The sequence below is a fragment of the Crocuta crocuta genome, unplaced genomic scaffold (genome assembly GCF_008692635.1).
Source record: "Crocuta crocuta isolate KB4526 unplaced genomic scaffold, BGI_CrCroc_1.0 scaffold18, whole genome shotgun sequence".
Lineage (NCBI taxonomy): Eukaryota > Metazoa > Chordata > Mammalia > Carnivora > Hyaenidae > Crocuta > Crocuta crocuta.
Window position 1 is genome coordinate 3,660,819 of NW_027532589.1, and position 72,089 is coordinate 3,732,907.

At 41.8% G+C, this 72,089-nt stretch overlaps 1 protein-coding gene across 3 annotated transcripts; it reads left to right on the forward strand.

Annotated features, from left to right (window-relative positions):
* The first annotated feature begins 19,812 nt into the window (after positions 1-19,812).
* On the forward strand, positions 19,813-46,040 carry INSIG2 (insulin induced gene 2). 3 transcript variants are annotated; one of them, XM_077779627.1, is made up of 6 exons: positions 19,813-19,860; positions 26,324-26,728; positions 33,479-33,603; positions 36,986-37,152; positions 37,320-37,419; positions 45,396-46,040. In XM_077779627.1, exons 2-6 carry the CDS (start codon positions 26,485-26,487, stop codon positions 45,447-45,449), a joined length of 690 nt encoding a protein of 229 aa, XP_077635753.1. In that variant the 5' UTR covers positions 19,813-19,860; positions 26,324-26,484; the 3' UTR covers positions 45,450-46,040. The 3 variants fall into 3 exon arrangements, with proteins under 3 accessions (XP_077635753.1, XP_077635752.1, XP_077635754.1); XM_077779626.1 differs by lacking the exon at positions 45,396-46,040 and adding an exon at positions 40,762-40,900; XM_077779628.1 differs by lacking the exon at positions 45,396-46,040 and adding an exon at positions 38,354-38,941.
* Positions 46,041-72,089: the final 26,049 nt, after the last annotated feature.

Here is a 72,089-nt window from a genome sequence, read left to right on the forward strand (position 1 = left end):
AAAGACACTTAACTAATTAACATTTCAAAGACACTATTTCCTGATCAGGTCACATTCTGAGGCTCTGGATGGACATGAATTTGGGGGGGGGGGACATAATTCAATATACTAATTTAAATGTATATTGATCCAGATGTAAAATGAGAAATCATCAAGTAAATTATATTATTTAATATGTAAATTATATTACAGGTATGAGTTCATTTTTTTAAAAAATTATTTCTGAGAGAGAGAGAGACAGCATGAGCAGGGGAGGGTCAGAGAGAGAGGGAGACACATAATCAGAAACAGGCTCCAGGCTTTGAGCTAGCTGTCAGCATAGAGCGTGACGCGGGGCTCGAACCCACGAACTGGGAGATCATGACCTGAGCCGAAGTCGGACGCTTAACTGACTAAGCCACTCAGGTGCCCCGGTATGAGTTCATTCTTTTAAAAAAAAAGTTATGTTAACATGTGTGTACATATGTAGAGAAAGATGTTTAAAAGGGAAGACACCAAAATGTTAATATTGATTATCTCTCTGTAGCAGGATTAGGAGTAATTTATGCTTTTCTTATTATTGTTTTCCATACGGTCTGTTTTGCTATGGGAAGAAATAATCAGAAAAATAACTTCTAGTTGTTTTTACAAAAATCTATAGTCGACTCAAAAATTTCCAAACCCTTTAATGACAGAGTCCAAATTCCTACTGGTTTTAGACTTTTGATGCTTCTAGAAAATCACTTCAGGGAACAGTTAGAAAGGATTTTGATTTTTGTTTAAAAACACCTTTTCAGCTCTTCCTGGCCTCCAAACCTCACATCTTTTGTCATTACCTTCCTACCATTAACTACAAAAAACCTTCTAAACCCATTTTTTTTTAACCTCTTGATTATGGTCCTACATCTTTTTTCTCCATAGAATCTTCGGATATTAGGCAAAGGGTTTTAAAAGTATTTTACAGTGTGAATCAATATCCCTTTAGTTTTTCCATGTGCAAAAACCCATCTTCCCACTAATATTGTGACTCAAGGTAAAGATAGTGTCACACTTCTTCATCTTCTTCCATTCTGGTAACCTATCTCTGGATGCTAAGAAAACACGTGGTTATCTGAGAGACTAATTTTTCCACATAAAGATACCTTTTTAAAATAAGTGCTTAGTTCCCATAATGGCCTAATGTTTTATGAGAAGTTGAAAGGCTTTCCCCAGTATATATGCCTTTTATTTGTGGCAAATCTGCTGTTTCTCTCAAGGTGCTGGCTGTCGATCTGCTACTGTCAGCTGTTTGGATGGGATTGTTCCTCTGTTTGCTATCTCTGCAGTCAGAGTCCCAGTCCCTTGTGATGTTCAGACTATTTTTGTCATCACCTTTGGAATCTACTTCCATGAAAAAGACATTTGGAGGCTCTTAAAATGGAAAATAATATTGAGAACATTAGCAGATCCATATAGTCAAATTTGCTAAGATGTCCCTGCCAGGCTGAGAAGTCTCTGAGGGCACAAACTGGGTTTTGTCCCTTCTTGTACCCCCTTGTATGTCTCCTACCCTCTCTGGCCTATAGCACTCACTGAATGAACTTGCTTATCAGGCTTTCAAGACTCTAGACCTCCTATCAACCTCATTAGGCAGAACCTCAGAGTATTATTTTCCCATCAGGGGTGGGCAGTGATAGTGCCTGGCAGCCTGAGGAGCAAGAGGGCCAGCAGATTCTTCTTACTTTGCTTCTGAGTGTGCACATTTGTCCCTAGGGTACAGGGCATGTGAGCGTCTTGGTCCTTAGCTCTGGGCACACTTGTTTCTAGGCTGTGATTTAGGGATGCAAGACGATGAGCAATGGGAGGAGGAGTTTCTTCAGGGAACATGAAAAGGTTTCAAGATCAAGGGTATGTTGCCAGTTCCCCATGTATTCTACCCCAGACCTCGGCCAGGCAAAACGTTTGGAACAGCTTCTCGGCCTCCATGCCCCCAACCCCTGTCATGCACATTCTCTACACGAACACTCGGTGTGGTACCTGGAACCAGCAAGCCGATGTCCACGAACACCCCCACCTCCCACCCCCGCCGACTTCTGGGAAGAGTTTTGATACTGACTGTATTTATATATTATTTGGTGCGTGCGTGATGACAGAAGAGGCTGCGGACAGCCAGGGCCAATTGGCCTCTGGGTTTCCAGAAAGTGAGCGCAAACACTGGATGACACTAGTTCCAGCAGAGACGGTGAGGAGCCCAGAGGAACTTTGGTTTACACTGGGGGAGCAAGTGCTGTCTCAATACTAGAGGTAATTCCCTCGGCAGAGGTAGTAAGGCAGAATCCTAAGTGTGGAGGAAATGCGCTATCCCTTTCTCTGACCACATTAAAGATGGAGCGTGCCAGAATTAGATGAATGTTCATTTGGGGATTAGTGGCATCACTGAACTTGGCATTGTTTTGGCAATTCTCTCTCAGAGAAGGAGGTAACATTGGTTAAAAGAGAGTACAGATCATTGGGTGGCTTCATCCAGAACAGTCTTCAGGAGAATATCAAGAGTTGAACACACCTTCTTGTGAGGAGAATAAAACAGAAAAGAAAGCAGCTGAGTCAATTGGGATGCAGAGTAACTGAACACCATTCTGCATAATGACTGGAGCAGGAACGAAATGCTTGCGTCGTTTGCATCATTTGTTGCTTCAAAAAAGAGACGCTAAAAAACCTGATAAAGACAGATGTAAATTTTCCATTTCAAGACTCCCAGTTGACACTGATTCCTGCTAAAAACAAAAAAGATGCTTTCCAAAAAGTAAAATAAAATCTTATTGCAAAAACAGCAAAATTGCAAAGGAGGAGAGAAAAGTAGCCTCAGATTTGTGAGAAATATCAATCTTCAGAGTCCATTATCCGAAGACCTTGTACATCAATACTTGATTTGAATTATGGAGCTGGGTTGTACCTTCATTTACATGGTATTTCCCCAAGTAGCCAGATAATATCAATATCTTGCATTTATACGACGATCATCTTCCCAGATGGCTTCATTAAATTGTATGTTTTATGAGACCCACTTTCTGAAATGTGGTCATCTCTGAATGAGAATGATGCTCCTGGGTAACTCAGGGCAAGGGAAAAATCGTGTTTTGCATTTATGCTGTCTTTCTATCAGTGATCATAAAAGTCTTTAGTTAGCGAGCATTTCCTGAGCATCTGCGTGGGCAGAGCCCGAGACGAAGCTCTATATGGTAACATACGGAAGATTAAAAGGCGTGGTCCCAACCCTCCAGTGCCACAGTCTTTGATAAGAACAATCATTCTGTTTCACAAAAGTGAAAACTTGTGGCTAGAGAAGTTTAGAGAATTGGCAAAGGTCATATGCTATATTTGTTCCAAAAATGAGAGTCCTTGTTTCCAGGTTTGGGTATGAGTGCTTTTGATAATGACATCTTAAAATGTTTAAGCCGTATCCAAGTTGTGTTTAAGTGGAAAGCTTAAGGCTTTGTTTTTAGTTAAAGAAGAAAAGATCAGACACTAAAGAAGGAAAATGAAGAAGGGCCCTTTCTGTTGTCAATATAGATTTATACATGTTGCTAAAATATCTAGGACTATAGTAATGGTGATGAGGGGAACAAAGAAGGGTTGGTTCCTACTCTGAAAAGTTTGGCTGACTCTGCTTCTTTATTTTTTAAAATGTTTTTATTTATTTATTTTGAGAGAGAAAGAGTGCATATGAACGGCATGTGAGTGGTGAGGGGGACAGAAAAAGAGAGAGAGAGAGAGAGAGAGAGTCCCAAGCAGATTCTACACTGTCAACACAGAGCCCTACATGGAGCTTGAGCCCATGAACCATGAGGTCATGACCTGAACCAAAATCAAAAGTCAAACGTTTAACCAACTGAGCCACCCAGGCACCGGAAACTTCGCAGATTTTGAAGGTAAACTATTGCCTACATGTGGTGGTTTCAAGGAAAGAGAAAACCTCACTTAAGTCTTGACTAAAGATTTAATTTGGCGGCCTATCTCTCTACCTTGTAAAATTGTAAGTACTTCTGGTAGAAGAAACACATTAAGCTACGCCCAACATGATATTCAGCGCTCCACTGAGATTCAGTCCATAAGCGTTATGAGGAATTTACATTTTTGGATAAATTTATCATAGCCTTTCTTGAAAACTTAGGTTTTAATGAGTTTGGACAGGGAGTAGGGTGGAGAGAGGAGAAGGTAGGGGTAAGGATGAAAGATAAGAAGATGAAATAGTCGAGAGTTAAACTGCAAAACGAGAGCCTATTGAGGAAAAACTTGTCTTTGTTAATAATCCCTCTAGAGATTGCATGGATGTGTAGCATACTATCTACATATGGGAATATAAGATATATGGGGGAGATATGGGGATATATAAGATATATGTGGGAGATATGGGGATATAAGGCTATTATATTTAAAATACCTACAAGATCATACATCATGATAGAAAACCCAATGCTAATACTGATCTCTTGGGGTGAGTCACCTCACTTACCTGGGCCTTAGATACCCCATCTGTTAAACAAAAGAGTAAACTAGATGATTTCTAAGATAATTTTCCATTATACAGATGTCTGTTTAAGTGGGAATATGGACCATTTGGAACAAGTAGGGGAGCGATTGTCCTGACGCTTGCATAGTTTGGTAAAGAGAAGGGACAATATTAAAATCAGGTCGAGTAACCCTTTCTTAATGTCCTACCAGAGCATTTTCAACACCTTAGTCTACTGATCAAACTATATTGAATTTTATCCTTTCCTTAAAAAATTTTGATTAAAAATTTTGTTTACTGTTTATTTAGTTTTGAGAGAGAGAGAGAGAGAGAGAGAGAGAATGCACAAGCAGGGGAGGGGCAGAGAGAGGGAAGCACAGAATCCAAAGCAGGCTCCAGGCTCTGAGCTGTCAGCACAGAGCCTGATGTGGGGCTTTTAACTCACAGACCACGAGATCATGACCTGAGCTGAAGTCGGAAAGTTAACCGACTGAACGACCCAGGTGCCCCTGGATTCTATACTTTCAATCTTAAAAGACCTTAGCCTAGTTCAGATTCATTTGCATAATGGATGTTTTCTCTCTGTTGTACACTTCTCTGTATTCTTTTCTTTCCTAAGCTGGGGTCTTGTTCAGAGATGTCAAACTTTTTGTTCTCTTATTTGTGAGAAAACTTTTAAAGTTTTTAGTTAAAAGTAGAACTGTGATCTACAAAAAATTTTAAATTTCAAAACCTTTTCCCAGAAAATTTGAGTGCTAGATTATATGTTAAAAATTCTAAGTGCTGTAAGAATTCAGACACTAGAAAGAACCTAATAGTCAAAGTGTTTAGGAAAAGCTTCAAAGGAGAGATAGGACTTAAGATCTGGCTTTGAGGAAATTTAAGATGGGAGTTGTTGGAGAAAGAGGCTTTCTAGTTCTGAGACTATCTTAAGAAAGAGCAGGACTTCCCAAATGCAGGTTTCAGGAACATTCTGGCCAGAATGAAGTTTTCACTGGTCCATGACTGCTCAGAGAAGTAAAGAGCAATGCAGTAAATGTGTCTGAAAACTAAATATAAGCAATTTAAAGACCGCCCTTCATTTGAAACAGTGTCCTTCCCTTATTTCAGTGTTAAAACCTCCCTTTATTAAATGATAGTTGTTGTGGATAGTATATATCCTTATTTAGAGAAATAAGAATATATCCTTGTTTGGCATTGAATTTATATATAATGTTCTCTTGTTCCCTTTGACATTTTACTGGCCACTGAAATCCAAAGATCTGGGCATCACCAGTGAGGTGAGTATTCCTGATATGTGGCCTTTACTACAGCCCACACTCATGTAGGGCAAGGTCAAGTACAGCTTTCTAGCAAGGCCAAGGACCACTGCATATTATTTTATTTTATTTAGGAATTTATTTACCTGTTCCTGTGATACTTAGCCATGATGTTGATAGAGTTAAGCTTCATATGCTGGATGTAGACACGTCCCAGATCTTTCAACTAGATAGCACCCTGGAAAACATCGTCTGCTTTGTAGACTTTAGTTTCTTTTAGAGCTATGTGCCACGTTGGCAGCAGAAGAAATGTCAGGCTCCTTACCAAAGTCTCCATTTTGTATGGATTAAATAAAGGAACTCGTTCACAGTCCTTCCTTATTCCGTGCTTGTAGGATGCTCGATGGTTGGATTCTTATGTTAGTCCAGGCATGCTGAGTTCCTCTCCCAGAAGCCAATCAGGGGTATTTAAAGTGCTCCTTCACTCCTACATTCAGGGCGGGACTGGCCTTCTAAGCCACATGTAAACAGTCATTTCCGTCTGGAGGAAACAAGTGTGGGGATGCAGTGTTTTATTACAAAACTTCCTAGTTTTCTGTTCCCCAAGTTGCCCCTCTGTCTCCTGGCCTTACACTGAGGAGTATACTAAGGAGCATAAGGACATTTTGATGGCAATGCTAGGGCTGGTGCTGTGAAAGATGAGTTTTCTATATTTTAACTGGCAAATTTTTGTACACGCTTTTATTAGCTCACTATGATTTTTGAGCTGATACAGAAAAAAAAATACTTTGGAAACACAAACTCTGATTTCATCTTTTTTCAACTCAGAGAGGAAGGAAATGGAGGGCACATTGGATGGTGACTCGCTCAAGGTCACCCAACTAGTTAGCCAAGTGCAAGGACTCCAAGTTGATCTAGTGGTGTCTCTCCTACCTCCCTCCACCACCCCACTGGAATTGAAATCATTACAATAGCCACTACCAAGTACTTAGCAATGGATAAGTGGTCCTTTCAGTCTGTGGCACGGTGGTTCTCAGTTTTTCCCTTCATCAGCACAGGAAGGCAAGGACATTGCACTGACTCTAATATATCATGCTTAGCTCTGGATTCCCTTGGTTTTATATTTCTGACTCTTCCCTTAGTTTCTTGTAGGACTTTATGATTTAATTTCATTTCAGCTTACGGCTGGCTTTGGTACCCAGAAGAGTGGGAATTTATCCTTTAAATTATTCACCCGGGAGAGTCAGTGTTCTTAGAAAGTGAGGGAAGGAGAACCTAAGGGCTTTGTGCCCTCCCAGGGATGCCTGTTGGATGCACACTGATCCCTCACTCACTTGTTCCTGCTCCAAAGCACCTTATCTCAGGTTAATACCTTGTGTTTCTGCAGAGCTTTTCACATAGCCCACTAAAGCAATTTACAGAGTATTTACACACTGGCTAGTGACTAATTATACACCCGCAAGCCCCCAATCACTCTGGACAAGACGCATTTCTCCACCTTAGGGTCTCTGGGGTTATTTGCAGAGAGAAACTTGGGGCAACAGTCTCGGCTCTGACGTTCAGTTGCCCGATGTTGGGGCAGCGTATGGAATTGGGGGTGCCCCTCTGGACCTCGTCTGAAGTAGCTGGTAGAAGAGAAGGAACGGGTCACCAGGCCTCTAGCAGATCATGCTGAAATTGCTGACAAAGCCAGCAAAAGCAGGTGTGACAGCTCGCAGAGAACGCAAGGTATTAGAGAGTCACCTGCCAGGGTGCTTAGTACAGATATACAGGTGCTGTCTGAGGCACAGCTGGAGTCCAGAAGGCAGAGATTGTTGCTGGTTTCAGCTAAAAGATAGTAAGGGTATGAGATGAATATGGTTAATAGTTACTGTTTAGTGAGTCCCTACTATGTGCTAAATTTATGACATTTTTCATTTAATCCCACTGTCATTGAATCCTACGGACATCTCCATTATCACATAAAATGTACTGTTTTGATTATTTATTTATTTACTGTTTACTGTTTTATTTATGGTTTATTTATTTAATGTTTATTTTAAAGAGACAGACTATGAGTGAGGGGAGGGGCAAAAAGGGAGGGGAGACACAGAATCCGAAGCAGGCTCCAGGCTCTGAGCTGTCAGCACAGAGCCTGATGCAGGGCTCGAACTCACAGACCACGAGATCATGACCTGAGTCAAAGTCAGACGCTTAACTGACTGAGCCACCCAGGCGCCCCTAAAATGTACTGTTTTAAGGAGGTAAAATAATGCTCTCCAGGTTACCCAGACAGCTAGTCAGGGAGAGCAGGAATTCACACTCTGGTCCATCTGACTCTTAAATACGTAGCTATACCTTTCCCACCCTAAGAAGTGGTTGAGAGGCATTCATAAGGGGCCAATATCGAGCGTGTTGATGTTAAAAGGGGATATGCAGACAGGAGAGAACAAGATTGCCAGCATTCCATTTATGGGACTCCAAGAAAGGGAATGAACTATTTTCAAAGTTTAATTTTTGGCAATACAGTGGAGTGGAAGCAATGGAAGAGCCCCTAATAAACTGAAATGACCCCACAGGGAGTCCTCTGATAATTCAAACAGAAAACTGTCAGGCAATCATGTTTGAAGATAAAACAGCAATGCCAGCCTATAAGAATATTAGGTGCTAATGACTGAAATGGAGGCAAGTGTGTGAAACACGCTAAGCCTTCGAGGACTCGTACACTTATGTAGAGAAGGGAGAACAAGTAACAGATGTCTTTGCTGCGTGGTGCCAGGGCTCTGTTTGCTGGGCTCTGCTAACCTGGTGGCATTTTAAAGACCTGTGTGCAAATTTCCTGACACTCCTCTCATTGAGAGCTGAAGTCTGTGTCTCCTATCTTGGAGTCTGGGCAGCCTTAGTGATCGGTTGACCAACAGAGTATGGCAGATGTGACGCCGTATGACTTAAAGGTGATGAAGCTGCTACCTGGTTTGATACACAGCAGTGGATGCCTGGAACACCCGGTGAGAATGTCAGACCCAAGGACAGCAGCCCAGGGAAAGAACCCATTTGCTGAGGAGGGGCATTTACCCTTGGGGGACCAGAGCAGTAGCCAGAGTTCAGAGCAAAGAGAAAATCAGAGTATGGGAAGTACCAGGTCTTTGGACGCCCAAACAGAAGCAGAAGTGAAAGATAAGTCATAGGATCAAAACTGGGAACAGGTTAGACTGGGGAATGCCCGCATTTATGACTGAAGTTGTGAACAATCCAAATGTAAGTGGTTCAGGCCTGATGAGATGAGTCACGCGAGGCGCATTTTCATAGGTGGCTTGAAGAAATGTGCCTCAAGTTTAAGGAGCCTAATACTTGCAATGTTAAAAGAGAAGAGGAAGAAAGTAGAATCACTTTACTGCTGTAATTCCTATATTTTCTCCACCTGAAAGATTGCCAGAGAAGGAAGGGCAGCACTAATATTAGTTTTCAAAATAAGGTAGGTGAGGAAACTGTAAGAAAGCACTGGCTGTTCAAAATGCATATACATCTCATGACCTAGATGAGGCCTACATCTCTTGGACACTGAAAGAATTTGGGGATAAAATGGAGGAACTCCTGCCAATAATTTTGTAAGAATCTTAAGATTAGGAAAAGGTGAAAGTGGGCCAGTGTGTTAATTCTCAAAACTGAGGTGAAACCTGTGATCTCCAGGAGACGGGCTTGACATCTGGGAAATTTTCTAGAACAAAGCATTAAGGAGATGATTTGCAAGCTCTGAGCAAAAGTATCAGGGTAAGTTAGTGAAGATGAAATGGTTAGCCTGACTTTCTAAATGAATTTGCCAATCTGTAATGATATCACTCTGAACATGAGCTGGGCATATAGTAAACGGAATTCTATTTTTTTTTTTATTAGAGAGAGAGAGACAGACAGAGAGAGAGAGAGAGAGAGAATCTTAGGTAGGCTCCACGCTCAGTGTGGAGCCCAACATGGGGCTGATCCCATGACTCTGGGATCATGACCTGAGCTGAAATCAGGAGTCGATGCCTAAACGACTGAGCCACCCAAGTGCCCGCAGAATTCTTTATGATGAATCAATTTATGTCAAATCAAATGGCAGGGCTCTCTCTAGGGCCCACCACAGGCCTTTGTGCTGGTGCCATACTACCCAAAATGTTTATTAAGGAATTGGAAAGAGATTCTGATGGCTTGCAGAAGCAGGCTGCAGTAACACTAAAGCTTAAGGGGGCTCATCATTATGTCATTATGTTGAACAGTGGAATTTGTATGGGGAAGACATGGTTTAAGAAGAAGAAAGTCAACAGAAAAATCATAACCCCTTTTGCATAGGCACCCGCCCATCACACTCAATGGAAAACAGAAAAATCTGAACACTCCCCCAAATTCTACCCACTTCTATAAAGGAAGAGGATAGAGAAAATGTGGTTTGCATACATGGCAAGGATTTAAGAACTGTTTAAATTTAACAACTTAATACAACTTAATAGTAGGATATGACTGCCAAAAATGCTGCTGTAATGTGGTGTTATGTTAAAAGAAGTATCCAAAATGAGGGACGTGATGATGTGGCTTCGGTGTTTGTTCTGGAAGTAACTCTATGGAAGGGATGTTGATAGCCTGAAGCATGTCCAGAAGAAAGCGACTGTTACGGTAAAGGGTCCAAGAAACTGTTATATGGAAAATGGCTAAACAAATGGTATATTTAGCCAGGACAAGGGTCTGTGGGGGAATGCGGAACAGGAAGAGACTTTCACAATGTAAAGGTGGTCACACGCAATGGAGTCAGTGGGTGGGAAGTCATAAAGGTGCTGGGTGTTACTGAAGTCTAAGAACTCTCTCATACCCAGAACTCTGCAAAGATGAAATAAGTTTCCTTAAGAGGTGAGGAATTTTCAATCCTGGAGGTATTCAACAGAAGCAGGAATGTCATTTGTCAAGGAGAATATCAAAGTGATTAGTGATAATGCCCATAAAACTATGACCTTTTATGACTACTTTATCACACATATTCCTCACAAAAAAATACTTGAATGAAGAGGAAATGGAGGATCAGAGAAGGAAAGTGACTAGCTCCAGAAGAGCTAGCTGGTAAGAAAGAGCAGGACCTGATACCCAGATGTACCTCATTCTATGTAGTGCACATGCTTTTTATTTATCCCAGGCTCCTTGAATAAAATTGAGCTCTAGGAGTGGACATCATATCAACAATTATTTTTATTAAAAAATTTTTTTAAGTTTATTTTTATTTATTTTGAGAGATAGATAGAGAGCAAGCGGGAGGAGACGCAGAGAGAGAGGGAATCCCAAGCAGGCTTTGCTCTGTCAGCACATAGCCCGATGTGGGGCTCAAACTCATGAACCATGAGATCGTGACCTAAGCCGAAGTCAAGAGTCGCATGCCTAACCGACTGCACCACCTAAGCACCCCGCACAGTATCAATTTTCAAAATAACAGAGGAGCAATGGGACCCTACCAGAGCTAAAGTGTCTAACAAAGCTTCTGAAAAATAGTGAGCCTCCCCACAACTCTCCAGGCCTTCATTGAGCTACACATATAAGTTCCCAGTTTGGGATGTCTTTTCTATGGATGGTTTTATGATAATTTAATACTAAAATTAATTTTATGACTCTGAAATCTGCTTCTGAAAAGTCTAAGTTCTTTTAATTCTAATCACTACTAAAGTATTAATTCCTAGTCTTAAAAAAAAAAAGCAATGCTTCTCAAATTCCAAAGGAATTAAATTTAAAATCATTTCAAGCGATGTCTTTATTTCTATGGATAATTCTTTTGGTAGTTTCCGTTTTTGGCAAAGCTGAGTCCCAGAAGAAACCTAAATTCAAGCCATTGAGTTTCCATAAGTGTGCTTTATGTCTGTTACATCACCTAGCCTTCTACATATTACTTTTGGGAAATTTTCCACTATTTGGTCGTTTGTGTCTTCCATCTGTTATCAGATGAAACCCTCTGCTTTTGTGAATCAGTATGGATGCATCTACATGTATAATTGGTAAATTAGAGGAAATTCTCTGCTACTGTCTTCAGTCTCTAATAAAATCAATATATGCTCTCAGACAACTACAAGTCTAGCTGAAGTTCAGTTAGAGATGGGAATACGCATTTCACATTTGGGAGAGACTGAATACTCTATGAACTCCTGTGTGAATTCAATTTGAATGCAAGAGTGTCGCAGAGCTGAAACAGTGTGGTGACTTAGCAAGAGAGAACCCTCTTAGAGAACACCTTGTTATGTTTTTGACCTCAAGTTGTATGGGCCCTTGTAATAATTAATAGCCAGTGTCGCCTCTCTGTTCTTGGTCTCTATCATTGCCTCTCTGACAAATAGTTTATAGCCTATAGTCTTTCCGGTTGTCTTCTCACCCTGATGTTTCATACCTCGGTGGTTTTGTCTTAGAGCTGTGTTCTGCATTTGCTTGCTCATCCATGATGACCTTGTTTGGGCTTTGTTTAGTTTATTTGTTGCCTGATGATACATACCCTGCCTTACAGGGACCATTTGACTTAATATACATTCAATTTACTGACTTCAGTCACCACTACTTCCCAAAAGACCCAAAAGCACCCCGAAAGGGTTACACCAAGGCCACTGCTAAAAGATGATTGCCCTTCTACCTGACCTCTTCTTCCAGAGCTTCGCGGGTTTAACTCTGCCTCTGTTCCCTGTCCTTCTCCCCTCTTTGGCCACATGTGGTTGTTGTTTTTCCTTTATAGCCAGCGCTGATCTTATTATTAGTAATAAGATAATCACAGGTTGAAGCAGTGCAACCATGAGAATTCAGGTTAATTTGCCTGCTGTGACTAGACTGATTTATAAGCTCCTCTGTCACTTCCTCCTTCCTCCGCAGTATGTAGGAGCGTTCTGTAGAGTATTGCCACCAAACAAAAAATTACAAAATCAGGCTCATGAGTTTATACTCAAGAAGATAAACATCCCTATTATAAAATCACCTCACATTTTTGTTTGTTTTTAAGTAGGCTCCATGCCCAATATGGAGCTTGAACTCACGACCCTAAGATCAAGAGTCACATGCTCTACCGACTGAACCAGCCTGGTGCCCTAACATCACCTCACACTGGTAACTACTACTGAGTAGTCAGTAACTTCAGTGTATTTTCTAAAGAATGAAGTATTTGAAATAATAAAGTGTAGAGTTACGAAATGATAAATAACTTAGATTGGATATTCTGGGCATATTATCAAGGCAATGCAGAAAAGTTTTATCGGCAAAAACACCAAGAATTACCTATTATCATCTCAGAGATTGTTAAGCTGATCCAGGAGAAAATTTTTTACATGATTAAAAGATTTTAAGCATGGTTCTCAGATCAAGATGAACTCTTCTTCTTCTTCTTCCTCCTCCTCCTCCTTCTTCTAAAGCACTACATTTAGGGATCAGCGGGTTTAATTTCTATTCTTCCCCAACTGCTAGTAAGACTTGGGCTAAGACCTTCCTCTCTGTGAGCCTCCCCTGTCTACTTCATAGCACTGAGAAAGGAAGTAAGAAGATCCCACACTTAAAGGAAAAGGTGAAAGATTTATTCTATCTGAAGAGAAACCAGACTACTTCCACACTTAAAGTAAAAGGCAGGCCTCCTTTCCCTGGTAAAGAATGTTCCATTCCTAGGGCTACTTGCCTCATGTACTTCCAGCTCCAGCAATTAGGTTGTGTGTCCATCAAGAGTCCACTGAGATGGTTGCCCTGTTGTGTTGTTGTGATTGCATCATGTAATACAAAAATGTGTAAATTGCTGAAATGGAAATATAAAAGGGGCTGGTTTTTATATTTCCATTTGTCCAAAAGGACAAATAAAGGCTGTGGGTACCTTGTTAAGGTGAGTGCTATTACGGAAACTTGCAGAGGTATTAGATGTGGGTCTAGATATTTGTAAAATGACTGGAAAGACATTTAGGAGAAGATTCAATTCACAGGTATTTTGGACTCATTGTCTAAGAACACCTTATTTTTTCAAAAAAATTTTAATGTTTATTTATTTTTGAGGGACAGAGCATGAGCAAGGGAGGGGCAGAGAGGGAAGGAGACAGAATCCGAAGTAGGCTCAAGGCTCTTAGCTGTCTGCACAGAGTCCAACACGGGGCTCGAACTCATGAACCATGAGATCATGACCTGAGGCGAAGTTGGCTGCTTAACCGACTGAACCACCCAGGCGCCTCTAAGAACACTTTAAACAAAATTAAAGACTTGAAGCTTTTGGATTTACTGAGGTGGAATGAGTCTGGAATGCAAATTCAGCTGAGGTAAGCTTGTGACTACATTTCCACAGGTACTTACTTATGTTTTTATTTCATTCTGCTCTGCTCATTTCCTGGTGTTACGGTGTTACTTCAGATCGCCTTCACGCCGAAGGTGCTATCCTTTGGCTGTCCCACCTTTTATTTATTTATTTACTTACTTTCTAATGTTTTAAAATTTATTTTGACAAAGAGAGAGAGCATGCATGCACATGTGCAACCAAGGGAGGGCCAGAGAGAGTGGAGAGAGAGAATCCTAAGCAAGCTCCTTGCTGTTAGAACAGTCTGATAAGGCTCAATCTCACAAACTGTGAGACCATGACCTGAGCCAAAATTAAGAGTTCGATACTCAACCGACTGAGCCACCCAGGCACCCTGGCTACACCACCTTTTAAACTTGAGGTCCCCATATTAGCAGTCCCCAAGATTTTACACTTGTCCTCTTGTCTGAAAAGTCTGTCAAAATGGAATTTCAGTGTTTCTCCAACGAGGAAAACATTTCAGGGCAAGCTGCTTTCTTGCTTTGCTCACTTCTCTAGGGTCTTACTTTCCCTTAGGTTTTGGCCTGGTAATCCTTCTTTATCTTCTCAGCTCTTTGGTGATACTTAAAATATATTCCAGGGGCACCTGAGTGGCTCAGTTGGTTAAGCATCAGACTCTTGACCTCACAGTTCATGGGATGGAGCCCCACAGTGGGCTCTGTGCTGACAGTGTGGAGCCTGCTTGGGAATCACACACTCTCTCTCTCTCTTGCTCTCGCTCTTGCTCTCTCTCTGCCTCTACCCCGCTCACGCTTTCTCTCTCTCTCTCAAAATATTCCACCCCCTACAAACACTGTTGTTTTCAGTGGGAAGGTTTTATAACCTGGTCTACATGACATGGTATAGACTTTCTACTGGCCACCTATTCTTGACTCTTATTGAGAAACCAAACTGTCCTGAAATTGTCACATCCCTCCAGAAGAGGTTGATGCCAAGTCTGAGAGCTAGGAAGGCTGCCACTCAAAGTCTTTTTCCTAAAGTAAAACTAGACCCAGTGGGTTCCTTTGCATTATACAGTTCTGTCTCCCACATGCCAAAAGATGTCATAAATTTTAGGTGACAAGTTGCTGGTACGTAATAATTTAATTTCACCTCCATTTCTTGATTATTTTCCCCTATGTTGTCAGTATTTTGAGAAAACAAAATTTATATAAATCATTGAATACTGGGCTTTCCAGTAAAACTTCATGCGATGATAGAAATGTTCTATAATCTGCACCATTTACATGAGCTATTGCATACTTGATATACCTGACTGCAGAACTCAATTTTAGTTTATTAAAATTAAAAAAAATTATTTTAATTTAGGCAGCTGCACATGGCTAGCGTCCGCCATATTGGACAGTGTAGATTCTAAGAGCAATTTCTTTACGATACTTCAAGATAAATACCGGCAATATGGGAGGCTTCATAAAAACTCTTTTGTGACCATGGTTTTCTCTTCAGAAGATATGTAGTTCATAAATCAAAATAGCAGCAACTGCTATTGACATAGAACAAATAACAAATACAACAAAATACTGATTAACCTCCAGATATTTGAGCTCATTTTATGAAATAGGCACCATGCTAGGCACTGAAAAGTGTTCCAAATGCCTGATGATGCTTTTGCTTTCTTTTTTTAAAAAAAATTAAAATGTTAATGTTTGAGAGAGAAAGAGCATGAGTGAGGGAGGGGCACAGAGAGAAGGAAGGGCAGAGAGGGGTTTGGGGGACAGAGGAGCCAAAGACGGCTCTGCTGAGAGAGCTTGATGTGGGGCTCGAACTCACAAACCACAAGATCATGACCTGAGCCAAAGTCCGATGCTTAACCGAGTGAGCTACCCAGGTGCCCCCATGCTTCTGCCTTCTAGGTACATGTCATTGTTATAGATGACAGAGGATTTTATGAATAGCTTTCATTGTAAAATACAACTTCATTTGTTCAACTTTCCCCAAGCACACTGGATAGAGATGTTTGGCAATATACAAACAGAGTCAAATACCAGCCCTGTTAGATGCCCTGAAGGGGGGAATGAATCCGAGTTGCATGGAACAAACTGTATCCTGGCATATTAATGGCTCTCAAAATAGATTTGATTTTTTTCCTAATCCAATGCTTACCAAATACAAACGTAGAACCCCATTCTCACCCACAAACTACCTGTTAATACTGATTGTGTGAAATATAAAATGTGTTTTCAGAATTGGACATGTATGCTGAGGAATTTTATAACCGTAGATAATCAAAAATGCTGGATAGCCTAGGATCATTTTTTCTTTTTTCAAAGTGGTGTTTGCAGATCTTTAGGGGGCATGAGTATATTCTCAATGGCCCATAACTTCTCTGAGGAATTTTGAAATGATGTGATTTTAAATATATGATAACCTTCAAAATATGAATATAAGCATGCTTTGGTTTATGGTGATAAGCACATTTTAACAGAGTACTGCTACATGATTTCTCTTCAGATTGGCTCATAACTGTTTTACCTTGATTTAAAAAAGAGAGAGATGGACATAAATGACCATTTGCTCCAAATAAAGGCCAAGTAATGGTGGGGTTCATTGTAAAAATACAGGTTTAATGAAAACAAGTCATGAGAGACTTGAGGCATCACGTCACATACAGTAGTAAAAGCATGTTTCGCTCAAAATAATCCATTCTGGATAGCCATTTACTGAAAATTTTCAATTTCAAGAAAACACCTTTCATGGTACTCTAACTTGAAGCTTACTTATTTTATGCTTTTGTTCACATTTATTTTACAAGTGTTTTGGTTTAATAGAGGTACATGAGCTTAAGCCTGAGAATTTTTTGTCCAGATTTATGTTTAGAACGTTGTAATTTTTATAGATTTAAGTAATATTAGGATAAAATAATTGAAGTCAAAACTAGGGGTACATAAAAATTATTTATGCATGGAAACACTGCTCTAGGATATTTCCATTACATTTCTGAATGCATCATATTGTGTTCTTATATATTTAGCCAATATTTAAAATTGGTTTGCGTTCCATGGTTATGCATCATCTGTTGAATTTGCTGTGAGGCCAGGGAAAGTCTGGAAATTATTAAAAACTCATCACGAATGATCATGAGATGACTGTATTTAATATCACTGCAGATAAAAATAGCTTTATTGAACTATTCAAATATGGCAATGTCAAAATTGGTGGGGGTTTTTTCCCCTCCTGATCTCTATTGTCTTAAAAAAAATTCCATACATAGCATACACATTATACAAAGCATGGTTTCAACTACCATTTATAACTCAGTGACTCCAGATCTTTATTTCCAGGCAATTTGCTCATTTGAATTCCAGATGCACATTTCTGGTGCTCTACTAGATATTTCTACCTGACTGTTCCACAAGGATTCCAAACTCAGTCAACCCTAAATTCGATTCTTGTATTCTGGTTCTAGATCAACGGTGTTACTTCCACTCAAACTCAAAAACTCTGAAGTCATCTTCCCCTTCTTTCTTTCCTTCAACCTCTCACCGGCCGTCAGCAAGTCTTGCCAATTCTCCTGTACCCCTGCTGTTGTCTTAGTTTAGGCTGGCAATCAGATGTTGCAACTGGCTGACAGCTGCAATAGCCACCTACCTAGATTCCCCGCCACCAGTTACCTTCATGCCAATCTAGCTTAAAATAGGAAGGACCTATCAGAGAGTTTTCGGTTGACTGCTTCTACCTTGTGGGAGCTGGCCTAGCTCCATTTACTGAGACTCTGTCTTACAAGGCTGTGAGGTTTCCTGAAGGCAAGGGCTGTGTCTCATTCGTCTCTGTGTCCCAGGGTTTAACAAAATTCCCAGCATGCGAGTGGTATGTGTTACATGTTGAATGTTGACAGTACTGGTGAGTGGCTAAGGACATGGGTTTTGGATGCAGATAGGTCTATGTTGAATTTCTGCCTCCTCTGCCACTTACTTAGCTGCCACTTACTTAGCTGCCAAGTGACCCTGGGCAAATGAACTCTTAAGGCAGTGATTCTCAGTTCTGGTTGCACATTAGGAGCACACAGGGAATTTATCAAAATGGTTCAGGTCCCCTCTTCAGCTCAATTAAGTCAGAACATACAGAGGATGAGGCTCAGACACAGGAAATTTAATAGATCCACGGTGATCCTAATATGTAGCCAGTATTGAGTATCATAGCTCTTGGCTTTAATTTCTCATCTACTATATAGTATTTATCTTAAAGGTGTTTTGAGCAGGTGATATGAAATGAAATTTATCACCATATCAGGCACATAATATGTGCTCAATCACAATATTAATACACAACCTCAGTTTGTGACCTCTTCCTTCTCCATTGCTATCCTACCCCCAACCCCCTCTGGGACTCTGTCTTCCTTTCAATTCCTGGAATGTGCCGAGATTTTCCCACTTTAAGTAAGTATTTAAACTAAAATAAATGTCCTGTAGGCTAAAATTCTCCACAAGGATTTTCTTGATGGCAATTTCTAAGTGTTTGGGTTAGGGGAGGCATAAGCTGGATAAATAGAACTCACATTGCTTTGCAGAGAGCATTCATATCAGGACATCCTGAAATTGTTTCTAGGTGCTCTTCTCTTTTCCTTTTAAAATTCCTCATCCATTCATGTCATCTGCCCAGGCCTTATTTTACTGGTAGTGTAAAAACCTATAGGAGAAACATTAAGAGCTACAGGAAGGTGTACCTTGGTGGCTCAATCGGTTAAGCGTCTGACTTTGACTCAGGTCATGATCTCATGGCTTGTGGGTTCCAGCCCCGTGTCAGGCTCTGCGCTGACAGCTCAGAGCCTAGAGCCTGCTTGGGATTCTGTGTCTCCATCTCTCTCTGTCCCATTCCCTCTGGTGCTCTGTCTCCCCCTCTCTCAAAAATAAACATTTAAAAAAAAAAAGAAAGAAAGAAAAGAGTTAGAGGAAACATTAGAGAAAACAAGAAAGATCCTATTGCCTAGATGCATTTTGTTGCAGGTTTAACTTCGACTTTAATTTTCAGAACTAAATGTACCCACATAAAGGTTAGAAACCTAAAAATCCATCTTACTGTTAATCAGCTCAAAGGAAGAAAAAAAAGGAATTTCACTGACACTTTTATGCAAAGCTCTTAAGCAATTATGCCAGTCTCAAATTTCACCTAAAACTTTCCTCAAGGCCACTGTAACCTCATCACATCCATATTACAACACAGCTTTTGACAAAGAGGGGTTTACAAGACTCTGTATTTTCTCTACTTTGCTATAAACCTCTAAAGATCTTCCTACAAAAACAACTGTCCCCAAACCGTGCTACCTGATCGAACCTGGGGAACGATTATCAATAAAAACCTTATAAAGTGCTGTGGCATGAAGATGAGAGAAACATCCATTATGTTTTTATGACTTAGTCGGGAAAGGAGAAGGCAAAAGCACAAAGACACTGAGAGTCACCGTCCTCGGCGGGAGAACCCGGCGGCCTGCGCTCCGGAGCCCTCAATTCCCCTCGGAGCAGAGGGACACGCTGAGGGTCACGCCTCCCAGACAGTGTGAGTGTGTCAGTGCGCGATTCTCTCACACCGCCCACAGGGCCTGGAGACGCGTCACAACTCACGATTGCCCGAGAAGCAAACAACAGCTGACCTAGCCACCTCCTACCATCGAAACAGTCCACGCCTACTAGCAGCCTCAGATTTCGGGGAGACCGGAAGCCTTTTTGCCCCGTCTCGCGGGCTCACCGCCTAGAGCGGGTCGTAACCGGAAGTTCCTCTGCCCCGATCGTCGGAGCACCGCCCCGTCGACCGCACAGGCGCGGTGGAGCTCAGGCGGAGCGGTGGGAGGGGAGGAGGAAGCGCCGGAGGGGGGCGGGAGCAGGTCCCAGAAGATGGCGGAGGCGGGGGTGAGTTGGGGTCCCCTTGCGAAGCGCGGGGGACTTGATGCTGAAGGAAGCGGCCTGAAGAGGGAGGTGGCCTTCGGGAAGAGGAACTGCTTGTGTGTTTGCATCCTGGGGACGCTGCTGGCAGATGCGAGTAGCCAGGACCACAGATGGGGCCTGAAGGGCAAGGGGCTCCTCTTACCTGGAGAAGGGTCGGGGAGGTCCGGAAGGGGACAGATGGGTCGGGCGGAGGTCATAGGAGCGGCCGAAACTCCCCGGACGGTGGAAGAGTGTCGGAGAGGCAAGAAGGCTGGAGGACGCCTGGAAGGGCGACCCTGCAGATCTGATGAGGGGTGGAGGTCGGCGAGCTGTCAAGCGTAGAGCTGTCAGGACTTGGGAAGCTTGTAGCCAGAGAGACTCAGCTGTGGGAGGGGGATGGATCCAAAAGGTAGATTTTTCTAGTAAGTTTAGAATCCGCAAGAAGATATGTGGATATTGGGTCGAGGAGTGGGACTTTGGCATTTTGGATTGGAATTGGACACCTTTGGAGTAGGTGTGTGGGTAAATCCAAAGAGAACTCTTGTCAGGACCTAGAAGTCGGTTGGTGATAGTTACTGGGATTTTAGGGTTGCTCAGTGGGGATTGGCTGTCTGGAAAAGGAAAGCGGTGTGGATGATAGGAGAGGAGGAGGGGGCTGGGGAGACGTGTGCTAATAAAACAAGTGACCATGACCCATGCCCTGTTAGTGTTGGAAAAAAGTTATTCAAGTATGGTGTAGCTCCGCAGTCTAGGAAAATACACCATGAAGAGCTTACTATTTTGTAGGATTGATGAGGCGATGCTTTAAGAAGGAATGGGTAGCCTGGACAGCTGCGCCATGGGAACTGGCCCAGATCAGTATTGCAATGGAGCTGAGGATTGCAGGGGGAGGCATGCTCCAGACCTAGGTACAGGAAGAATGAAGGCAGCCAAGCAGGCAGTGGCTAGATTGTTTTCCGACTTTGGCGCTTGGCCCTGATTGCCAGCCACCGGGTGAAAATGAGTGAAGGGATGCCTAAATTATAGGATCTCCATAGAAACATACCAGTCAAGTACTCCTCCTGTTTCCCCCCTTTGATTCTTTCCGTGAACGTTAGGTTGACTTCTGTGATTTGTTATAGTTCTCAGTCCATATCTGATACAAAGTGACCAGGCAGTGAATCCTGTAATTTGGGAAAGGGGTTGATTTCTTTTTAAACTGACAACTGTTACTTTTATGTATGATCAGGCCAGTAAAGGAAAGGATAAGATGTAGTTCAGTAATTTGGAGACCAGTTGTTTTCATTGTTATCAGAAAATTATTCCCAAATGATAACGTAAACTTTTCAGTGACTGAGATTTGACATTTTTTTTTANGTGAATGCTGCCTGGTTAATGGTTTCTGTGTTTGGATTTTGACATAAAAAGGAAAGATGAGTTGCAGGGTCTTCAAGTCAAACATGTTTGTCTTTCTAGAAGTTTTAGTGTCCCTAGCTTATGATTCATATTTGTGTGCTTTTATTTAAGGAGAGTTAAACTTTTTCAGTGATGTGTGTTTTTCTTGATGTTTATGCTTATTCTGTTTTGAGAATGCCATTATAATTAAGAGAGCACATGATGCAAAAGATGTGAGGTAGTGATTTAATTTTATTATATAGTAGACTATCTTACCTAAACACCTGAAGTGACAGGGTAACATGAGGAAGAAAATATACTTCTGTGGCTGTTAATCACTGGAAGATGAATGATCTTGTTTGATTTGAGGGGGTGTTGAAATTGATCAAATACAATACATCGAAAATTTGGTGTTTGTTTTCTAATGTCTACTTCCTGAAACTTGTTTCAGTGGAAGATATAAACTTTGATTTTCATTCATAAGGCCCAGAATCACGTAGCAGTTATTTTATAAAAGTAATAACATCAGTCCATTAATAGACAGTCATATAACTGGACTAATGTTTTTCCAGTTTTGATGATTTGTTATTGATCTATCTAAACTGTTTGAACTATTTTTCTTTTTGTTTAGTCATGTACTTTATAGAAATTGTTGGTCAGGACTCAAGGAAGAATAAAAATTTTGTATGTAATATGGGAGATTTTTCTTTGTTAATTTTTGAAAAAAAACCCCGCATTATTTTGGTATTTACAGTGATCAGTATGACTTTAAAAGCTGCCACTTGTGTGGCACACGAATTGTTTTTGTCTGTGGTGAAATGGGAAAGAACTCTACATGAAGCCAGAGTGTTGCTGAGGTGGGGGAGGGCGCTAGTCCTGATACTACTTAGTATACAGTGTTATCATCTCAGAAAGTTACTTAGCATTTTTTGTTTTGTAAAATGGGGATTAAAAATACTTGCCTACTTACCAGGATTATTGTTGAGGATCTATTGAGGGACTGCTCTTTTCTTTTTGTTATTTATTTATTTATTTATTTATTTTTGAGGCAGAGACAGCATGAGCGGGGGAGGGTTAGAGAGAGAGAGAGAGAGGGGGAGACACAGAATTAGAAATAGGCTTCAGGGACAGAGCCTGACGCGGGGCTTGAACTCACGAACTGTGAGACCATGACCTGAGCCAAAATTGGAGGATTAGCCAACTGAGCCACCCAGGCATCCAAGGGACTGTTCTTTAAATTTTTATACCAGAGACTTCTTCCCTGATCAGCAAATTATTTCTTGAGTAATCTAAAGTTTCCAAATACAGATTTAAAAAAAAAAAAATTGAAGAATCAAATTTATCATTGATGTAAGAGTAATATTTAAAGTTATAGTTACATTTTGTTTTAAGAAAAAAATTTCAGTACATAATTATGAAACTGAAAGAAACTGAAACTGAAAATTCAGAAAACTGAACTTTACATTAACATAAACAAATTGGGGGATTCTTAATTTCAAGAGCTTTAATTTAAATAACTCACTTCCCTGTTGTGTGACTGATATTATAAACAACATGCTTTTTTAGGAACTTAGCTGTTGCATAGTAGGGAGTGAGTGATTTTGTGGAATCCCTTATCCGTTTGAGGAGTCTGGTCATTTCCAGGAGCACACTACACATTTGTGGCAGCAAGACCCAGTAGTATATAGTCTTCATCATGTCTCACTTGACCGCTCTGGGTCTCAGTTGCTCTGCTGGTAAAATGAGAAAACTGTTATTTCTCTGGTTCTTAACTTTCCTTTTGGGTCATCGACTTTTTGAGTACTTGATACAAACTGTGGAACTCTGCAGAAAAATGCACATACACACAACTTTTTTGTTTTGTTTTACATCAGGCTCACATACCCCCTGGAATAGATGATCCCTCAGTTTCCTCCTATTTCCTTAAGTGTTTCAAAAGCATTCTTTTATTTTTGTCTCCGGTAATTATATACTATTATATTATTATATAGTCATCAAAGTCAGCTTCTTGGACTTTTAAAATATTAGCTTTTAAAAAACACTCAAACAGCAAACAAATCCTGTGTTGCTTTTAAAGAAAACTTTTGGGGTGAAGTGGGAGGAAAGGTTGAATAAACATCTATGGTAGAATGACTTAAATAGTTTAGAAAGTCTCTAGATTTCGGAAACAGTCTGTAGCAATCAGTGGCTCTCAGTGGGAGGGCATTGCCTTCTGGGGACATTTGGAAATATGTAGGGGCATTTTTAGTTGTTTCAGGCAGGGGAGGGGAAATGCGCTGGCAGTTAGTGGGCAAGCGCCAGGGACATTAAGTGTTTTGCAATGCTTAGGGCAATTCCACACAACAAGGAATTGTCCTGCCCAAAATGCCAGTGCCCTCTGACAAACACTGGCGATTGTGAGTCGAGCCAGGCACAATTGAACAGCGCGTTTTAAAGCTGAAGTTATTTTGCTCTTTCGGAGAAACATGATTCAATGCGACATATAGTTTGCCATTTGCTTTTTTCCAAAAAGCACAGACAGAAACAAATGATTTGCTGGAGGAACTTGGGCTGCTTAAAATGTATATACACTCTTTGTTCTCCAGTAGCTGTTTTAACAGCAGAAGCGGGGGCGGGGGGGCGTTGGTGGGGGGGTTTACAGCGTCAGCCGGAAGTCTGGGAAGTGAAGGGATTTACACAGTGTGTTGGTCTTACACAGTATGTAAATTGGCCATAGGATTTTTTCTCCTTTAAAACCTCTTTTCACACCTTGATGTAGTAAGTACTTTTAAAGAAAATTCCAAGGCATTGTTTCACTTATTCTCATGATCTTTGTGCTATCATGTAGTTGCCTATTTGTATTGAGAATATATTACACTCGAGTTAGTTTTTCCATGTCTGTCATGTTTTCAGTAACCAAATTCCCTTACAAGTATCCATGTGCTAAAAGACAAGTCTGAGGAGTTGGGCTGGAATGGGACTCAGGGTTTACAAGGAAGAGGATGATGGCTTTTGGAGTCAGACCTAAGGTAAAATTCCAGCAAGTTGCTAAATCTCTTTGACTTTGTATTTCATTTGTAAAATGAGGTTGGTAATGCTTACCTTTGGATGATCTTGAAGACTCAAGCTAACTCTATGTCTGGCATGGAGTTGGCCCTCTGTCGATGGGTGTTGTATCAATAGTCATGACTATGGTGACAGTGAAGAATTCTATAGCTACCAAGCACCTCGGTAAATGTAGAGAGAACGTACAGCATGGTAATATGCTGGATACGACAGCAAGGAAGAGTCTGCAAAACCAGATCAGGAGATGTTTTCGAGATATTTTGAGTTGGTATTGGAATATGTTTCCCCGTGAATCAGCCATAATACATAGTGCTTTCTGTACTCCGCGAGGCCATAGAGTTCAGGTATGCTATAGACCAAGTCAGGTTTGTGAAGACCTGCTTGAGGCCAGAACTCCCTGTGTGAGTGTTAGGCACAGAGCTTTGGATGTGGCTGAGGTTCAAGGAAAAAAAAGTCTTTTGTCTGTGTTTATCACATGGAACTGATAGGTTGTGAAAGTTACTAGTACTCACAAATATTCTCATTTTCATTCTGACTTGTTTTTCTTCTTAAGAGAAAGAAGGGGAGAGCATGTGTGCCCCCTGCATGTGAGCAGGGGAGGGGCAGAAAGAGAGAGAGAGTCCCAGGCATGCTCCATGCTCAGTACAGAGCCCGATGTGGAGCTCAATCCCACAACCCAGGAATCACAACCTGAACTGAAGTCAAGAGTCATACAGTCAACCAGCTGAGCCAGCCTGGCGCCCCTACACTGATTATTTTTTTTTCTTTTCTTTTCTTTTTTCTTTTTTTTAATTTCTGAGAGAGAGACAGAGACAGTGTGAGCAGGGAGGGTCAGAGAGAGAGGGAAACACAGAATCTGAAGCAGACTCCAGGCTCTGAACTAGCTGTCAGCACAGAGCCTGACGTGGGGCTCGAACCCATGAACCGCAAGATCATGACCTGAGCTAAAGTCATACACTCAAATGACTGAGACACCCAGCCTCCCCTACAGTGATTATTTCTGAAGTCATCACCCCTCTCCCAAGCCCCCAGTTTACACATGGTTTTTTGTTTTTATTTTCCCACTCATAGAAGCATCAAATGTTATTTGTCTGAAACAAACGCACACAAAGGAAAGATCACTTTGGTTAGAGGTGTGAGCGGATGCCTAGACTGATGGTACTGGCACAGTTGTAGGCTTTTGGAGTCAGGAGCCGTGTGGCTAAAACTCCTTACCCCCCAGCCGTGGATTACCCTTCATTTCCTTCGTGTCCTTTCTTCTGCTTCTTATTGCAGATTTACCACAGTAGCTCCTCGGGTTGCAACAAGGGTTGACTGGGTCCAGGCAGGGGTGGGATGCAGCTGAGGCCTGTGGAGGGCCGGCCGAGGACCAGTTTCTGTGCTTGGTGTATATGTAGCTGAGTGGGTGGCGGTCTGTGTTCTGTAAGATGCTTTTGTACAAATACTCAAACACATAAGCATTAAACAGCCCAACAGCTTGAGCCGTTCTCCTAGAGAGGCAATCCTCACGAGCAAGTCACATATTATTGTGAGCAATACAAAGTTTTCAGTCAGAATATGTTGATTTCCTATATGAATTCATTTATTGTATAATGAGTATAAAGATTGTTACCTAAATCTCTAGGCCTATCTGTTGTAACCGATAGGGTTGGAGATTTAGGTAGAAGAAACAGAAACCTGGATTTTAATCTTCCAGATTCTGGGGGGACTGTCTCAGGTACCCTGCTCTGCTCCTCTCAGAGGTGGGGTAAGTTTTTTTTATTATTCATCTAACCTGTGAACCTTGCAGGTCACTTATTCTGTCTTGGTAAATATATAAATAGAGGTAAATAAAAATCACTTATTTATTACATCATGCCTCTAAAAATGCTTTTTAAACCACTTCTTATGCAGTAAGTAACTAATTTACATAATATATAAGCTTGTCATTTCATTATTAGTACTTTGAAATTAATTAGTATCGAAATCAGAAAAATCGTAGGATCGTTTATTAGGCAAACATTGATTTCTTGTTTCTTATCTCTTGCAGGATTTCTGGTAGGTCCTCTTTTAGGACAAGATGCTGTGACTGAAGAAACGCCAGCCTGCTGCGATTAACAGACAGTTGGCTTTTCGGCTGGGAAGTGTTTTTTTTTGTTGTTTTTTTTGTTGTTTTTTTTGGTCTTACCAGTTTACTGAACTTATGAAATCATGGCAGAAGGAGAGACGGAGTCGCCTGGGCCCAAAAAGCGTGGCCCCTATATTTCATCTGTCACTAGCAGGAGTGTGAACTTGATGATTCGCGGAGTGGTGCTGTTTTTTATTGGAGTATTTCTCGCATTAGTGTTAAATTTACTCCAGATTCAGAGAAACGTGACACTCTTTCCACCCGACGTGATCGCAAGCATCTTTTCTTCAGCATGGTGGGTGCCCCCGTGCTGTGGCACGGCCTCAGGTACGTGCAGGTTGCTTCTGTGATGCTCAGAGAGGGAGCAGAGCACACGAGTGCGCATGCTGGCTGAGCAGGACCTGTTTTCCCCAGCATTGATTTCAGTGCAGTACAGCAGACCGGTTTTAAATGAATGCTTCGATGCGTTTAGGCGAACGCGTGAACTTGTGCCACCCACCATCACAGTCCCGCTGTAGAGCATTTCCGTCACTCACAGACCCTCTTGTGCCCCCTTGCAGTCCATTCCCCACCCCCAGCCTCAGGCTTCCCCTGATCTTTCTGTCCCTGTTCCACAATGTGATGTAAATGGAATCCCAGGGTAGGTACTGTTGTGTCTGATTTCTGTCTGACCTGTGAACGTTAAAAAATTTAATCCTAAGGGGCGCTGGGGTGGCTCAGTGGGTTAAGCGTCCGACTTTGGCTCAGGTCATGATCTCGTGGTTCCTGAGCTGGAGCCCCGTGTCCCGCTTGGCGCTGACAGGTCCGAGCCTGGAGCCTGCTTGGGATCCTGTGTCTCCCTCTTTCTCTGCCCCTCCCCTGCTTGCACTCTGTCTCTGTGCCTCTCTCTCAAAAATAAGTAAACATTAAAAAATTTAAAAATTCAACCCTAAAACAAATCTTGCTTCTCTTCAGGTTGAGGCTTTTTATCCTTTCTTCAACCCACCTCATATTAAGTCTTACTCTAAGTTATTTTGATCATCATTGCCACTGTTTGGCTTTAAGGGTTGGATCCATGTATGTTGTGACCTTGTTTTTGAAGTAGATGAAAACTTGAAAGATGGAGTCATTTTATTCAAGTTTAAAGCTTCATGTAGGCAATAATTTACTTTCAAAATCAGCCAAATTCGGGGTGCCTGGGCATCTCAGTCGGCTAAGCGTCTGACTCTTGGTTTCAGCTCAGGTCATGATCTCATGGTTTGTAGGTTTGAGCCCCACATCAGGTTCTGTCCTGACAGTGTGGAGCCGGCTCAGAATTCTCTCTCTCTGCCTCTCTCTCTCTCTCTCTCTCTGTCCCTTCCCCGCTTGAGTGTGTGTGCACACGAGTGCTCTCTCTCAAAATAAATAAATAACTCAAAATTTAAAGCTTCATGTTATTATTTTATAGATTTTTGGACATGCTTTCTTCTTGGTATCTTGCTATCAGATATAGCTTAAGAATAATGAATACTTAAAGATACAAATAAGGTAGATTCTCTTAGCTTAAAAATCATTATCCTATTTCAGTAGTTATTGTAGATCTTTTTTGGTGGACAATGTGTCATGGATAAAGGGGAGCATTTCAGAAAGCCTTCTTAATACTGAGCTTCCATAATGGACGCTCTTTTCCTTCTTCCAATGACAGAGACCAATAGATTAATACTACCTCATAAAAGAAAGTAATAGAAGGAAGCCATCAGTGGGTGGTAGAAGAAAGTTCTGATTGAGGGAGAAACTGCTTTTTGGAATGTCCGTTTGGTGTCTCATATTTAATATACACCAATACCTGCAGTAAAATGGAGATCCTTCTTGACTTCCACCCTAGAGCTGGAGGTTGAAGAGTGAGGTGTTAGGTGTGAGATGACCTCGCGGAACCTACTAGGCAATTGCATGGATGGAAGGGCATTTTGTGGTCAGGTTCCAGTATGGTTTATGGATCGATGTCTCTGTTACAATATTCATAGTAAAAGTTTGTAAAGGCAGTGATTCTTAGTTGTTCCAGGGTTATTACATTTTCTGAGAGAATAGGCAAACTAGTCCAAACAGAGGAGAAAGCAAAATTATATTTTATCATTCTCTGTCATATCTACCAGCCCTCTTGTATTTTCTTTTCTTTCATTGAAACTCCAAAGAAAAAATTAAGTTTTCCTACCATATTTTTCTGTTTTTTTTTTAAAGTTTATTTATTTTGAGAGAGAGAGAGAGTGGGGGAGGGACAGAGAGAGGGAGGGAGAGAATCCCAAGTAGCCTCTACATTGTCAGCGCAGAGCCCGATGAGCTCGAACTCCCGAACCGTGAGATGACCTGAGCCAAAATCAAGAGCTAGATGCTTAACTGACTGAGCCACCCAGGCACCCCTGGTTTGTTTATTTTCTCCTATGGTATAGCTACTATCTGGTTATGAATTGAAGCTATTTGGGATTTGGAAGAACATGTCTTTTCAGAATAGACAAAAGGAAGGTCAGGGGAGAGAAGCTCTTAATGAATGCCTCCTAATGTGCTAGGCTCACCCCGTAACCCCAGGGATCCATAGGGCCCCTTTGGGAGTGAGATTTTGACATTGCGCCTGCTTTGGGGGAATGAGGAAGCTGAGATGAAGAGAGGATACCAGCGAGCCCCGGGTCTCAGAGCCACCCGGTGAGTGGTGCAGCTAGGTCACATCTCACATGCTGGAGAAAGGGAAAGAGAAAGCTGCTCACGCTCCCCTCTCCTAGGGGTGCCTCATTCGAAGCTTGCAGATGAAGCGCCTGGCTTGCATGGAATGTACTGTTGTGTGGTGTACATTCGTGGCGGGGGCAGGAGAACTTGACCGAGGTTTCATTGTACCTCCATTAAGGAGAGGACCAGGGGCCGCGTTTGTCCCTGTGGTGTGGGCATTTTTGCCACAAGCTCCTACTTAGAAAGGAAGATTCCAAATGTTAATGCTACATTTCGGTCACCTTGCCGCTGCTTTCCTTCCTTTTCCCAGCCCCTAGGTTTGTCACACTTGCAAACTTAACTTCATAGCTCTCTGTTTGGGCTATTTCCACTTACATTTCTTGCTTAAGTGTTTCTTCTGACAGTGGTACATTCCACAAGGTAAGTGAAGATAGAGAGGCATTTTGGAATCTAGATTTCAGTTAATGTTGCTACTGATTTTGTTGGGTAAGTCGCGGTATTTAGTAAATGAAAGCAAAGTACCATATTTGTGACAGTTGCCAAAGGTAGAAAATGGATTCCTGCCCCTCTGGCCCCCAATTTTAGGGAAAATATCAAAGAAATAAAAAGTAAATCATATGACAAACATAGTGTGTACAAGCTGACATGCGTTCAAAGTATGTATATGTTTTTCTGCATGTGTGTTGGTAGGCATTTTCAGAACTCTTTAGGCTCTTAACCATCTTAAGTCAGAAAACCCAATAATTGTCCTTTGATTTTCCCATCCAACAATATTCATAGGCTGAGCCCCTTCTGAGGGCTCTGCAGAATCACCACTTCCTACGTGCAAACAGAAGGGCCCCTGGTTATTTGCTCCCTTGCCTTGTGACACAAAGTGCTGGAAGATTTGCTAGCCATGCTTCTAGAAGGACACCCAGTAGAGAAGTCTGGTAAATTGCCTTTGCTCTCATTTTCCTTTTTATGGTTCTCTATTTTTAATTTAATAATGGCTGGTGTTTCAAGCTGATTAACTTCTCTGTGTGTGCAGTGCATTGGAATCAGTTAGAAACCTCTTGAACATGAGCGAGGGCTGGAAAGGAATCTTTCTGAAGAATGAATAGAGGAAAAAGATAACCACCATCGTGTGCATAACATAACTACAGAAACTGACTTGAAAATTGTAAATAACCAAATTATGTTCATACCTGTGAAGCTAACGTCTAATGTAAAAAGGAAAAGCCAATCTTTCCAGGTTGACCAGGCAGTCATTTACCAGTTTCTGGGGAGCCCCGCAAGACTTCGCTCTTACCTCCAAGGGTCCAACTTCCATGTTTCCCCTGTCTCTTTCTTGGTCCAGGCGGCCCTCTACCTCTCTGATGGGAATTTTCACTGCTTTCTTTTTCTGCTTTTGATTTTGAACTCTGCCTGCTCCCTGGCCCCTATTGCGTGTGATGCCCTCGGTGCCATAGGAGCGCATGCCCCTCTCTCTGGTACAAATTCAATGGCATTATTTCCTGATTCCCCAGCATCTGCAGGGCCCTTGCCAACCTGTCTGTTCTTGTGAGTCTTTCTGAAGCTTCCTTTTTGCCTGAAGCTTCCAGCTCCAGGTAGTAGTGGGTATTTTGCAGTTTCCATGCTTTTCCTCAAATGCTTCCTTGGGATTAGGAAGCCTTTCCACACACTGACCTGCCGAGCGCTCCTTCCTCAGGGACCACCTTCTCGGTGAATCTTTCCTGACATCCCAGCACCTGCCTTCCCTCAGCACCTGCCAAGGGGAGACTGGGCCCCCACCGGACGCTATCAGTGCCACGCTGTGGTCACTTTGGGGCCGGGATCGTGTCTTACTCTTTTTTCTTTTTAAATCGCCACTGAATATCAAGAACCAGACACATTGTGGGAGCTTAGGTATTTATTGAATGGAACCTTTCCTATCCTGTAGTAGTTTTCCACGGAAGTCCATCTCATTCAGTGGCTTTGTGCTTTCAGCCCCCTTTCCTTGCAAAACGTTTGATTGTAACTGTCCCTTGTAGTGCATCACTGAATTAAACACACTACCATGTGTTTTAACTGAATTAAACACACTTCCGTCCTGAAAGCATGGTGACTTAATATTGATGTCTTACAAACTTCTTCTGATTTCGGCTTGGTAGGCTGTAACTGGTCCCTGGGAAAGAGCTTGAATCTATCCCAAGTGATGTTATTTTGCATCAGAGCACCCTCCGATTCAGCAGGATGATGTTTGCATATGATGGCATGGTTTTAACAGTCTATCCCGTTAGGATAGGAAAGTGGAGAAAGAGGAAAAGAAGCCCAGACAGTTGTGCTGAGCTCCCCCACAGTGGAGCCTCACCGTGCTGTAGATATTGTGATCAGACTCTGCCATGCCTTTATTTAAAGGGAAGGAAGAAGACATTTAATGGGAAGTGACAAGCTTCCTCGAATTCTCCTTCTCAGCGAGCATCCGAGAACCATGCATACTCAATGGATTTGATTTTTATTGGCAAATCCCAAGGTTGGCAGCGTGGCAGTTTAAATTCCTTTTTGTGTTTTTGCTTTCTCTCCTCAGTTGTCTCTCCCTTGCGAGTCTGACATCACATGCATACAAATCTAGTCAATTTTACTTATTTATTTCTTTGCACACACGTCAGTATTCTCTATGTGATAATTCTTTACCTGTGGCATCAGCTGCTGAGGAAAATTGACTTGGATGCCTGATCTTAGTTGATTTTACTCAGCAAGAGGCAGAGGGAGGAAAGAGAGGGAGAGCGAGCGCGAGGAATGATATGAGCTGTTAGTTTCATGACCCCTTGAGAAAAAAAAAAAGAGGTTACATTCATTTAGATATATTTCAACCATTAGGCATGCTCGGTGCCATTTTAATTTTGTAGAAATTTGGAAACGCTGTCAGTTAATCTCATAGGATTTTAGAGTTGAGCCTTTTAAATAAGAATAGGATATGAAAGTTTTAAATTTACTAATAGTTGTTGGAGGTCGGCATTGCTGAAATTTGTTGTTAATCTCTTGATGATCTGTGAACGAGCTATCCTCAGCAAAAGCCTAACTCAGGAGAGTACTTTGAGATTTGTGGGTTACGACACAGATACATCATTGTAGCAGCTCACCTCCAGATGGAGGTCTGCTAGCCTGCGAGTTTTGATATTAATTGATTTCCATTTTCCCTTAATGATTGGATGCATCGTTTGTTAAGGTATAGCTAGCCAATGCCTAACAGTGGGGTTCCTGATCTTCAGGCACTCAGATCTTGGAACAATAATTTCAAGATACATCATAGATAGCTTTGGGCATTCTAAACAGGCTTTTCAACTGTTGTAACAGTTGTGTCTTTAACTTAATGGCAACCTCTCCATTCTGTTTTTAGGAAGTTTAGCAAATCAAAGCTGGCTAGCTATTTCCTATTAAATTTAATCTGTAGAAGTACATTTTCCTCATAACCTGTTGAAGAATGTTTTGGTTCATTAAGGTCTTTTTTTAAATGACTAACTTCGCTTTTAAAATCCTCTCCCATTAAATGAATAGAGTGTTGAAGTCTGACAAGTATTTTAATTAAAACTCGGGTGCAAGTATTTTGAGTCTCAAGCATAGACATTTTGCGTACAGTTATTCATAATTACGCAGCTAACATCGAAGATGTTCTTTCCAAAACCAAGAAACGTACTAAAATGATTTCTCCTCATCTTTTTAAGAGTGAGTTTAAATTTTAACTGAAATTTATAACTTATAGAATCAGTTTCCTAGGTTGTTTTCCTATGTGCAGAAGGAGGCTCACATATAGACTTCTGTTGCAAGTTTCCCCGTTTTGACAATACGGCCAAGAGTCTCATTAGAGGGCCAGGGTGGCGGGGAAGGTCGGGACAGCGTTGGGCACGGGAGACCAGCGGGCGGAGCGAAGATAGTCTGTGTAACGGGACAGTCATCGGCGCCCGAAGGAACACGATGTGTGCGATGAGCTTATTGTACACGTTTACGCTTCCGGCTCTCTTTAGACAATCTATGGCATTTTATAGCATGTTTCATGGTTATGTAGTTTAGAGAGAACATTGCTTAACTGCCAGCTGGTTTGATGCTTTTCAAACCTCAGAGATAGTAGTAGTAGAAGAGTAGCATGAATCATCTAGAGCAAACTGCTAAACTGTGACTCATGCGTGGAAATCGTGCTTTGCCAATTACAGTTTAGGATACTGCGGTAATCATTTACAGTGCCTTCTTCAGTGGTGTTATCTTTTTTTTTTTTTTTAGGAGGTAAGTTTAAAAATATCAGTGATTGATGTTAAGTAACTTGAAGAGCCTTTTAAACAATCTTTCAAATGGCTATAGGGGTTGTAGTGACTCTTTTAGCTTAAGTTTTGCCAGTCTAGCATTGGAGATGACTTAATGTTTTTTTTTTTCTCCTTTTTTCCACAGCCGTGATTGGGTTATTATACCCCTGCATTGACAGGCATCTAGGAGAACCACATAAATTTAAAAGAGAGTGGTCCAGTGTGATGCGGTGCGTAGCTGTCTTTGTCGGCATAAATCACGCCAGTGCTGTATCCTTTCCACTGTGGCGAAATGCATAATCACAAAGCCGCCGCAACAAACCAGAGGTTAAACCGTCCCTTGCAGCTTCGCCACTGTCAAAGTGGGCTGTGTCTGTCATCAAAAGCGTGTATGCTGTACTGCGGAAACATCACCTGAGGACCTGTGTGCGTGCGGGTGGGGTGTGGGGAGGGGGTAGAGCCTTTCCCGAAAGTCCCCGGTTTTCATTAGCACTCGGAAACTTTGCATGTTTGCAGATTTTGCGTGGGTTTCTTAGCTTAGAAATTACTTCCGTATAGTGTCAGTAACTCTAAGATTGAAACAGGTACGTTTTCAAAGCATTTCTTTCTTCCCTTTTTTCATTTAAGACTTGCCAAGAAGGACAGGTGGTGGCTTCATGCTGTCTTCTTTTCTTTCTTTTTCTTTTGGTTTGATTTAATTTAAAGAACCTATAATTTTTTCAGAAAATGTCAGACTCATCTATTGGTTCTAATCAGTGTCAGCAAACCCCGTAAATGTTCTTAAAGGTGGTGTAAGTGAAAATACTCAGCTTAGACACTGGCCAAAAAGAAAGTTTTTCCCTAAGGTATGTATTTTTAAAATGTGATCATTTAAAGATTCTGACGTTTTATTTCGTGATTAATGAATATTTTAATTTTTTTATTAAAAAATTTTTAATGTTTATTTCTGAGAGAGAGAGAGAGAGGGGGGCAGAGAGAGAAAAAGACAGAGGGAGACACCGAATCCGAAGGAGGCTCCAGGCTCCGAGCTGTCAGCACAGAGCCCGATGCAGGGCTTGAACTCACGACTGGAGAGAACATGACCTGAGCCAAAGTCAGACACTTAACTGACTGAGCCCCCCGGGTGCCCCTGTATGAGTATTTTTATAGTGTCCTTGCTAGAAGGGTAAAGTGGCCTCTATTTCCCTTCTCCCCACTGTCTTCTCCCCCACACCACAGTGCACCCCAGAACAAACGTTTTTGCCCTCTTGAGGTTTTTATCTTGTCATCTTCCCTGCTTCTCGTCTTCTTCCCACCCCTGACTTTCTCTTGTAAAAGAGTCTGGGACATGCTAGTTCAGTACTCCCTTTTCTAGAAGATGTGGCTTAGAGTGTGGAGGAGCAGGAGCTTGGACGCTGGGGTAAGGGTGGAATGTGGGTCAGGCTGCCCAGGGTTGCCTCTTGTTGCTCTGCACCAGGCTCAAGGCTGGCAGTTAGCTGGAGAGGGGGTGGGCCATGTGGCCGGTAGATTCCTTGTCTTTTACAGAAGATACTGAGGTATTCTGGAAAGGCTTGGGAAGAGGAATGGAGGCACGTGATGATCCTCGATTCCACAAACACGTCGCCTTTCTCTTCCCAGTTATGCTAGCCCTTAGGGGTCTATGAATTTGGAAGGCCCTCAGTGGCAGTTATTATTTTGGTTTTCCATTTCCCTATTAAAGAATTTCCTAACGTGTTTAGCTTGCTGCAGTCTTTTGAGATTTAGGATTTTATCCCAAACAAATCTAGTGATTAGGAGGGTTTAAAAAGATAAACTCCTGTAATATTCTATCTAGAGGACAACTAGAAATCACCTAGTTCCACATTTTCTTTATAAAAATAATAAGATGAATGAAAGCTGGAGGGGTTGGCATTCATACTGCAAGTCTGGGACAGAGCTGAGACCTGACCCCAGAGATCCTGACTCAAGGCTTTGAAGGACTCCTTCTTCTATTCAGGAGCCTGGTGAGCGAGCGCGTAAATTCCTCTCCAGCTGGTGGATTAGATAGCTCTACCCTAGATGTTTCCCGTGTTTTTAAATAGAGAAATTTAAATGGCCTTGTCTGGGATTTAAAAAGCTTTATGTGTCTAATTTAAATTTTTTGCTTTGGTCATTCTTTTCTTTCTCTGTCAATGAAGTACCTGAATATAGCAATTTTTAACTGTTCTGCCTGCCCTTTAAGTAAAATCCAAAATGTTTGCAAAATGTTAACATAAATTTATAACATAGACTTAATATTAGGTCCCTTAGACTTGAGAAATGACATGGTACTGTTTTTCAGATCAATTATTTTACCTGTTTACCTGTTTATTTTGCTTTGACCCTTAATGAAATTAATTTGGTCATCATAGGTAGAACTCAGTTAATATCAAATTCTACACTTAAAAGCATGTTTATTGCATAGAAAAATCAGAGCATATAACCTTTCCTTTGGAGCTTTAGGTATAACGTCTGGTAAAGAATAAGGAAACTTTTCCGGAAAGCCTACTATAAACTATAGGTTTTTTCATAAATCAAGCCTAATCAAGAAATGACCTTGAGGGCGTGGCCAACAATAGCTCTCAGATGCCGAGAAGTCAAGCAAACCAGGTTTTAGAGATACCAGATGGTGGGGGAAGGGGGATGGTGGTAAACAATGGGATGTTAAAGGAAGTAAGAAATAGTTTTGTATGCATTTTTTGAACTTCTCCTCTCTTCTCTAGTTACGGCATGGCCAGTTAGCTTGGCAAGATATCTAGTCTCCCCTGGGGACTGGGTATGTAGCCAAGATGTGGCCTTTGGGACATAGATAATGCCCTTTTAATGATACTTGAAATTAATTCCTTTAGTGTAATCCTCTAGCAAAGAAATGAGAAAATTGAATTTGTAAAGCTTCGTTTTGCCCAGAGATTTAGGAGTAGAAAAGGGCCGTGCATTTGTGAATAGATGCTTAAGTAGGTGACGGAAATAAAATATCATTTGAGCAAACTGTCCTATACCAGAAAGTCTCAGGCACCAAAATAGCTTGGCAGGTTGCAAGATAATGTTCACTTCAAGGCTTTATCCTCAACAAATTAAAACTAGAACAGTTGACATAATAGAAAGGGATACTGTGTCCTTGGTACTCTTGTTTCTGAACTGCATTATTATAAAATGTGTCTGTCAGTAAATCATACAGAGAATGTGGTACCCTGTTAAATAGCTGTCAACTCTTCTATTTTCAAGTTCTTGTATGATTCTCAAGTAATTCTGAACCTGTTTGAGAAGTAATATTGGTCTCTTTTTTAGCAAAAGTATGTTCCTTTAGCAATACTTGTGTTCTGAGGCTTCCAGTTACATTTTTAGCAAAGAAAGCATTTCTCAAATAATGGGTCTGATCTTATAATTGTGAGTGTAGATAGAATTTTTTTTTTTTTAAGGACTTACAGGTAGGTGGGATCTATTAATGAAGCATCATGCACTCATTGTATCTTTAGTAAATATCAGAGACAGTTTTAATCTCACTCAGTGTCACACATTGTATGAAAAGACTGACCGCGCTCTGGAATAAGCAATCAATTCGTGTCTCAACAGTAACATCTCTTATTTCATGAAAATAAACAGGTGGTATTATGCAGTTACAAGTTGTAAGATGATTCTTTAACCCATATCTCAGAAAGTGGACTTTGATAACAACATCCAGTTATCTCTCACCCTGGCTGCACTCTCCATTGGACTGTGGTGGACCTTTGATAGGTCTAGAAGTGGTTTTGGCCTTGGAGTAGGAATTGCTTTCTTGGCAACCTTGGTCACTCAATTGCTAGTCTATAATGGTGTATATCAGTAAGTATTCTTCTTGGTGCTTGTTTGCTAAAAATAACTGGCAAATGATTTCAGAATTGAGATTTTAAAACTGGGCCAGCCGCTTTATAGACTTGACAACTTATTTCCATTAATAAGTGTCATTGTACTTCCTCAGTGGGTTGTTAAAAGCATTTCTATTATTCTAGATATACATCTCCAGATTTTCTCTATGTTCGCTCTTGGCTACCGTGTATATTTTTTGCTGGAGGCATAACAATGGGAAACATTGGTCGACAACTGGCAATGGTAAGCTGATGCTTATTTAATCTGTTATTAAGATGTTTTCTCCAAACCAAGCATACTAAAGGTCAGAGGAACCATCGGATAGAAAAACTCAAATGTGTCATGGGTAAGGTGATAGGACGTATCATCTTATTTTCGAAAACTAATCTATAGGTTTCTACTCCCATCAAAAAGAGACTATTTTAAAAGTGAAAAGAGACATTACTAGTGACTGAGTTGCTTCAGTAGTTAGAAATTAGCACCATCTCTGGCACATCAAGGTGTTTGATCATATTAGTTAAAAGGAAGACGGACACCGTGGATAACCCCAGTCATAGATGGCAGGGGACAGGGAGAAGCATTCAGGGGCCACAGCAGTTCCATGAATGTGTTGTCACTCTAATCGTTGGAGGCAGCTAGGAGACTTGAGTGGCTTATGTTGCTGTCATTCTGATACCCTAGCCACTCGGTTATCTTAAGCCTCTTAGTTTCCTTTATTTTGAGTGGTGGGTGTACATCTATAGCTATGCTTTGAAAATACTGTTTTGACCAGAAGATTTTGCTAATGTGACAGATTTTTTTCCTTGAAATTGTAAAGCAATTTGACAAAATATGATCTGAATTCACTGTATCAGTCCTGTTGTGAAGTTCATGACCTTTCCTTTGCTGATTCACCCATTCTGCTTCCTTTCGTGTAGTAGGATTGATCTGAATCATACTGTTGTTATTTGCTTGAAATGCAGTCACCTTGTCTGTTGCCTGCATTTGCTGTCTCTTTTCACTTCTAGACCGTGAACTCTCTTTCTCCCTGTCACGTTTGTCGTTTAATTCAAATCATCGCATACCTCTCAGCTTCTTTGACAAAGTGGGCGTATGTTAATAAAGTATTAATTTTTAGTTTATATGGAAATTGGTATTCCAAATAAACCTTAATCTGTTAACCTTTTAATTTTTACAGTATGAATGTAAAGTTATCGCAGAAAAATCTCATCAGGAATGAAGAAAGCAAAAATCTATCTTTTGTACAGAAAAACAAGCTGAAAAGGGCATGATAGCTATTCCAGCAAAACTTCGGACTGTAAAATTGCCAGGATGCAGTTTTCCCCTTGATTGGTGTATAGGTGTGTGTGTGTGTGTGTGTGTGTGTGTGTGTGTAAATATATATACACACACACATACATATACACACATACATATGCACATATGCATATACATGCACATACACATATATTACTGCAATCTGTGATTGCTTCATCTGTAAATCAGTTGCAAACCTTTATGTATTTGACTTAAATAACTATAAAATATATATGCACTACATTAAAAATACATTCATTAATAGATGAAATTCTTAAATTAATTTTTTAAACATACCATATATTGTGTCACAATGTTGATGTGCCAAAATATCCTGTTATTGTCATGCAGAGTATAAGAATGCTTGAACTGTTTATAAACTGAGTGAAATAAAATAAGAGGAAAGCCAAAAAGAAAGAAAGAAAGAAAGAAAGAAAGAAAGAAAGAAAGAAAGAAAGAAAGAAAAAGAAAGAGAAGAAAGAAAAGAAAGAAAAGAAAGAAAGAAAGACAAAAATGGAAAGCCGGCATATCCTCTTTTCCTTACTGTTGTGCCTTTTTATTTTTCTAATCACAGCAGTTTGAGCTATGGGTGCCCTAATGTGTGGTTAGTTTCTATTTTAATGTTGTCTCAGAGAGCTTTGGGTGTTTTAATTCATAATGAAAATGAACGTCCGTAAAACATTTTCAAACCTGCATTACTGGAGAGAGTCCAAAAAGGAATTACACTGGAGGTAAAAGTGTTGAGCAGGAGAGGTTATCAGCATTAAATTGTTTTAAGTCTATAATCTGCAAGACTATATATAATTAAAAGAAGGTACCATTGGGAAATTTAGCTGGAATAAATGTGTTTTAGAAATACAAAACTGGCCTTTTGCAGTGCCGCAAAGTGTTAAATAATACTGTCATATCCCATTGCTTTTGCACATGGCACACACAAGAAACCCATGAAGTTTCTAATTCTCTTGCCTTCTGTAATCTGCCGCGTTCTGTAAAGCAAACCGCATTAGCTGGCAGGGTCATGTGACTGATTATCATTGCAATGCCATGTGGGGAATGGGCGAGCACATCGCTTTTTATATATTCCTATGCCCATTAGCAAATAGTTTAAGCCTGTTGAAGAATGTACCGAGATGGCATTTTGTGCATGTTAAAGATCTTGATAACAGTTTTGTGTGTATCTTTCCAACAGCTGGAACCATGTAAGTGTGGTTTAAACATAACTTTAGTGAAATTTTTTTCCCAACTTTTATTGATGGTAATTGTCTGATACACAAGGGTGGAGATTTCTGCTTACTGTGTGTGTGTGTGTATGTGTGTGTGTGTGTATATGCGCGCACACGCGTGCTGGATTGCATGAGAGAGAGGATGTACATGTAAACATGTATGTGCATGTGCCCATGCTTTCATTGTATGTCAACTAGATCTTGTAATTTTTGGTTTTAAAACCATTGCTGTCAGACTGAGATCTTGTATGCCAAACTTTAATCTGCTTTTACATTTTAAGGCTGAAAGCGAGAAAATCCTAAAAGGATTTCATATTGAATATATGTACACAATCTTAACTATAGTGGTGGTACACATACTACTATAATTTATTATTCTATCTTCCAGATAATGTTATTCATTTAGAACAAATAAGGTATATTTTTAGAATCAACTTTGTAAGCACTATAAATCTTTAATAAGTTATAAGGTCTATGATGTATTTACTTTGAAAATTGCTGTTAAAAGCAAGATGTATTAAATATATAATTGTCATCTTGGTTAAGAGTCTTTCTTTCTTCCCTGTGGTGAATCTTAGAATCTAATACAGATGATTAATTTAATCAAATTAACATATATGGTTGAATTTGCTAAGAAATAATGAAAGGAAACCAAATCGAGTGTTATAGGAATTGAATGATTATCATTTTGGGATTCTTAAATTATTTTTAGATCATCTAGAAAACAAGATATTAATGGCAAAAATAAAATTGTTTTGATATTTTCATAAGTATGTGAATATATTACACTGTTTTTTTTCTTTTTTTTTTTTGCAATGAAAGAAAGTGGTAAACATCTTTTAACATTGCTATGTTGTCAGTGCTTCCTTTTATTAGAGTTCTGGAAATCGAACACTTGAAAACGGAGACTAAATTCTGCAAAAACACAAGAAAACAGTTAACTAGCCAGAATCCTGCTAATACATTTGTTATAAAATGTACTTCCTTATGTGGAGCTATTTTACCTTTATTAAGGTCACTGGAACCTCTCAGTGGTGCATACATTCATACATCTTGTATTTTCTAGGTGGAATCCAGACTTGTCATTATTAAATGCCTCTCTGATCTTCCTGGCTCACAACAGAGTACAGCTGACCCTTGAAACAATGTGGGACACAGGGGTGCAATCTGTGTATAATTTCTGACTTCCCCGAAACTTAACTACTCATAGCCTTACCAATAGCATAAATAATTGGTATTGTATTCTTATAATAAAGATAGAGAAAATAAAATGTTCTTAAGAAAATCATAAGGAAGAGGAAATGCATTTACAGTACTATACTAAATTTATCCAAAAAATCCACATATGGGTGGACCCACGCAGCTCAAACCCATGTTGTTCAAGGGTCAAACTGTGTATTCTTTGCAAGGTAATTCTTCCAGTGAAGGTCTATGTGTAGCAGAGTCCTAGCTTCGTGTGTCTGGAAGAGTCTGCTCTTTTCTCCCCAAACATCTTATCAGGCCTTAGAATTCCAGGTTCCTGGTTTGCCCCTGCTCCCATCATGTCAAAGACTTTTAACTCATTATTTATGCACTTTGAATCTATGCGCTCAGTGTTTTCAATTCTAGAAAAATTTTAAATCTGGCTGCCTATTGGAATTTATGGGAACTTGTAAAGTATGCTGATGCCTGGTCCCCATCTTTAGAGACTTTAAAATAAATGGCCTGGGATGTGCCCCGAGCATTAGGATCTTCAGAATGTTTGCAGGCAGGTTTAATGTGCAGCCAAGATTGCCACTCATTGGTGTAGACTAATGTAAGATGAGGGGAATGTTTGAGGTCAGAGAGATATTGTAACTTGGGGAACAAAGAGTGAGGGCAACAGGGACATACATTTTGGACTAAGTCATCTGAACTTGATGACTTGAGCCTGAAGGTTAAGGAAGAGGAAGTGTGACTTATTCCTTGGAAAACTAGGTGGATGGTATTTCTATAAACCAAAGTGGAATACAGAGAAGCAGGTGAGTGAGTAAAGTTAATGAGTCTAGTTTGATAAATTGAGGTCCAGGTATGTCGGGGACATCTGGTAAAGATGGGTCATGAGCAGTTGGACATTTGAGTCTGGGTTATTGGGTATAAATGAGAGAGGTCGTTGTTGGCATATGTCCATAGTCCTTGAAGCTGTGGGGGTGGATGAGATCCCCTTGGGAGCATGTTACGGCTTTAAAGGAGAGGAGATCTGAGGCATATTGGCATGTTGGCAGAGGAGCTGGAGGAGGTGGAGAGGGTGTTGCCAGAAGTGGGAGGAGAAGTAGAAGAGTGATGTGGTTCAAGCCAGAGCAGAAGGCAGTTCCAGACGGGAGAGTGGTATATGAAGTACAGTTGGAAGGAATTACCAACCTTAGAGATACAGGATATATATCTGTTTTATGTTGAAAAATGCTTTTCCTAACCTATTGTATCTTCACCTTTAAAATATTTTGTTGTATACTAATAGCTCACAAAAGATATTTGGGAAAAGCCGGATCATATCCTAAGCCATTTACTATGAGCAAGGGGCGCTGAGGTTAGCTAGAAAACTTTGAAAGATGGTGGAGGTTTGGACAGCCTTTCTGAAGAATGGACACAGGGACTGACTGACTAGAGATGAAGAAAGAATTCCCAGGCAGTTTTGAGGCCAGCAAGGATTCAGGTGAGGCTTGAGATGAGATCCTTGACGTGGAGCCAACAGCTTAGCTGTGCCATGTCTGAGGCTCAGGAGCCCAGGAGTAAGGGCCGTTGTGATGCACAAGATAGATTCTAGTTAGGAATTGTTGGAAAACATGGCATAAAGGCTATGTGAGAAATTGACAGAGGCTCCTAACAAAAGATCGGGAGTCTTGGGATCCAGGCAAATTGGAGAAGTTGAATCAGCAGTGCTGACCCAACAGTGTGAAAGAATGATGTAAGCTAAAAGTACTACATGCCTTGAGGTAAAGAACATTTTTTCATAAGAAAGATCATAGGCCTAGAGTTTGTAGTCAGGAATTTAGTGGAATGTTTCCAGACCTTGTTGAGGTCCAAGGTATGATCTAAACAACTTTGTTTACACAGTTCACCCAAGTGGGTGGAGAGGCACAGCTGCGGAGTGGAGACCCAAGGTCTGGGTGGCCAGCTGTTAATAGTGGTGTTGGTGTTACCTGGAATGATCTCAGAGGTCAGGTGGAAAGAAAGATTTTTATCTGTAGTGCTCATGACCATTGAAATGAAATACTTATCCAGCTGCCTTGATTGTATTGGAATTTTAATTAGAGTCCTTTCTCCCTTCTTTTATTTATTTATTTTTATTTTTTTCCATCATCCTACATATTCTGATCTGTAGGAGTAGGTCTTTTCCTATTAATCCTGTACAATCAGAGACATCTCCTCTTTAATTCTGGGCTTGTTTGTTTTAAAAAAACATTTTTTAATGTTTATTCATTTTTGAGACACAGAGAGACCAAGCATGAGTAAGAGAGGGACAGAGAGAAAGGGAGACAGAATCCGAAGCAGGCTCCAGGCTTTGAGCTGACGGCCCAGAGCCCGACGTGGGGTTCGAACTCACAGACCATGAGATCATGACCTGAACTGAAGTCAGATGCTTAACCAACTGAGTCACCCAAGCGCCCCATGTTTGATTGTTTGTTTTGTCTTTGCTCTTATTATTCCCTTGTTCTCTATTCTTCTCAAATTCCTCCATTCAAGAGCTCTTTGACCTTTTGTTTCTGTTTTCTGTGTATCCCTTAGCTTTTCTCTGCTGTGCTACACTCTAGAAGAATTACTTAATCCAATCTTCCAGCTCAGTGAGTTGCTCCTCAGCTATATCCATTCAGTGTTCAGCCATCACCGGGCTCTTACTTTCAGTGGTCACAGTTTTCATTTCAAAGCTATGTATGTATGTATGTATGTATGTATATATGTATTTATGTATGTATTTATGTGGAAGTGTGTTGTCATTCTTATATGTTTCTTGTATTTTTTGAGGATATTGATTATTCTTCTTTTAAAGTTCTAAATTTGGGGTGCCTGGGTGACTCAGCCGGTTAAGCATTCGACTTCGACTCTGGTCATGAGCTCACAGTTGGTGGGTTCGAGCCCCACATCAGACTCTGTGCTGACAGCTCAGCGCCTGGAATTTGCTTTGGATTATCTGTCTCCCTCTCTCTCTCTCTGCCCCTCCCCCGCTCATGCTGTCTCTGTCTCTTTCTTTCTCAAAAATAAATAAACATTAATTTTTTTTTAAGTTCTAAATGCTTCTACCGAGCCATTGCAGGGGAGGGCAGGAGGAGCCTGCACCAGTCTGTCTCTGGATGTGAGTGCGCCCTTGTTGATTTGAATAGACTGCCATGTCTCTCCACTCCTACCACTTTCATCTGGGGGCAGATACTGTGATGTCTCTGCCCGGTTCAAGGTGGACGAGTAGACCTGTAGTTGGCCAGGCGGCTGCTTCCACAATAGCCTCCTTGAACGCATCAGGTCAGTTACTCTCGGTATTCCCATCTCGGAGCATCAGCCACCTCTGAGTGTAGACTCTCTGATTTCGTATTTAGCAAGTCCCCTCCTTTCGTGTTTGCAACTTTGGTGTCTCTCCATCTTTCTGCTCTCAAGTGTTTACTCACCTTCAGGAGTTCCTTGTAGTTGGTCCCCGAAGGATATGGTCTTACTTGGCAGTATAGCTGTGGATTCCTTTTCTTTTAACTTTTTGTTGTTGTTATTTCTATGGATTGGGGACAGGAGGGAGCGGCTACAGCTTCAGTAGTCTGCTGCCCTGATTCACCTTTCTCCACTACTTTTTTGTACCGTGAAATCATGCCATCTGCCTGTTCATTTGTCTTTACAGTCCGAAAACTCAATTTAGTTAGGAGCTGAGATAAATAGGTTAAGTCAGTGGTGTCTTGTTTGGCCTCAATAAAAATTGAGGGACAGAGATTATTTTCCCTTTTGAAATACAATCAGTTCATAGGGTTCATTGTGCCAGGATTGTGAGTATCCTAGTATCTGTTCCTTTATGCCTCCCTTCTCTTTACCACTGATGAAATCTGTGAAACCTGTCATCTTTCTTTGTGATTTACAAGACAGACTTTTCGAGGGTATGTCAAGTGTTCCAAAGACAATGTTGTTAAGTATCAGATTTGGCAGATCGGATAGATAATGATGTGCCTGGGAAAGAATGGGCTATTGACGAGTCTCGCGTCAAAACTGATTGCCATATATGGGCAATTTTTCCCTTTCACCATTTCCCCGGCTGTGGTCTCCGTGAGGATTTCATGAACAAGGAGCAGTTTTGATTCCACATCGGAACTGTGCCCTCTTGTTCTGCTTTTTACGGCAGGCTTTGCAACTGCTAACCTTGCCGCAGCTTCCCCAAAGGTGGGCTTTCGTGGTAATGGGCATGTAGGAAGTATAGCACCATTGAAAAATAATCCTTTTTTATTCCCATTCAGAAAACAATAAATTCACTCAGCACTGCTGTTTCCATAAGATTGTTGAGTTTGCAAGATCTGTCTCTTACTTAGAAACACTTTTTGAGGAAACCTGTTCGGAATGTGATCATGGACCAATTCATTGTGAGGAGCAATTGAGTAGACAAAGGAAAGAAAGAACCCAAGCACTGAATCTGTTTGTTTTAGAAGAAAAGTTTCTAAAGTGCATTCCCTGGGAATTTCTGCCACTGAATGAAACTCATTTCTATTCCCTTTATAGTCCTCACATGTCACTCCTAGACCTTCTGGGAATGTCGACCCAACCAGAGTCTGACAGTGGCAGTTCTGTTTTGAAACAGTCCTTTTCTGCGTTTACAAAAGCCCGAGATTTTCCAGCAGGACATTACAGAGAGACAAAGTGCTACCCCATCATTTTAGGATCAGCTGGCTGCGGCTGATGTGCGTGGGCTGCGCATTGGCCCGGGGAGCCTGTGGACTGACAACCTGAAGATGAAGCTTAAAGATGTTTGTAAAGACAAATCTTTGTGGAATTTCCTGTGCCCGGGACCTAGTGTGTGTCAGTGTCATGCCTGTCTAAGAGAAAGCAGGTCAGAACACATCAAAGCAGATCTTTCCAGAATGTATGTAAAATTCATAATAAGGTAGAGTCAGGTTCAGCTTTCCTTCCAGAAAGAATAAATCAGTGAGCCTTAAATGTTTGATGGTATTAGTTCAGGTTCTGGCTCCAGCTAACTGTAAAGGGGCTGGGCTGTGTAATCCCTCTGTCCCCGGGGGATAGGACAACGAGATACAGGTGATCACTGGTAGTGTCCGCCACGGTTGTTGTAAAGCGTGTTGTAGCACTTTCTGCCCGCTAGCCTGTTTTCCCTCCTAAGTGATTCGTAGTGGGCACACCTATGAGAAAATAGAATACTTGGTGGTCAAATTAAAATTATAGTCTTTAAAAACATAACATATAAACTTAGTATCCAAGTTCTAGAATGGTGGGAAAGAAGGAAGGGGCTTCCTTTTGCCTTTTCCTTCCGTCTAAGAGAATAAATGAGGGGAAGGAAAGGAGTCTGGCTTTTGCTTTGTGCCTCTTATGAACACCCCACCACACCCTTCCAGATATGGGCTGTTTTACAACTGCCAGTGTCCATGTTTCTCTTTCCTTTTTTTTTTTTTTTTAAGTTGATTCAATTTTGAGAAAGAAAGAGAACAGGGGAGGGTCAGAGAGAAAGGGAGACAGAAAATCCCAAGCAGGCTCTGTGCTGACAGCACAGAGACCGACGCAGGGCTCGAACTCACAAACCAGTGAGATCATGACCTGCGCCGAAATCAGGAGTCAGACACTTAACCGACCGAGCCGCCCTAGTGTCCCCATTGGCCATGTTTTTTTCTGAAAGGCAGAACAGGGTCTCAAACTCTTGTCTGACCTGGCTGTAGTGACCAAGGGTTCTTCTCACCACACCGCGCTGTCCCTGACACTCCCTGCTGGGGGTTTCCATGTGTATTTCCAACATATTTCTGAGGCCATCCCTTAAGAGTGAGTGACTTGGCACCATGAGCATTGCCAACTCGGATGCACCCTCCACTTTACAGACATACCTTGTGTTTAATATGCTGCCCCACCCCGGGACCTGGGTGATTTTAGAAAGCCAGCGTAAGCATTCTCAGAGAGCCCCAGGGCTTCAGCCCTCCACGAATGCTTAGCCTTGAGCTTCTCTTGTTAATAGATGTTCCACTGCAGCCTCGGCAGGCATGGTCCCACGTGGAAATCTGACAGAATAGAAAGGAGATAAATTTTTTTAAACAGGTTTTGACTTCTGACCTTTTAAAAAGTTCAGTCCAGGAGACGTCTGTGTGAATTATTATGCTGGGTGGTATCATTTTTGATGTGCCCTGTGATGCAGAAGTGCTGGCCTTGGGAGATCCGTGCAAATAGATGGTACAGATGATGCCTTCCGTAAGAATAAGGACATGATATTAGCCCACTGGTCAGGAAAGGCCTTTGAAGGGTGGGGACACATGTAGGGATGAAATGTGAAGGAAGGGTCAAACTCAGCTCAAGGAGGGGAGGACATTTCTCCATGGCATGGATGGACAGGAAAACAACATGGACAGACAGTGACTTTATTCTGGAGAATACTAAGTCCAGTCTGGAAGTAGTGCTGATGACAGGTAGAGGAAATGGTGGCAGATAGGACATCAAACGTGGGGACTGACCTCTCTTTGGGGGTTTGAATGACTCCCGTAAAGCCTGCAAGCAGGGCATAGCTTCTTGGGAAGGGTCCACAGCTGTCTCTAGGTTTATATTCTGAGGCTTACACACCGAGACTACACCATCTACCACAGTTCATAGCTTCCCTGTTATTTATCAATCAGCATACTTATCAGACTTTTTTTTTTTTTTGAGAAAGAACGTTCTGAGGCTGATAGAGATGTGATCCTGAGGTTTGGCTGGGTGGATCAGGGAACAAGCCAGCCTTGGGAATCCGACAAGCCCAGGCTTGAACGCTGCATGAATTCCTCATGGACCGGGACCCTGGGCGAGTCCCCCAAGCTTTTTAAACTTCAGTCTTTTCATCTGTGAAATGGAAATACACTACCATTTTCCTTTGGGGCCTGGTAGCATCAAATACAATAATCTGTAAACAGGCATTCAGTTACATATTTGTTCTTTTCCTTTACCCTCTTGTTTCCCGCTTCAGATTATGGGTCCTGAGCCAACACACTAGCACCTCCTTTGTATTAAAATGCTCTCCTAATGCTTCTGTCAAAATGAAAGGATGCATAATGCACACATCCACTGTGCCCATCCACCGCCCACCGCCCACAGCTTCAGCCAGCAGGTTACTTACAGGGACCAGGCAGAAAAGTAGGGCAGAAGAATGGCTAGTTATTATACTGAGTAGTGGATTGTTGGGCTGGAGGTTTGGCCAGGTTAGGCTGGGAGTGTCTTCCAGGGAGGAAAGCTCAGACGAGGTGCCGCAGGATGGCGTGAAGACACCAGAGGGAAGGAAGGATGTGGGAAATAAGAGATCAGTTTCGTCGGCATCTAATTTTTGCCTAGGGATGATGGCTCTGTCCTCATAGTTTACAGTGTCACCACTGTGAGGCTGCAGGTGCCCGAAGAAGGAGTTACATTTTAATTAGCCATAGGGTACCTGATTTCTGATGTATCAGTCCTTTCCTCCAGGCCTCATCGTTTCAGATTCTTTTCGCCCCTGTCCGCCATTTGCTACTCCTTTGATGGGTATCAGAAGGAAGGCACCAAGCAGCCTGGAAATCCCATTACCAGACCTCAAGATATTAATTGTCGGGTTCTCCCCCACGGTTACACAAGTGTTGAAAAAGTGGTTCTCTTTCAATCGTGTCTTGTCAAAACGCCAGGCACAGTTTGTTTTTGACATTTGCTGCTACTGTTAAGTAATAGTCTTGCTTCTGTCACAGCTAATGTTGACTTGAAGGCATTTGGAGGGCATTTCTCAACTCCAGCCTTAACAGTAAGACCTGCATCTTGACAGATTTTTTGTTTTTTGCTTGCCCAAGGCAACCTAACGTAAGGGTTGTAACTTTTGCTTTCCCAACCTCAAGAAAATTTCAAATGGCCGTGCACCGCTTAAAACTTCCGATGACTTGTGCACACACACTCGCGCCCAGACACAAACGCAGATGCACATGCGTGCAAGCTGGAGTTCTTGAAGTTTTGCCATCCTGGGAATGACATTTGAATCAATTAAAGAGTCTTCCCTTTTAAGACCCCTCACATCCTGGCTGTTCTGCCTTGGTATACCTTTATCTTTGAGAATGGCATACTTAATTACAGGTCTCTTTAAAATCAATAAGCAGTTTTATTGTTTCTATATTTGCAATGGAGCAAGCCCTTGAGCACTGCCCAGCTAACAGCACACACTGCATGCCATCTGTCAGAGAGAATCTGGGCTCTTCACAAGCACCACTTTCTTCTGCTGCCATGCACATTAGAAATTTGATTTATGCCCTTCTCCCCACTTCTGTGCGAAGCATTCTTTTGCTGTTCTCCCTGGATGTCTTTTAGACAAATGTGTAGAGACCTTCTAGTGGTATCGTAATTTCTGAAACGTGTCCCTTAATTTGTGAAGTACTAGAGGGGAGGCTGAGAAAAAAAGACGGAGCAGAGCACATGAGAACTGTATGAAAATTCTGTGGAACTGCGTGGGAGTTGGCATCAATTATATGTGAAGAGGCCAAGAAGTGCACACTTGGTTTCAAAGTAAATACCAAAGGAATGGCTAATTAGGCACTTCTGTTGTGCAGTTTCAGAAAAATAGAAGTATACCAATCATTAGCATTTCCAATAACTAGGCAACTTGGGTTTGGAGCTTTGTGGAGCAGTAGACTGTAAGCCCAATGGATAAGGACCTTTTAGGCCCCGTGGCACACTCTCCTTTGACTACCCCTGCGTCACAAAATTCATCTTCAAATTTTGAGAAATAATTTTCAGAGATGTCCAAAATGACAAGCTCTGAGCCTATGAATGACCATACTCTTAAATCCCCTCATGCTCTCTTTCCTTTTATCCTGAGGCTGATGTTTGCTGGGGAGACTAGGCTTAAATGGCAGTGGATTTTCTCCCGAGGAGAGTATGGGCTCATTTGAAATCAGGATGCAATTATCGCATGATGATTCACATGCATCACGTGGCCACAGAACTGAATTCTAAGATGCATGGAGAAGAGTGGTGGAGGGGGACCCTAATATTCATCCACGACAGCCCAATCTGGGCATTTTGCAAATACAGAAGCAAAACCCACGTTGCTCATATGATCGTCCCAAGTCACATAGCCTGTGAGTAGCAGAACAAGATGTTTCAGTAGCATTGAGAGGGTGGTAACATTTCAAATCATGAAAAAAATGTAGATTCGATTTCCTAACTATGGAAGATTTATGGCAGTGTTGACAACCGGTAGGAGGTGGACGTTCATGAGTTGTGGTTGTTTTTATTGTGAAGGGCAATTATTTGTGATCTTAAGTGACAGGTGGTAAATCGCACTGAGTATTAATTATATGCTTCCATATACCACCTTATTTAGTTACCCCATTAAAGCTATACGGTCATATTATTACCTGTAGAGATATAAGATCAGTCCGTTGTATGTGAAGAAACAGGCTTACAGTCATTATCTGCCAACGTCACACACGTAGACCCCACAGCTTAGGATGGAGCTTAACTGACTGAGCCATGCAGGCGCCCCTAAGTCAGAATTGGGCTAAATATCCTCATAATAAAGAAATAGGATGTAATGCACTTCTTACCAGATACATTTTCATTTATGACTTAAACCTGAGCTTTCGGGCTACTCTGTTGTCTTCAATTTTAAAATTAAAGTTGGCATACTGAAAAAATTGTCAAGGTTGTTGGCATACCCACGAGAGAATAATGACAAAGCAGACCTGTTCATTTGCTAAATTTCCATTAGATCTGTGTACAAAAGAGCATCACAAGCATTATTTATGAACTTGGAACTGATTTTTGCATATTACTCCCTATATTTTGACGTTCATGACCCTAATGAAGACAGGAAAAATATATGATTAGGCTCACTGTCAGATCAAGGACTCTAATGACTATAAATGTAAAAAGTTAATTATTTCCTCTCCCTCTGCCCCACCTTTAGCTCGGAGAAGGATAGTCCTACATACCACATTAAAGCAGTCCTTCCTGAGCATGCCTTGCTAACCAGGCCAATCAGGAAACTAAAACTGCAAGGTCATGGTGAGCCATGGGGTTGGCTGGGTGGAAATCCAGAGCTGACGGCTGTATCAGTTGAGACTTCGGGGATTATGCTTGACAGAATACTTGACCCAAAATGACCTAAGCAAGCAAGGTATCGACTCATGAAACTGGCTTAACATATAGCTGGGGTTCGGGTTTTCAAAACTGCCATCAGGATGTGGCTTCTATCTCTTTGCTCTACTGCTGTGTTGCCATTGGGCCTGGGCTTCACCGAGGCAGGATGGTGTTGGCGGTGACAGCCTTGTGTCCTCTCCCATTCATATCTCATCTCTCAGAAATCTCGGCCAGGGTCTCGCCGTATCTCGTTGGCTGTGGTCAAGTCAGGTGTCCATTGCCAAACCAATTCCTATGGCTGGTTCTCTTAAAGAAAACATTGGGACATGATGATAAAAAATAAGGTAAATGTAAAAAAACAAAAACAGGTGCCCTATATCAGAGCCAAAAAGCCATAATGAAGCAGAAGCTGGAAATGCCAGAGGACCAAGCTAGTTGCTGAGAGAAACAGACAATAGGAAATGAGAAAAGAGAAGAGAGGAAAACCATCTGATATCTTTCTCCTCCTTAGGAAACTTACACATTCCTTCCAATAAACTCTTAAAAAAAGATTTTAAAAAGTTTTAATGTTAATTTATTTATTTTTATTTAAAAATTTAATGTTTTATTTATTTCTAAGAGAGAGAGAGCATGAGCAAGGAAGGGTCAGAGAGAGGGACATACAGACTCTGAAACAGGCTCTAGGCTCTCAGCTAGCCGAACCCACAAACCACGAGATCGTGACCTGAGGCGAAGTCGAACGCTTAACTGAATGAGCCACTCAGGCTCCCCTAATGTTTATTTATTTTTGAGAGAGATAGAGAGAACATGAGTGGGGGAGAGGCAGAGAGAGAGGGAAACAGAGAATCTGAAGCAGGCTCCAGGCTCTGAGCTGTTAGCACAGAGTCCAATACAGGGCTTGCACTCACAAGCTGTGAGATCATTACATGAACTGAAGTCAGATGCTTAACCAACTGAGCCACCCAGGTGCCCCAGAAAGGATTTAAATTGAGTGATTTTCCATTCTTTGTAACTAAGTGACCATGACTAAGATAGTTTTCTAAGGTTTCCTTCACTGATTAAGGCTGGATTCTGGATGATATGAAAGCTATAGATGCCTTACAGGTAACTCATGTCTTTCATGGGAAGAGAAAACTGCCTACCAAATAAATCATTCAGATTACTGGAAGCAATCAGGTGTAAGGCCTGAACTAAATGAACTTGGAGACCCCCATCAAACCTGAAGTTCTGAGGTTCTCAGAAAATACATGCACCAATTTCATACAAAGCTCAGCTTTTTTTCAACCCTTTTCCCATTTTTGCCAGATACATTTTAATTTATGACTTAAATTTGAGGCAAATGAGAATGTTCCCAGCTCAACTTTCTCATTTGGTGCAACAGGCTCCTGATAACCTACGTGGTAAAGCATGAATTGGCCACGCTTCCTTTGAAATAGGATCTTCTTTTGCAAACAAGAATGTGTACATCAGCAAGGCTGGAGACCCTACTAAAGAGATTCCCTAGAATCTGAACCAGGCCATACACAACTCAACCATTTCAGTCTCTTGTTTCAAAAAAACACTAGGCAAACTGAGAAAAGAGAGTCTAGAACCTCTCTGAGGAATCCATCCTACATTGTTAGCTCATCATTTGGCATCCACCAAATGCCAGGTTAGAACGCTGAGGAGATCAATTTGCTCTTTGGGATGATAGGAATGCATCTTACTCAGTTTCTGCTGCAAACTCCAAAGCATGCAGGGTGTAAGGGCTACCTTTGGACAAATCTTTTCATGATGCCGTGATTCAAGAGAAAGAACAGTTTCCCAGAGATTCTGTGCCATTAGAGGACTGGTTTCCAGGGCTTGTTGCCGATCCTATCCTAAATGAATCCAACTGGAACACCACCAGCTCCTGCATCAGAATCCGATTCCTGGGCCTGTTCTGAAGACCTTTGTGGAGTTGTACAGGGTTACCCCCCTCTAGTCATTTGGCTTGGGTTCCTGCCATATTGAGCTAAATACCTTTGATTTTTGGCAAGCCGAATAATTCCACTAGTATAGGATGTCCTTACACTTTCAGGATGAAATGGTCTTATTTTGCCAAACCATTATGTCCTTTCTTAGTAAAGTTGATACGCTGAGTCAATCTCCCCTCCCTACATGCCCTGAACCCCTTTCTCTCTTCCTAATTACTGGAATAAATATGGGATGAAGCAAAACAAAACAAACAAATCTTGCCCCCCAAAGCAAAGCTATTGCAGAGAGATGTAAGGTCACTCTTGGCAACAGAAAGGCTCTGAGAGCTGGACTTGGAGATGATATGAGAAACTCACCTTTTGTGTGTGTGTGTGTGTGTGTGTGTGTGTGTGCGCGCGCGCGCCTGCGCTCATATGTGTGTATGTTTAATGATCATCCTCTCCCCTGAGGATTGACTAGTCTTTTCCATCACCTATCTTTGGTTCTTCCTTGCCCTCAGAAAATGCCTGTTTCCAAGCCTAACACCCACAACCCATAAACAAAGAACGAAGGTCATGTGTAAGGGAATTGGAGACTGTAGGAGATGCCTATTAAAAACACAAGCCCTAGGGCGCCTCGGTGGCTCAGTCAGTAAAATAACTCTTGATTACCACTTAGGTCATGATCTCACAGTTTGTAAGATCGAGCCCCAAGTTGGGGTCTGTGTTGATAGCACAGAGCCTGCTTGGGATTCTTCCCCCTGCTCATGCTCGCTCGCTCGCTCTCTCTCTCTCTCTCTCTCAAAATAAATAAATTAAAAAAAAACCCAAACCACCCAAGTTGTCCCACCTAGAGCATTTATCCCTTATAGAACCTTAGTTTTTTGTGATTTTCTATATCTGGTCATATTAAAAATGAATTTATTTTACACTGAGTTATTCAGAAATCAAAAGTCTACATCATTTAGGTAGCTTTTGATGAAAACATCTTTGCATCTGCTGTGGTGTTAGTCCTGCAGCCTTGTGAGGTGAGGCAGACAGGAATCGCTAGCAAATGATTACCCCATATCATCCAGCGAATTACAACCTCTTTCTCTTACAGAATATTGCTTCTGCGTACAGGAAGGGCAGTGCTGTGGGAAGCACATAGGGGGAAGGCTCTGGATAAAGGTCTAAACCTCAAGGGTTTAGTGTTAACTCAGCCAGTAATTTGGTAGTAAGTCCTCAAGTGGTATTATTAGCAACATTACCATCTAAAATCCCTCCAAGCCATGAATGGACCCTGTCCTGCCCTCCACAGAAATGTAAAAGAGGACTCAACTTTTAAACTTGAATTTGGGGGAAAAAATCCATGTATGAAAAAATTAGAAAACCATACAAAATTACCTGATTAAATGAAAGATTGACTCTTCTGTCGAGTAGTACTAATAAAAGTTGGAAAATACAGACCTTGGTCACTTTGGGGAGGCCCTTTTGTTTATGGCAAGAGTGATTTTTTTTCCCTCTCCCCTCTGGCAACCATCAGCTTCTCTGTATTTGGGGGTCTGTTTCTGCTTTTGTTTGCTCATTTTGCTTTTGTTTGTTCATTTGGTTGTTAAGATTCCACATATAGGTGAAACCATGTGGTATTTGTCTTTCTCTGTCTGACTTATTTCACTTAGCATGACACCCTCTAGGTCCATCCATGTTGTCGCAAATGGCAAGACCTCATCCTTTTTCTATGGCTGAGTAATGTACCATCATATATGTGTATTTGTTATGTATATTGATGATTTATATACATGCATATATACATATATCAGCTCTTCATTCATCTGTCAATGGACATTTGGCTGCTTCTATTTCTTGGTTTTTATAAATAACACTGCAGGAAACATAGGGGTGCATAGATCTTTTCAAATAGGTGTTTAGCAAGAATGATTTTTGGTTGGAGATGATCCAATCGAATTTATGATTTTTCCATACCCACTCCTTCCCCCCCCCCCCCCCCAAACCAGCTGCTCCCCAGCCATTCCACATCTCAGGAAGAGCAACACATTTTACACAACTTTATCCAAACGTGCAAATTTGAAAGAAATGGGTACTTTTCTAGGAGAATATAATTTACTAAAGCCAACTCCAGAACATCTAAATAAGCTGATTTTTCATAGAAAAAAAAAGCTAGAAAATATTGTAAAGGAGTTAATATTTAAAAAGGACCAGGGCTTCCATATATGGAAACCAACTTGACTATAAACTATTAAAAAAAAAAAAAAAAAGGATATGGAGCAACCAGGCTCTGACACACTGTTGGTGGAAGTGTAAAAATGGTACAACCACTTTGGTGGTTTCTTATAAAACAAACCTAGACCAATCGTATGGCCCAGAGATACTCAACTCCTAGGTATTTACCCAAGATAAATGAAAACACATGTCCACTAAAAAAAGACCTGTACAAGAATGGTCATAGCTGCTTTATTCAGAATAGGTCAAATGGAAACAGCTGAGTGTTCACCGACAGATGAATGAAGAAACAAAGTATGGTATAGCCATATAATGGACCACTACGCAGAAATTAAAGGAACAGTCTACTGATGCACATGACAATGTGGATGAAATCTCATAAACATCACACCACATGAAAGAAACTGCAAACCAAAGAGTACATACTGTATGATTCCATTTATATGACATTCTAGGAAAGACACAATAAACTGATGATTTAAAAATTTAAAAAATAAAAAAAATAAAAAAGACCAGGGCTGAGAGTTTCCCAGGGAGATTTAACCAAACCTTTAAAGGGTGGATGTTTTCAATGCCATTTACACGGTTCCATAGCATAGATAAGAAAGTACTTTTTTTTTTAACCTGCTACAATAACATTGGTAACAAAGGCTGTAGGAAAAAGAAACAATAAATAAATCTTATACATGAATATTGATGCATGAATCCTAAATAAAATATTAGCGGTCAGAATGCAGGAGCATAGGAAAGGAGTAATTCTTCATGACCAAGTTCAGCTTACTCTAAATATGCAAAGCCAGTTTTTCAAAAATAGATCTAAGGAGAAAAGTCATATGATCATTTCTATATATGCTGAAGATGTGTTTTTGAAAATACAAACTTGAATAATAAATTTTGGAGGGGCAGATGAGCAGTTTTTGAAAATCATGAGTCATGGGGCAGAGACCAGGGGTATAAAATGGGGCAGGCACAAACATGGGTTGGGACAAGGTTCTCCATGTACCTCTTATTATATCATTTTCATTTTTGGACCATGTGATCCTTTTACCTGTTCAAAAATTAAAGTTCTCCATGAATGTTAACTATTATTATTTAGTTACCGTTGTATCCTATGCCAGGAACTTTGTGTTCTTGTTGAAAGATTAAGCTTCAAGTGAATTACAGACAAAAGCAACGCTATGTCACAGAATTGTGGGTCAGGGTTAACTAAAATAAAGACCCAACACGCTGGTTACATCCCTTCTCGAAGAGCTCTCTTTGCTCATCTTGACTACAGGGTGTAGGCTAACCATGGACTTCCTTCAGCACAAACAGCCCTACTTACGGGCAGGCGTGAGGGCAAGCAGCCTCACCATAGGCCGACTTAACGGTTGTATATTACCCCAAGCCCGCAATGCTGCTCTAACTTTGTCATTTGATAAGGGAGGAAGACAAAACCTTAAGTGATATGCTCCAGTCATCATGCCAGAGCTCAGGCCTTCAATCCATCTTCCTCAAAAACAAACTATTAAGAGGACATCCAGATGGCCAACAGACACATGAAACGATGCTCAGCATCCCTCCTCATCAGGGAAATACAAATCAAAACCACACTGAGATACCCCCTCACGCCAGTCAGAGTGGCTAAAATGAGCAAATCAGAGAACTCTAGATGCTGGCGAGGATGTGGAGAAACGGGCACCCTCCTACACTGTTGGTGGGAATGTAAACTGGTGCAGCCCCCCTGGAAAACAGTGTGGAGGTTCACACTTTTTGAGGACAAAAAGTTAACAATAGAACTCCCCTATGACCCAGCAATAGCACTGCTAGGAATTTACCCAAGGGATACAGGAATGCTGATGCATAGGGGCACATGTACCCCAATGTTCATAGCAGCACTCTCCACAATAGCTAAAACATGGAAAGAGCCTAAGTGTCCATCAACGGACGAATGGATCAAGAAGATGTGGTTTATCTATACCATGGAATACTACATGGCAACGAGAAAGAATGAAATCTGGCCATGTGTAGCAACATGGATGGACCTTGAGGGGGTTATGCTGAGTGAAATAAGTCAGGCAGAGAAGGACAAATATCATATGTTTGCACGTATAGGAGGATTAGGAGGAACTTAACGGAGGACCAAGGAGGAGAAGAAGGGGGGAAATAGTGGGGGAGAGGCAGAGAAGCAAACCACGAAAGACTGTTGAATACTGAGAACAAACTGAGGACTGATGGGTGTGGGGGGGAGGGGGGAGATGGGCATGAAGGAGGGCACTTGTGGGGATGAGCACTGGGTGTTATATGGAAACCAACTTGACAATAAATTATTTGTAAAAAAAATCTAGTAGAAAATGCAACAAACAAACAAACAATTAAGTGGTTAAAGGGGCAGCACTGGCCAGGACCACGTAAAGGGTCCCGACATGTCCTCAGCCTTCTACTCCGGCATGCTACTGTTACTCCACTGCATGTATCAAGGACCTGCTCTGTGCCAGCTCCGGAGACATGAAGCTAAATGGCCCACCTCCTGTCTCCCGACGGCTCAGACTGGAGAGGGACACCCAGGCTGGGCTGCCTGCTAATACCGGCTTCTACAGTCGTGCGCAACGGGTATGAAGGAAGCCCACAGGAGAGCTCCCCCACCCAGCCAGGGAGTTACGGCCAAGCAAGGCTGCCCGAAGTTTAAGGGCCAAGTTGGAGTTTGCAAGACACGAGAGGCGGAAGAGGTGGTAAAAGCAGTGTGAGGGCGAGCAGCCTTTGCTCAAGCCACACCTCTGCCCAAAAGGCCCTCCACCGTCTCCTCTGGGGACGACTCTCAACCTTCCTGTTGCCCCCATAGAGGCAGGTCAGGGAAGGGCACCCTCTGTTCTCTCTCACACACTGGTGTGGTTGATTATGTTTGCCACCTTATCCTATTGTCTAGCCCAATGCATGGCATTCTGTAGGTGCTGGGTAAATACTCGGTAAGTGAACAAGGGATTTGTGATCTGTGTTCTTGAAAGAAAGCTGGCCAGGAAGACGCCTGGGTGGCTCAGTCAGTTAACTGACTTCAGTTCAGGTCATGATCTCATGGTTTGTGGGTTCAAGCCCCGTGTCGGGCTCTCTGCTGTCAGCACAGAGCCTACCACGGATTCCCTGTCCCTTCTCTCTCTATCTCTCTCTATCCTTTCCCTGCTCATGCTCTCTCTCTGTCAAAAAGAAATAAACACTAAAAACAAACAAACAAACCAACAAACAAATAAATAAATGAAAAAGAAAGCTGGCCAGGAATTTTGGCATCATGTGTTCCATTTCTTTGGATAAACATCCTTGGCAAACAGGAAAACCTATTCAGGGGCCTGTTCTTTTCTGAAGGAGCCCATCGGGCCTGACTGACGGCACAGTAACAGCTTGTTAAATACTGGGCTTGGGAGCGGTAATCCCCTGACTTGAGTCCACGTAACTCTGTTCCCTTTGCTCTTGCCCTCCTTTCTTCTACTTCCCACACACAACTCTTCTCTCCCCAAGAATCAGAGGCAGGATATTAGGTCATTTAGATGCAAACACGTTTTGAAGGCTGCCTCAAGGCTGTGCCCACGGCAGGTGGCACACGTCCGTCCCACTGCTACTTGCTGTGTACTGCGTCACCCTTAGCTGCTCACATAACTTCAAGCCTTAGATTCTCCCCGTGTAAAAGAAAGATGCCATTTCTACTCTGATTATTGTCCGGGTTTGTAAAACTCCCAACAGAACACCTGCTGCATCATAGATGCTCAGTAAACAGAAGCCGAGAACAGTTGCTATTATTACTAGTGACGCCAACGGTGTGTTTATCGGTTTATTTATCACTCTTGGCACATTACAAATACCCATTAGCAGAATCTGCTCCTCATCCTATTATGCATATGTGTGTAGGGAGCAGTGATGAGCAGACAAAGATATTGAGAAATTAATTAAACAGTTCTACGTGAGTGGGGGCCGTGAAATATGAAGTCTTGGCAAGTGAAGACTGGGGAAAAATAGGATTGGAAACAAGGACTTTTCGAATGGTAAGGACAAGCACAGTCTTTAGAAATACCTAAGCCTGGGTTTAAGTACCCAGAACTCCATCAAAGTAGATTCATGGTGTCTGACCCAACCCCTTTGCCCTTCAACTTGCTTGGATTCTTGAGCAGATACTTGCTTTTCCTCATTCCCTTCTCTCACTCCCTGTCTGTCACCTTCCGGCCCCGCTTCCTGTGCCCGACTCTACATGCGAGGTCCCCGGTCTTCCTCCTTAGGTCCTGGTGCATGGCACCTTGCCCCACCTGTCATGCAAGCCAGGAGCCCGTGGTCTGTCTCCATTTCTTTCCCGCTTTCTCTCTCATCATTCCTGTGTGTTAATGGTCCTCATACTTCCATGTGTGCTGGCACACTTCTGTTCGCAGTCACCAGGAATGGCAGCTGGAGCTCTGCGATGGCCCCCACACTGCCTCTCCTGTCACCATACCTGCCTCTCCCAGTCAGAGCGAGCCTTCCAGCTCAGTCTCTGCTCCCCTCAGAGGACAGTCTGTCTCCTTAGCATGGCGCCCAAGCTTTCAGGACCTGCTCTTGCCCACCTCTCCACACCTGTCCTCTCCCACAGTGAAGGGGCTTGGCTCTCACCCACCCTGCAAGGTCTTCATTTTGATGCTCCTCTTTCCTTTCGTCACCTCCTCATCAGAGCTCAGCTCAGGGACCATTGCTTCCAAGAAGCATTTGCTGAGAGTCCCCTGCCCTCCACTCAACTTACACTCATAGTCTTGACATCATGTATGGCTGCCTCTCAACCATCCATCCCCATCTCAGCAGTGAAAAGAGGCATCCAGAGCCAACTTAACTTGGGTTCACATCTGGACGCTCTCCCCCATCAGCTGTGAAGCCCTGTGCAAGTTTTTACACAACCCCCACCCCCACCGTGTTTCGGTTTCCCCACCTGCAAAATGGGAGGAACATAACACCTGTTTCTCAGGTTGTCGGGAGGGTAAAACAGTTCACACACACAGAGCTGGAACGCCAGGGACAGGGGTGGCACATAAAAGCCCCGCACAAGCTTGAATTACTATTATTAGACGGTGGTCACTTTGAGGGCAGGGCTTTGTTTTATTAATCTCTGAATCCTCAGTTTCCAGCAGAGCCCCTGGCACTGAATTAATGAATAGTAATAGCACTAACATTGATGATCAGAGCAACGGGTGTTCGTAGAGAGAGCACTGCATACAGTACTGTAAAATGTTTGCACATACTACATCTCATTGAGTCCCCAGCCCCTGCTGTCATGTACGACTCTCCTCATTTCACAGGTGGAGATGCTGGGCTCAGGGAGTACTGGATCGGGCCAGTTTGCTGGAGGAGCAAACAGTACACATAGTATTTAAACTCGTCGTTCTGACGTCAGTATGCATGCTTTAGGAATTTGGGGGCTTCAGTCGCTGAGATTTGCTCAAGACTTGTCTCAAGTCCCTTTTCCAGATTTCATCTGGCAAACTCCTGCTTGTACTTCACCTCCCAGCTTCAAAGTCACTGCCCATGGGGAACCTCACTGGTCCCAACAGGCCACCTAGACTCTGCGGTCGGTGCCACCCAGTGGCATTTCTCTCTGTCTTTCTCCCTTTTTCTGGTATCTCCACTCCTCTGTGAGATTTTTAAAGGCAAAGACAACGTGTGATTCATCTTAGTATCTTACAGGCATGGCACGGTGCTGGCAGGTGAAGGTGAGGGCCAAAACTGACCGAAATGTGGTTCTTTCGGTGAGTGACGTGCTCATGGAGTGGTGGGTGATGTGGACCATAGGCAGAGGTGGGTGGGTGATGGCTAGGCTCCTGTCTCCTGCCGGTCCCACAGCTGAAGCTCCTGGGCCTTGTTCTTTACCTCCTCCTCGCCTGGACTCTCAACCCTTCCCCACAGGGGCCACAACAGCATCTCTGCTGGAAAGCTAAGCACAGCTCTGACCTCCCACTTTCCAGCATCTGTCCTGGCCTCCATCGCCAAACATCCTCAGAGTCTGAGGTAGTTTCACTGTGAGAACCCAGGAGTGGCTGCCATGGCAATTGCTTCACCACCAGCTTTCCAAAAGGGAAGGGTGGGGAGGAAGGAAGGAAGGAAGGAAAGAGAGAGATAGAGAGAGAGAGGGAGAGAAGAAAGAAAGAAAGAAAGAAAGAAAGAAAGAAAGAAAGAAAAGAAAAGAAAAGAAAAGAAAAGAAAAGAAAAGAAAAGAAAAGAAAAGAATGAGAAAACTTGTTTTGCTCTTTCTAAAGGCTACCAACCACTTTTGTGAGCCTTGATGGTAAGTGATACCCCCAAACCAGGGCAATTACTTCACCACCAGCTTCCCAAAAGGGGAGAAGAAAAAGAAAGAAAGAAAGAAAGAAAGAGAGGGAGGGAGGGAGGGAGGGAAGGAAGGAGGAGGAAGGGAGGGAGGGGGGAGGAAGGAAAAAGAAAAAGAAAAGAGAAGAGGAAAAATGAAAGAAGGAAGGAAAGAAAGAAAAAAAGAGAAAACTTGTTTTGCTCTTTCTAACAGCTACCAACCACTTTTGTGTGCCTCGTTGGTAAGTGTATACCCCCAAACCCTACCATATGTATTGATACAAGGCAAGAACAATGTCTTATATTCAAAATACCCATTTCTTCTCCTCAAAGTCTGGTCCACCACAGAATACAAGTCTCAGTGACCTCAGCCAGGAGCTGCTTACCCCGTACAATCAGGAGGATCATGTGTGGTGAGGCTTTGGACCACCGACAAGGCAGTGGCTCTTTCCTGACATGGTCAGAGCACATTAGCAATTGATAACTGATGTCAAGAGTTCATTTTTCAGGGCTAACCAGTGTGAAAGGACAGACGATTTTAAACAGGTTGGGAAGTTTATTCACTAACCATTCCGAGCCTCGACTGGCCTGGCCACCAAAGTGTGTCCAAGGATTGTCCATGATGCTGAGCTCTGCCTTGAATTATTTCTATGTGTTTCCCACCTCTTGGAGACACTACTCAAAATTCAGATCTTAAATTATGTTGGCTCAGGTCCTTTAAGAAGCAGACACTGATATGGTATTACACATGCCTGGAAGAGATTTATCGGGGGAAATACCTGTGAAGGAGAAAAGGCAGGAAGCCACAGTCTTCGGACAGAGATACAAGTCTGATAGTTTTGAAATGAGGTAGAAGGAAAGGAGAGCAGATAGGAGGAGTATCGGGCCGCAGAGAAGCTCTCAGAAAGTCTCAATTAGTCAAATGAGGAATCCTCAAGGCAAAGGTGAGTTTAGATCCCGTGTCTGCATGGGTCACCCCCATCAACACCACTGTTATGTTCAGTCTTTGGCTGGGAGCAGCCCAAGGGAAGCATGGCATGAACAAAGGGTGAATCAGAAGGGCAGCATCTGGGACTGTCAGTCAGTCATGCCTCCCCAAGCAGGTGATATGAGTAGGGCTTCTTCTCAACTGCCACTTGGGTGGGAGCATCTAATGTTCTCTCTTGGGTCACTCAGTAGAAGGCCTCTCAGCCACTGGTCAGTTTCCTGCGTTGGACAGATGGATCCACTCTTCTTCTTNAGAACACTTTGTGAAGGGTGTTGTAACTCATTCCATTAAAAAAAAAAAAGATTTCTTAGCCAAAAAAGTTCAGGAAACACCTTTTAAACAGCATTAAACAGATTTCCAGGATTTCTCACAGCTGTTACTAGGCTGATATATATCTTGAGTCTTCAAGGGAACAAAACAGTGTGTAGAGTTTGTCCAATTTATACGGCCATCGACTGCCCCTCCACCCCCAAATTTTACCACGGTTTTCAGAGTATCTTACGAGACATGCTTTCGTAAATGTTGAACATGCTCTATATCCCCTGTGTCTCCCTCCAGATCCACTCTCCAGCCTTCCTGCCCTGCCCTGTGCCCAAGAGGCTAACCTTCATGCACAGTGGCTCTCCCTTGCCCTTTATCAAGCTTGTCCTAGTAGAACTTTGGGATGATAGAAATAGTCTGTATCTGTGCCATCCAGGATGACAGCCACTAGCCTTAGGTGGCTATGGAACACTTGAAGTGTGGATAATATGACTAAGGACTTAAATTTTAAACTTTAATTAGGTTAAATAGTTACATATGCCTAGTGGCTCCTGTCCTGGACAGTACAGCTCTAGATTTTGGCTGGGTTTGGCCAATAAGAAGCACCCATGGGAAACGAGGGAGCGGACGGAGAATAAGAGCGTTATTGATTTCCCTGGCTCCCTCTTGTGTGGTCATCACGGGTTGGTTGTGTCTTTTGTCAAAGACCTCAGCTCTTGCCACACAGCCCTAGATTCTGACACCAATTCCAATGTGTGCTTCCCCTCTGCCTGCCCCCCACCTGCTGACACCAAACAATTCTCCAGCAATTCAGCTGAATTCCAACTGTTTCCTGGAGATAGCATTGGATGCCACAGGTTAAGGGCTCAGTCCCACAAGACTGTCCCCTCCTCCTACATCAGTTGCTAATGGAAAGTCCAGGCTCTTGCCTGTGCTTCTTACCCATCCACTAGAGGCCAGAGGTTCCCACAGCCGTCTCATTGGGTTTGATTAAATTGATAGAGCAACTCACCCAGAGAAGCTCAGAGAAACATTTTTCTTACTAGATTACAGTTTATTATAAATGATATAATTCAGGAACAGCCAGGCTGAAGAGATATGTAGAGTGAGGTGTGGGGAAAGGGATGTGGAGTGTTCATGATCCACAAGTTCACTCCCTGGAAGCGCTCCAAACTTGTCCTTTTGGGTTTTTATGGATGCTTCCTTATGCGATTGATTAAATCATTGGCCATTGGCTCTCAACCTCCAGATGCCCCTTCCCCGCCACAGGTCAGTGGGGTGGGACTGAAAGTTCCAACCTTCTAATCACTTGGCTGGTTCTCCTAGCAACCGGCCCCTCATCCTCAAGTGCAGTGCACAAGTCACCTCATTAGCATAACTCAGGTGTGCTTGAAAGGGTTGAGAGGGGCTTCCTGTGACTATCAGGACACCTGTACTGCTCTTACCACTTAAGAAGTTCCTAGGGTTTTAGGAGTTTTGTGCCAGAAATGGGGACAAAGACTGAATATGTATTTCTTGTCATAAATCACATTTTCACAGCCCACTCCATACTATCTACCAGGTTCAGCAGACACTCCCAGCCCTTTGGGGTGGTAGGGTGGTAAAGACAGCCCACGGCGGGCAGGGTACCCCCACCAACCTTACAGGTCTCTGTACATCCCCAGCCCACACAATTACAAATAGTCTTGTGAAGTTCTGCTCAATTGCTCCGGTAAGCATACCATCTGTTTCCTGCCTGGCCCCTGCCTGAAGCATTGATGTAAAGCTTGTGGTTTAGAATTCTGAAAAATATTTATCATGTAGTAATAGTGGACAAGTCAGAAAATAGTTCCGATGAGATTGAAAATCCTTTCCCCAAACGCTCCTTGCCCCTCCACCCAATACAGAGAGGCAAGGACTTCGAAACCCTTTCTGGTTTTACTTTCAACAAATTGTTCTAATCCCTTAACATAATATGTAAGGGCCACTTATCGGGATCTATGGACTCAAGACACTATCTATGCCTCCTGCTGGGCTGGATGAGAATTTCTCTCACATCACCTCTTCTCCTCTTCCTCTCTCCTTACAATTTTTGATAGTTATAGTCAGATTTTTAGCTTCCTCTACTGGTTGCCATATAGGTTTAAATTATATTTTTATTTTTATTTTAAAGGGGACATCATCACTTTTGAAGCGTTTTGTGTTTTGAAAGTTTACTTGTTTATTTTGGGAGAAAGAGAGAGAGGGAGTGAGAGAGTCCCAAGAATCCCAGCCATGAGAGCACGACCTGAGCCAGAATCGAGAGTCTGAAGCTTAACCGACCAAGCCACCCAGGCGCCCCTAGATAATATATATTTAGACTTCTATTTCTTGTTCCATTGCTTTCAACCTCGTCTCTTAACCTTTCATTTTCCAAAGTGAAGATGTTACCTTCTCAATCCTTCCCTCTTTTTCCCTGCTCCCTTTTCCTCTCCCTGTTTCTGTACAGCTGTATTTTTTATTTTTTACATTATTGCTCTGGCTAATAATTCCATTCTGTTTTGTAACTACTCAGTTTGCTATGCTTTGTCTATGAATGCTTCTAAAAACTAAAAGCCAGTAATCCCCTCTTTTGTTATGTCAATATTTAGTGCAGAACTAAGCAGCATGCATTTTCTTTCTTTTTTCTTAAACTCCAGTAGAGCTAACATACAGATACAGAGCTATATTAGTTTTAGGTGCACAATACAGTGATTCAGCACTTCCATTCGATACCCAATGCACATCACAAGTGGTCTCCTTCATCCCCATCACCTATTTCACCCATCCCCCACCCACCTACCCTCTGGGAAGCATCAGCTTGTTCTCTATAATTAGGACTCTGTACCTTGGTTTGGTTCCCCTCTCCCTTGCCAAACCCCCCCCCCACCTTTTCCCTTTTCTTATTTGTTTCCTAAATTCCAGCTCGAAGTGAAATCCTATGATACTTGTCTTTCTCTGATTGACTTGTTTCACTCAGCGTTATACTCTCTCGCTTAAACCATGTTGCTGCAAATGGCAAGATTTCATTCGTTTTTATGCCTGAATAATATTCCATTACGTAGGTATAGATATCTATAGATATAGATATATCTTTTATCCACTCATCTACAAATGGACATGTGGGCTGCTTCCACAATTTGGCCATTACAAATAGTGCTGCAATAAACATAGGGGTACATGTATCTCTTTGAAATGGAGTTTTTGTATTGTTTGCATCAATACCCACTATGGTGATTCCTGGATCACTGGCCAGTTATGGTTTTAACTTTTTGAGAAGCTCTATACTGTTATCGTAGTGGTTGTACCAGTTTTGTATTCCCACCAACAGTGTAAGAGGGTTCCTTTTTCTCCACATCCCCACCAGTGCTTGTTATTTCTTATTTTTCTTAATTTTTAACCATCCTGACTGGTGTGAGGTGATATCTCATTGTAGTTTTGATTTGTATTACTCTGATGATCAGTGACATTGAGCATCTTTTCATGTGTCTGTTGGCCATCTGTATGTTTTCTTTGGAGAAATATCTGTTCGTGTCTTCTTCCCACTTTTAATTGGATTATTTGTATTTTGGGTGTTGAGTTGTATCAGTTCTTTATAATTTTGGGATATTAACCCTTAATCGGATATGTCATTTGCAAATATCCTCTCCCATTCAGTAGTAGGTTGCCTTTTAGTTCTGTTGATTGTTTCCCTTGCTGTGCAGAATTTTATTTTGATGTTGTCCCAATGGTTTATTTTTGCTTTTATTTCCCTTACCTCAGGAGACAAATCTAGAAAGATGTTGCTATGGCTGATGTCAGAGAAATTTCTGCCTGTGCTGTCTTCTAGAATTTTTATGGTTTCAGGTCTCACATTTAGATCCTTAATCCATTTTAAGTTTATTTTTGTGAATGGTGTAAAAAAGTAGTCTGGTTTCATTCTTTTACATATAGCTGTTCAGTTTTCCCACCACCACTTGCTGAAGAGGCTGTCTTTTTCCCATTAGCATGTATTTTGTCTTTTCTAGGTCCAATGTCATGGTGTCTTGCTAGTCAAAAGGGAGCATCCTAGCATCAGGTCAAATGTACTTTCACTCTCTCTTAAACTTACTTTAATTTGGGTGGTTTTCCATTTAGACCATGACTATGTTGTACAATTTTTCAAAATATTTTGAAAGAGAGAGAGAGAGAGAGGAAGAGAAACAGAGATAGAGGAAGAGAGAGAATCCCAAGCAGGCTTCACACTATCAGTCCAGAGCCTAACGTAGGGCTCGATACCCTGAACCATGAGATCATGACCTGAGCTGAAACCAAGAGTAGGAAGCTGAACAGACTGAGCCCCCCGGGCGCCCCTATTTTGTACAAATTTTAATTCCTCAAGTTTTAAATTTTTTTATCTTATAAAGAGGAAGACACATATTCTTACTATGTTCCAAATATTACTTAGCTCTTCATTATTTCTTCGAATTTGTTTACTTACATTCTTAGAATCCTTTTCAGTTTTCTTCTTTAAGACAATATTCTTGTAGATTGGTGGCTTTTTCCAATTGCTTTCAAGACCTGTGGCTGACTGCAACAGGGGCTTCTTCTCACTGGAATCCTGGTCAGCTCTATAATTCCCCATATTCCAGAGTTCTCTCTTTCTTGCTTTTGCCCATTCACCCCTCACTGCTCTCTTTTTTGGGAGCACATCCATACGTAAATTCTTTAGAAAATGGAGGCATGAAGAAAAATCTTCCTAACATGTGAATATATGAAAACGATGTTCTTTTTTTCATTTTTAAGCTGGACATAGAAGTCTAGATCCAACATAACTTTACCTTTGTATTCTGAAGCCCTTGTTTCAATGTTACTTTTTAACGTTTTATTTATTTTTGATAGAGAGAGAGCACGAGTGAGGGCGGGAGAGAGAGAGAGAAAAAGAGAGAGAGAGAGAGAGGAACCGAAGCAGACTCTGCACTGACAGCAGTGAGCCCAATGCGGGGCTCCAACTCACAAACCATGAGATCATGACCTGAGCCGATGTTGGACACTCAACTGACTTAGTCACTCAGTTGCTGCATGAAGCCTTTATCTGAGTGTCCTGCAGCATCCTTCATTGTTAATGAGAAGTCTGATCTGTTTTGATTCAAATTCCCTTATCGTTCTTGGTTTACATTGTCCTCCACCCCTACCACAATCTCAGGAACACTATCCTTGGTGATTTGGTATTTCACCATGGTGTGTCAAGGGCTTGGTCTTCTTTTAATTAATTCTGATCAATATTTGTGTTTCCCTTCAGTTCTTGGAATTATTTTATTGTCTCTTTGAGAAGTCTCTTTCTTCTTTTCTTTATCATTGCTTTCTGATTGGCTATTGAACCTTCTGGATTTATCTTCCATGCCTCTTTTTTATTCTCTTATCAGATACTTCCTTTATCATTTCATTCAGCATTATCAGAAATTTCCTCAATTACATCATCTAATCTTTATATTAAAATGTTTTCGTTTTTATTATTGTTTACACTTTGGCAATTTATTTTTTTAAAATGTTTTCAATGTTTTTATTTATTTCTGAGAGAGAGAGAAAGAGAGGCAGCACGAGCAGGGGAGGGTCAGAGAGAGATGAGGACACAGAATCCGAAGCAGGTTCCAGGCTCTGAGCTAGTTGTCAGCACAGAGCCCGGTGAGGGCTCGAAACCACGAACTGGGAGATCGTGATCTGAGCTGAAGTCAGACACTCAACCGACTGAGCCACCCAGATGCCCCTACACTTTGGCAATTTAATTTCCCAGAAATATTCACTGTTCTCTCATTTTCATTAAAAGGAAAAAAAATCCTGGTTTCCTGGTTTTCTCTTCTGGGTATAATGTCTTTTCAAGTCTCTGTTTTCTTGAATTCTGTCTCTTATGGTGTGTTTTTCTATTTTTTTCCCTTAAGTATCTGTTCTTCCTTAGTTGTCTATTATTGTTTTAAGAATGAATAAATAGAAATGCCATTTTATGATGTGTTTATCTTTTTTCCTTTAAATTTTTGTTCATATTTAGGCATCAAGTCATTTTTAAGAATGAAGACAGAAATGCTGTCAGTTCCTGAATATGGGGGCTTGTCATATCAACTGGTGAGCTTCTTTCTAGGGCATTCCTGAACAAGAAAACCTTACTTCAGGATGTAAACAGTAAACAAAATAATTAATTTCTTCAGAGGGAAAACTTGATTTTGGGGGGCCTTGGGTTAAGCCTGGAGTCCTGCCTATAAGATGAGGTCCTTTCTCCACCATCGCCCATTGTCATTCACCTCATGTACTCTGGGCTGCAGACACCTCCACTCTGGTTTATCTGTTGACATTACTGACATTCTGCCAAATACGTTCTGTCTTGCTGAAATCTGTCAAAATTTCTTCTTCAAAGATGGCACCTCTCCTATTCTCTTCACTGTTATTGATTTTATCATTAAAAAATTCCTTTCTATCATTTTGAAAGGATCTCAGGAAGGAGGGAAAGCAAGTTCTTGGCCTCAGTTCACCATCTTGAAATAGGAACCTCTGAAATATCAATTAGGCAGTCCACGGCATGCCCTCGGAGAGTGTCTGGCACCTAAAACTTTGACTTGATGCCTTTAAAACTTCAAAGTCATTTTATGGAAAAAATAATCGGAGAGATTTTTGATGAAGAAATTTTCCTAGTTGGAAGTTATTTATCTGAGCTTTTACTTTGCAGTGTTGTGTTGTGTGTGACATAGTAGGTCTTCAATAAGTATCTGTTGAACAAATAAATGAATGAACGAACAAACAAATGAGTGACTAAACCACTAATTAAAAATCAGTATAAGGAAGTGGGTAATATGTATGTTCAGTAAAAAAATAAATGGAATGATTTACACATTTGTACATCCTATGTTTTGATACATTCTTTTAGAGGTATAGATATGAATGCAAACAGACTGGCTTTTTAAATGAATGTAAATAAATGTATTGACTTTTAAAACAGTTGTCCTGAAAATTATATACTTATTCTGAGGATACTCACTGATAAACATTTTGGGGGTTCTGGTTTGAACTTCTCTTTGGATCCTATGCCCTCTTTCCTTCCTTCACTTTTTCCCTCATTTCTTCCTTCCCTCCTTCCTTCTTTCCAGTCTTTTTTGGTTTCCTTACTGGGGGGAATCTTTCATCTTTGAAGGCATATTTTATTTTTTAATAAAAGCCCAATGCAACTTTGAATATATCCTTTAGATAAAAATGATCAATACATTATTTTCGTAGTCAAAACCATATGACGAGGCAAATCTCAAATGGGGTAATAAACGGGTTATGAATAAAAACTCCCAAAGAGGAGGTCCTATGTGTTTTGTTTTTTTTAAGTTTTTCTTATTTAAGTAATCTCTATACCAACATGGGGCTCAAACTCACAAGAGTCAAGAGTCATAAGCTCTTCCCACTGAGCCAGCCAGGTGCCTATTTTATTTTATTTTAGTAAACAATAGCAGAAGCTTTTGAAGAAGTGTTCACTTTTCAAAGACACCCAATATAAAGAGGATGACACTTATGCCAGCATAGAAAATGAAACTCACTGCTTTATAATCTCCCACCATGCATTCCATTCTCTGCTGTTTAGGATAATGATTACTGTGAGGTTGATAATAATGGCAACTGTCATTAATAAGTGCCTACTATGAAAACAAGAAACTTCACACACTTTAGTCATTCTGTTGGGTTATGGCCCCCACATTTACAGATGAGGGAACTATAACTCAGATATTTTGTTTAATTCCAAGATACTCAGCTGGGAAATGACAGAGCCAAAGTGCATTATCGGGTTTGTCAAGCTCCAGTGCTGAGTTCTCCACCTCATAGTTTTGCTTGGACAACTTCTCTTTCATATATGAGGAAGCTGTTGACTAAGATGATAGATAAGGTGATTTGGTGCCAGGAAGCAACCCAGCAGTGTGTCCATAGCCCTCTCCCCCTCACCTGTGTTTGACAAAAATCCTGCTAGACCAAAGGTGACCCCCCAGCCCATGTCTGTGTGACAGGGCACAGCTCTCATGCATGCCTTTGAATGGGGATGTAGACTGAGTCTTCTGCGTGCCTGTGTCCTGCTCACATGCCAGCTTCTTGCAGGGAGGTGAAAGGTAGGGAGCACCCTGATTGTGTTCATATGCATAAGATCACCAGTTGCCTAGTATTCTGCCAGTGTGGTTATGATCCTTGGTCCTGTTCTAACCTGAACTATTTATTAAACCTCTGGCTCTAGCTTTTATCTGGCTCCTGAATCAGACCTTCCCTCTTCCTGCTAAAGCTCTGCTTGGACAAAGTTTCTTGGGCTATTCCTCTGGAAGTTTGGGCACCCCTTTGGGGTTGCTGAAAGTTTAGGCAAGCGGCATGTGGAGGTAGAGCCTTCTCACACCAGCTACATCTTGACCATCAAAGGCTATGGTTAGACTAGTCTAGTTCCTGAAATGTGGGGCACAGGGTGATACTTGAGGGAATAACTAATCACTGAGGGGGGCAAGGGGCCAGCAAAATGATTCCAAGCATTTCTAAACAAACTGTGTATGGGTGGGTTGGTGAGGGAAGCGTGTGTGCTGATGGTTGGCATAATTCAAGAACCTGAAGGCTGAGACTGGCAAATGAATGGTAACCAAAGTTGTGTTAAATTTTGTCCTATATCCACAGGGGTTACCTGTGCCCTGAATAACAGGTCTGTGGGACCCAAAACATTGGACTCTGGAAGGCCTGGTGTCACCCGACATTACTGCAAAGGCGTCTGAAATCTCAGCCCTTGGGCATTGAACAACCAAAATATATTTCAAAATTCTGCTGGTTGGTGAATGCAAGGCTCTTTGTACACTGACCCATCTTCCCATTGGATCTAGAAAAGAGTTGAGGTAACCTGATAGCTGGATGCTTATTCTGTGCACTGAGCATAGTTGTAGTCCAGAAAGGGATTGAAGACAACACTGTCAAATTTCTGAACAAGTCCGAAGTACCCTATTCCGTGCCCAGCTGAGTAAAAATAAGTTATGCATCAGTCTTTTTGAGGGGGAAGAACATAAATCTGTATAAATATCGAAATATATCTGTGATTCTTTGGGAGAATCAGTCAGTGTATAAAGGAACTATGGATCACTTGAAGATCTGTAGATTTTCCTAATGGACTCTGGCTCCATTCTCTCTTCCAGGGGAGCACATTCCTGCTCCCCAACTCAGCAAGAGGTCTCATTTAGGCTGAGTTCCTCTAGAAAAGTTCTCCATACCTGAGCTGTGGGTATCTTGATGGTGGTTATCATTAAGACTGTGGGCCAGATGGTTTTCTTTCGCCACGTCCAAAAGGTTTCTTTTCTAAGACTTCGGGAAGTCAGGGGAGATATGGAGCCCATAGGACCCAAACCCATATGGTGGCGGAACCCTGGACGGTTTACTAACAAAGACCCTAAGACAAGCCCTCATGCGCAGTAACTAGATGCAGATGTAACTGGAGCAGGGTCCTGAGGT

Coding starts and splice junctions, on each gene's coding strand:
- INSIG2 (XM_077779626.1), top strand. CDS start 26,485: ATGGCAGAAGGAGAGACGGAGTCGCCTGGGCCCAAAAAGCGTGGCCCC. Junction 33,604..36,985: donor GCATAAATCACGCCAGTGCT/GTATCCTTTCCA, acceptor CCCATATCTCAG/AAAGTGGACTTTGATAACAA. Junction 37,153..37,319: donor GTCTATAATGGTGTATATCA/GTAAGTATTCTT, acceptor CTATTATTCTAG/ATATACATCTCCAGATTTTC.